This window comes from Brassica napus, chromosome C7, assembly GCF_020379485.1.
Source record: "Brassica napus cultivar Da-Ae chromosome C7, Da-Ae, whole genome shotgun sequence".
Classification (NCBI taxonomy): domain Eukaryota; kingdom Viridiplantae; phylum Streptophyta; class Magnoliopsida; order Brassicales; family Brassicaceae; genus Brassica; species Brassica napus.
The window spans coordinates 46,262,913-46,320,873 of record NC_063450.1 but is presented as its reverse complement, the minus strand read 5'-3'; the positions used below and the strand labels follow the sequence as shown (position 1 = coordinate 46,320,873).

The 57,961-nt window shown below is 37.1% G+C and overlaps 10 protein-coding genes and 1 pseudogene across 10 annotated transcripts in view; 6 read left to right on the top strand and 5 right to left on the bottom strand.

Annotated features, from left to right (window-relative positions):
• The first annotated feature begins 6,840 nt into the window (after positions 1-6,840).
• Positions 6,841-8,454, top strand: LOC106445814 (UDP-glycosyltransferase 75D1-like). The gene has a single exon (XM_048762857.1). The coding sequence runs from the start codon at positions 6,841-6,843 to the stop codon at positions 7,552-7,554; it is 714 nt and encodes a 237-aa protein (XP_048618814.1). The 3' UTR covers positions 7,555-8,454.
• On the top strand, positions 7,579-8,454 carry LOC125590017 (UDP-glycosyltransferase 75D1-like). Its single transcript, XM_048762858.1, has one exon. The coding sequence runs from the start codon at positions 7,579-7,581 to the stop codon at positions 8,275-8,277; it is 699 nt and encodes a 232-aa protein (XP_048618815.1). The 3' UTR covers positions 8,278-8,454.
• A 484-nt stretch (positions 8,455-8,938) lies between these two features.
• On the top strand, positions 8,939-9,373 carry LOC106448167. Its single transcript, XM_013890092.1, has one exon. It carries the CDS (start codon positions 8,939-8,941, stop codon positions 9,371-9,373), a length of 435 nt encoding a protein of 144 aa, XP_013745546.1.
• Positions 9,374-10,948: 1,575 nt separating this feature from the next.
• Positions 10,949-16,708, top strand: LOC106400973 (pyruvate, phosphate dikinase 1, chloroplastic-like). Its single transcript, XM_013841387.3, has 20 exons — positions 10,949-11,377; positions 12,410-12,466; positions 12,566-12,799; positions 12,897-13,034; positions 13,126-13,288; positions 13,374-13,609; positions 13,686-13,814; positions 13,906-14,085; positions 14,182-14,319; positions 14,411-14,575; positions 14,669-14,830; positions 14,909-14,998; positions 15,085-15,220; positions 15,301-15,478; positions 15,539-15,668; positions 15,746-15,874; positions 15,949-16,086; positions 16,169-16,246; positions 16,328-16,419; positions 16,523-16,708. Exons 1-20 carry the CDS (start codon positions 11,126-11,128, stop codon positions 16,563-16,565), a joined length of 2,868 nt encoding a protein of 955 aa, XP_013696841.1. The 5' UTR covers positions 10,949-11,125; the 3' UTR covers positions 16,566-16,708.
• An 88-nt stretch (positions 16,709-16,796) lies between these two features.
• Positions 16,797-18,618, bottom strand: LOC106445813 (annotated as a pseudogene).
• Positions 18,619-19,798: 1,180 nt separating this feature from the next.
• On the top strand, positions 19,799-21,602 carry LOC106445811 (UDP-glycosyltransferase 84A1-like). Its single transcript, XM_013887452.3, has one exon. The coding sequence runs from the start codon at positions 19,942-19,944 to the stop codon at positions 21,412-21,414; it is 1,473 nt and encodes a 490-aa protein (XP_013742906.2). The 5' UTR covers positions 19,799-19,941; the 3' UTR covers positions 21,415-21,602.
• A 1,805-nt stretch (positions 21,603-23,407) lies between these two features.
• LOC106401790 (F-box/LRR-repeat protein 4-like) lies at positions 23,408-26,153 on the bottom strand. The gene is made up of 8 exons (XM_013842379.3): positions 25,809-26,153; positions 25,373-25,636; positions 24,896-25,302; positions 24,625-24,810; positions 24,347-24,539; positions 24,192-24,268; positions 23,956-24,109; positions 23,408-23,861 (listed from the first exon to the last, which is right to left on the bottom strand). The coding sequence occupies exons 1-8, from the start codon at positions 26,082-26,084 to the stop codon at positions 23,565-23,567; spliced, it is 1,854 nt and encodes a 617-aa protein (XP_013697833.1). The 5' UTR covers positions 26,085-26,153; the 3' UTR covers positions 23,408-23,564.
• A 1,769-nt stretch (positions 26,154-27,922) lies between these two features.
• On the bottom strand, positions 27,923-29,496 carry LOC106445809 (BI1-like protein). Its single transcript, XM_013887450.3, has 3 exons — positions 28,961-29,496; positions 28,421-28,692; positions 27,923-28,321 (listed from the first exon to the last, which is right to left on the bottom strand). The coding sequence occupies exons 1-3, from the start codon at positions 29,250-29,252 to the stop codon at positions 28,115-28,117; spliced, it is 771 nt and encodes a 256-aa protein (XP_013742904.1). The 5' UTR covers positions 29,253-29,496; the 3' UTR covers positions 27,923-28,114.
• A 385-nt stretch (positions 29,497-29,881) lies between these two features.
• Positions 29,882-33,117, top strand: LOC106398831 (putative glycine-rich cell wall structural protein 1). Its single transcript, XM_048762856.1, has one exon. The coding sequence runs from the start codon at positions 32,617-32,619 to the stop codon at positions 33,019-33,021; it is 405 nt and encodes a 134-aa protein (XP_048618813.1). The 5' UTR covers positions 29,882-32,616; the 3' UTR covers positions 33,022-33,117.
• A 65-nt stretch (positions 33,118-33,182) lies between these two features.
• On the bottom strand, positions 33,183-36,101 carry LOC106401118 (linolenate hydroperoxide lyase, chloroplastic). The gene is made up of 2 exons (XM_013841562.3): positions 35,537-36,101; positions 33,183-34,362 (listed from the first exon to the last, which is right to left on the bottom strand). The coding sequence occupies exons 1-2, from the start codon at positions 35,966-35,968 to the stop codon at positions 33,325-33,327; spliced, it is 1,470 nt and encodes a 489-aa protein (XP_013697016.1). The 5' UTR covers positions 35,969-36,101; the 3' UTR covers positions 33,183-33,324.
• Positions 36,102-55,838: 19,737 nt separating this feature from the next.
• The window catches only part of LOC106398830, a 3,704-nt gene continuing 1,581 nt past the window's right edge, over positions 55,839-57,961 (bottom strand). The window contains exons 2-5 of the mRNA XM_048764307.1: positions 57,763-57,961; positions 57,049-57,674; positions 56,696-56,980; positions 55,839-56,154 (exon numbers count right to left, since the gene is read on the bottom strand). The exon at positions 57,763-57,961 is cut by the window's right edge and continues 1,455 nt beyond it. Coding sequence (XP_048620264.1) covers positions 55,839-56,154; positions 56,696-56,980; positions 57,049-57,674; positions 57,763-57,961 — 1,426 coding nt within the window. The remainder of the gene's footprint in view (positions 56,155-56,695; positions 56,981-57,048; positions 57,675-57,762) is intronic.

Below are 57,961 nucleotides of genomic sequence, written 5' to 3'. Positions count from 1 at the left end.
CTTGAACCCGCTGAATACGAGGGCGAGGAAACACTAGTCCACCCCAAAACATACCTAGCATGGGCGGGTTTCGCACCTGCTGTCGGCATAACACACACTCGACACAATTATCCCTAGGAAAGACCTAAGGGACAAGACTCCAACCCAAAACTAAACAATATATAGGAGTCTACGAAAATATCAACCAATACTCGTAGTCCAGCCTATATGGCATAGGACCCGTAGTATCAACATCACAACCAGGAGATCGGCCTATATGGCCAAGATCCCTAAACAACAATATTATCACTAAATAACTCAACCAGTTAGTCACTCCCTTACCAAGAGATGACTAACCTCAATCAACAAGATTAACTAAACGAGCAAGCATTTAATTAAATTTACTCAATCAATCTACTCAATCAAACCGTTACCCAGATAGTTCGGCCTCCTGCTACGACACTATCTTTAAAGATAACGGGAACCTGCACTCAATCATATCAACACGCAAGAATAGAAAACATGATGCATCCTAGCCTTAGTCCTAGTCAGGTTATCAACTCAGTCTTAATTCCATTCATCTCAGCTTAGCCCTTGCTAAACTGAGTCCAGTTCCATAAATAAATAACCCTAAGGACTCTACCATTCAATAGAGTGATCATTCCAATCTATATGCTACTCGATCTACCCTAAATTCCAAATGGAATTCACACAAAACCAACTCACAGTGTTCTAGCGGTTTGTTGGTCGGAGAGAGAGCTTAGCCAAAACCCAATGCTGACATCTTGGACGGGCTGGACTGGACTGATCAGAACTTGGACAGAACCTCCCTTAGCTTCTGGTTGATATTCGGACTTCCGGGTAGCGTATCGGCTTCAAAGCTTCGACTGATCTGAACTAATCTGAGCAGCACCTCTACTTGATCACCAAAGGAAAGGCTTGGACGAAATGGTTTGGACAGAGCTTATGCTTAGAGATTGCATAAATTCTTCGATCGGGCAGAACTTCTCTTCTCGGTGATATCTCGGTCTTCCGAAAGAACTTTTCTTCTAAAACTTCTTTTTCTTTCTCTTTCTCTCACTAGCCACGTTTTTAAGTGTCTTTGGTGTGTGATGGATCAATAAAAATGAGCAGGGGGTGAAGGGTTTATATAGAAATCGCCAGCTAGTCAGACGGTGCCACCCAAGCGGCTGTGCGTCGTCCCGCATGCTTCCGGTCGCATGCGTTGCGACACACGGGCGTCCACATGTCCTGATGCATGCTTCCTTTACATGCCAGAAGACAGCACCACGTCCAGATGGCTTGCTGCATGGCTGGAGTTCATGCGTCGCGACACACCGGCCTCTGCGTGTCGATTCGCATGCGCAGATCGCAGGTATTGCGACACCTCGAGCTACGACTTGTCAAGCTGCATGTTCAGCACCCATGCACGTCTACACCTCCTCCTTTTGTTGACACTCAGCTGCTGATATTCTAGACAGAACGTCCTGGCCATATGCATAGAGACACCTCGAGCTTCTTGATCGGTTTACGCGATTTTTGACCCTTCCGGCATATTTTCGACCCGTGATTAATCCCGAATATTTTTCCTCTCCCGTTCTGATGAGCTAAATATTCTTAATAGACTCCAAAATATTTCTGACCTTGATGAAAAATATTTCCCGAGTCTCCAGCTTCCTCGAAAAATTTCATAATACCGAAATTAGGGTTTTTGCCCGATTTCGGGTTTTCCCCGTCGTGCTTCGATTCCGTCGTGCTTGCTTCCCGTCCTGATTAATTCCCGTCCTGCTTCCAACTTATTATGTCTCCAGAATAATATTTTACTGATACGAAGATTTTCCGAGAAAACTTCGTAATGAAGAAACGTCGGTCTTCAAAACGTCGAGCTTCTGAAACGTCGTGCTTCCAAAAATGTTATGCTTCCAAAACTTTCGTCTGATCAATCTAAGACATCTTCTAACTATGGTCGAGCAGCTTATTCAACTCATAGTTCCCTCGCAAACAATTCTTCGACCACCTCGTTCTTCGAAATTTGCCGATCGATCTTTACCGCCCACGATTCGACCACCACAAAGACACTCGACCATTCTCTTTTTTTTTTTTTAACGGGTTTCTACACCCCCCCTCCCCGAGATGGTAAAGAGATCAACAACAAGATTTCTCGTACCTTTTTTAGAACCAAGCCATTCACAGTACCCTATCTTTTTTCTTAATTTGTCCTTCAAATTGCTCAACCTTAATTTGCTTGTTCGCCATCCATTCTATAAAAATGTTATACCACTTTTTATGCCTAAAACTTGAAACCGATCTTTAAAAATGCCTTGGAAATTTTAAGCCAAAAAAAAATGCCTTGGAAATTGATCGGTTGCACATAAACTTAAATCGCTTCTAACAATCTGATTGCACAAGCTCACAGAATGACTGCAGAATCTCACACTCACTCGCAATTGATTTAACAAAATCCTTAAAGTATTAATATATATTCAGCCATTGACAAGTTACTAGTAGTGGCTGTGCTATCGCGGTGTTATAACCAAAATTCAAACCAGAAAATATGCATGTGGTGAGTGAGTTGTGTACTGAAAACTACAAATTATACGGTTATACATAGATGCACTCTTAAGCATTTCATTCATATATCTTCGAGTCATTGCCATCCCCACATCGTTCTCTTTGTTAAAAACAAAAACAAAAATGGTTTAGCTTTTTAGGTGCAGCCCCTGACAATTCAGCATATATTTCTTTGACTCATTCCTACTTGTAATTTGACAAGAAATACAAGACTTGATGAGTCAATGATGAAAGCCACCTCAGAACCGTCTTCAGTCAGTTCTATTGCCGATTTGGAAATATTGTCAAAGAATTCAATATATATCGCGTAAGTTGAGAATATTCTCGTTCGTTTTATATCAACTAGGTAAGAAACCCACGCGATATCGCGTGGGAACTCATTTTTATAAATAAATATATCATATTATAATTTATATATTATATAAAAAATAATTTTAGTTTCAAAAAAAATCTCATGTCAAAACGTAGAATATATGTGTTTATATTTATTTATACATAATATTAAAAAATATATATTCTATAATTTTAAATTACAACTAAAATACAAATACATCAATACTAATAAAATTATACATTTTTATTATTTTAGGTAATTTACTCTAAAATTTTAAATTATATCAATTTATAATAAATAAATAAAATCTCTTATTAAACAAAAAATCTTTTTAAATAAAAAAAATGTATCGTTTACGTTAGACGGTTGTGTCCTAAACGAAAAAGTGCGAACGACTCATAACCTAAGACGTACGAACACGTCCTAAACTAAAGGATACAAACATGATGTCATTCAAGAGGTATGAACTTGCTCCAAGGGGTGGACGAATGTGACTTGACCGAAGATATGAATGTGTCATGACCAAAAAAGTGTAAATGGCGTGAACGAAATGGTGTAAATTGAAATTGAGATCCATAAGACAAAAAAGTTTCTGGATGGGTAAAAACAGCCAAAATCTAAAAAATATTAAGAAAATGACATATTCTAATTTGGATAGACTTTCTATGTTGTCGAGAAAAGGTCATACTCTTATATCACTTGCACCATGGTTAACCATAAGACAAAAAAGTTTTCGGATGGGTAAAAACATGTAAAATCTAAGAAATATTAATAAAAATGGTATATTCTAATTTGGATAGACTTTTTATGTTTTCGAGAAAAGGTCATACTCTTATATCACCAGCACCATGGTTGACCTTTAACATTCTCTCAGTGATGTCTCGTTCGCACTTTTTCAGTCACGATCCATTCTTACCTCTTCGGTCATAATTCATTGGCACTCCTTTAATTTGGATACGACTCGTTTGCACCCTTTCATTCACGATCCATTCACGTTCTTTCAGTTACGATCCGTTAACACTCATACGGTTACGATCCGTTTACTCCTTTTAGTCACGACATGTTTGCACTTTTTTTCACTACCCATTCGAAATCTTTCGGTCACGACCATTTGCACCCTTTGGTCACGACCCATTTGTAATTTTTGGTCACGACCCGTTTGCAACCTTTCGGTCACAGCCATTTGCAATCTTTCAAACACTACCATTTGCACCCTTTCGATCATAACCCATTTGCACGCTTTCGGTCATAACTCATTTGTACCCTTTTTGTCATGGTCAAGATCCATTCGCATCCTTTCGGTCATGATTAACTTCACATCCTTTCGGTCAAGAACCGTTTGCACCCTTTCGTTTATGACAGTTCACAGCCTTTCGGTCACGATCCTTTTGTACATTTTTGGTCATAATATATTCACACCCTTTCAGTCTCAACACTTTCACACCCTTTGGATCATGATACGTTTGTACCTCTTGGATCATAGCATGTTCGTACATTTTAGATTATGACGCGTTCATATCTCTTAGATTACAACACATTTATACATCTCTGTTGATGACACTATATAAATATATATATTTTTTAATCAGTGTTAATATTTTAAGTTATCTTATATGAATTTTTTTTGTATTTATTAGTATTGAGATGAAAATTTATGTCTTTTTTGTTTTTGCTTTACTCATCTATATATTAATACTTCATTAATATTTGTAGTTGTTTTAAATAGACTTTTAATGTTGGCCAAAAAAGATCATACTCTTATATCACCAACATCATGGTTGACCTTTACCATTCTCTCGGTGATGTTTCGTTCACACATTTTCAGTAACGATCCATTCTTACCTCTTTGGTCATGATCCATTGACAGTGACACACCTTTGGTTACGACTCGTTCACACTCTTTTAGTCAAGATCCATTCACACTCTTTCGGTAACAAATCGTTCACACCCATTTGGTTACGATCCGTTCACACCCTTTTTTGGTCATGACCCGTTTACACTTTTTCGGTCGTAACCCATTCACAACCTTTCGATCACGACCATTTGCACCCTTTGGTCACGACCTGTTTGCAATTTTTCGGTCACGATCCATTCGCAACCTTTCGGTTACGATCATTTGCACCCTTTCGGTCATAACCCATTTGCACCCTTTTGGTCACGGTCAAGATCTGTTCCTACCCTTTCAGTCAAGATGAATTTCACATCCTTTCGGTCAAGATCCATTCACACTTTTTAGTTTATGATCATTGGCAGCCTTTCGGTCACGACCTTTTTGTATATTTTCGGTCAAAATACATTCACATCCTTTCAGTCACAAAACATTCATACTCCTTGGATCATGATATGTTTGTACCTCTTGGATCACAACACGCTCAATACCTTTTAGATTATGATGCGTTCATATCTCTTAAATCACAACACATTTGTACCTCTTCCTTGATGACACCACGTAAATATTTATCATTTTTTAATCATTGTTAATATGAAAATTGTATCTCTTAAGTTTTTTTTATGAAAAGTTATTTTTATTAGTATTGAAATGAAAATTTATGTCTTTTTGTTTTTACTTTATTCATATATATGAATAGTCACATCTTTCAATTTAAAGGTGGTTATTTTGAAATGATACTTTTATGAATAGTCACAACTTTTCAATTTAAATAGTCACATCTTTTCAATTTTAAATATAATTATTTTGAAATGATAGAAGTATGAATAGTCACAACTTTTCATTTGAATAATTACATATTTTACAATTAAATTCTAACTAATGCACAACTCTTGAAACAAATAACGAAAATACACAACTTTAACAAGAAATACAATTTTATAAAAATACACAACTTTTCATCATTGTTTGGGTTTTTCATGTAAAACATTTAAGCGATACAACTTTTACGTATAAAACTTAAGAGATTCAAATTTTCACATTAATCAATACACTGATTTTTAGAAATAAAAAAATTGCAAATATTTATGAAATATTAATAAATAGATATGAGCAAAATAAAAACGAAAAGACATAATTTTTCATCTCAATACTAATAAATACAACTTTTCATATAAAAATTAAGAGATGCAACTTTCATATAGATGAATAGTAACATTTTTCCAGTTTAAAAGTGGTTATTTTGAAATGATACTTATATGAATAGTCACAATTTTTCAATTTAAATAATCGCATCTTTTCAATTTAAAGGTAGTTATTTTGAAATGATACATATATGAATAGTCACAATTTTTTCATTTAAATAATTACATATTTTTAATTTAAATACTAACTAATACACAACTCTTCAAACAAATAATAAAAGGACATATCTTAATATATAATGAAAATACACAATTTTTAACAAGAAATAAAATTCTTATAAAACACACAATTTTTCAACGTTGTTTGAGTTTGCTATTATTAATTGTTTTTTTTTCTTCACCATTTTATTTGATTAGTGAAAATTATGCTTTGAGAAGGCATGGACATTGGACTATTTATAGATTTTCAAAATTTTGTTTGAAGAGTCACATCTTTTGAATTAAAAGGTTGTGTCTTTTTGTAATTATACTTATATGAAAAGTCACAACTTTTCAATATAAATGGTCACATTCTTTCAATATAAATAATTATTTTTAAATAAAAAGACACAATTTTTAATTGTTGAAAAGACATAACTTTTCAACATAAGTGGAATTCACAACCTTTTGAATTAATTCAGATTGCTATTATTAGTAGATAATTTAGCAGGACAGGACACATCGACCGCTACTTGTATCCACTGAGAGTCCAAACCATCTTTTTCTCTTAGATTTTCGTCATCACTAACGTCACAAAATTGCGTTGCGGGTTGCTACTCTTCTTCTTTATAATAGTATAAGTTCTTTGTCAGTATAATAATCTCTATATAAATCTAAACTTCTGTATTGTCTTTCATTCATTACAAACACCAAAAATAAAGAAAATGAATAACGATAGTGATCCATCGAAGTCACTCACCAGACCACACTTTCTGTTCGTGACATTTGGAGCACAAGGCCACATCAACCCATCTCTCGAGCTCGCCAAACGCCTAGCCGTAACCATCACCGGAGCTCGAGTCACCTTCGCCGCCCCAATCTCCGCACACAACCGCAATATGCTCTCCAAAGAAAACGCCCCCGAAACCCTAATCTTCGCCACATACTCCGATGGCCACGACGGCGGCTTCAAATCCTCTACTTCCTCCGACAAATCTCGCCAAGACGCAGCCGGACAGTACATGTCTGAGATGAGACAGCGTGGCATAGAAACCCTAACCGAACTAATCGAAGATAACCGGCGTCAAAACCGGCCTTTCACCTGCGTGGTTTACACCATGATCCTCCTCACTTGGGTCGCTGAGCTGGCGCGTGAGTTCCACATTCCTTCTGCTCTTCTCTGGATCCAGCCAGTAACCATATTCTCCATCTTCTACCACTACTTCAACGGCTACGCAGATGCAATCTCAGAGATGGTTATTAATAACAACCCTTCCGGTTCTATTAAATTACCGTCTCTGCCACTGTTCCGTCTCCGTGATCTTCCTACCATCTTCGTCCCTACAAACGCATATTCGTTTCTTCTCCCGGCGTTTCGAGAGCAGATAGAGTTACTGAAGCAAGAGGAAAACCCTATGATCCTTGTCAATAGTTTCTAAGAGCTTGAACAAGAAGCTCTAAGTATGGTTCTTGATAATATCAACATCGTCCCCGTCGGTCCGTTGATAACCTCAAGGACCGACTCCGGGGCTGATGGTGAATATGACGAGTGGTTGGATACGAAAATAGATTCATCTGTGGTTTATATTTCATTCGGGACGCTTGCCGTGCTGAGCAAGAAACAGCTCGTGGAGCTTTGCAAGGCGTTGATACAGAGTCGGAGACCGTTTCTGTGGGTGATTACGGACAAGTCTTACAGAAGTAAAGAAGATGGTGAAGAGAAAGAAGAAGAGGTCATAAGTAGCTTCAGAGAAGAGCTTGATGAGATAGGAATGGTGGTTTCTTGGTGCGATCAGTTTAGGGTTTTGAAGCACAGGTCGATCGGTTGTTTCGTGACGCATTGCGGGTGGAACTCGTCGCTGGAGAGCTTGGTGGCGGGAGTTCCTGTGGTTGCATTCCCGCAGTGGACTGATCAGATGACGAACGCGAAGCTTTTAGAAGAGTGTTGGAGGACGGGTGTGAGGGTGGTGGAGAAGAAGGAAGGGGAAGAAGTTGTGGTGGAGAGTGGGGAGATACGGCGGTGCATTGAGGAAGTGATGGAGGAGAAGGGGGAGGAGTATAGAAGAAACGCGGCGAGGTGGAGAGATTTAGCGGCGGGGACGGTGAGAGAAGGAGGATCATCGTTTAATCATCTCAAAGCTTTTGCAGACGAGCACATGTGAGATTTGATCTAGATAGATGAATTCAGTTTTGTTATTTCCTTTTTGATATTTACATCAGTTAATTACTACGTTATTTTTTTTTGTAACACTCTGGTTCTTGCACTTTTTCTCCTTGGGGTGAACCGTCTACCACCATATATGTATACAAAACATTACGCAAAACATTACGTTAGCTGATTTCTAAGTAAAGAATATATAATAATTCTATGAAACATTACAGTAGCTGCAACTAATACATGTTATATTTGATGTCAAAGACAAAACATGTTATGATCAATCATATGAACATGTTTCATATATCAAAAGTTCAAAACAAATCTTCATTTCTTGGCTTCTTGTGTTTATTGATTGAGATGATGTATGCACGCAAAATTTAATACGAACCCGGTTTCATCAATAAAAATTACAATACTGTGGCTGTGGGAGAAGCTCTTCTGAAGAGAGGGATCATGGTAGTTGGAAAGTGCAAACGATGTGGTGAGGTAGAAACCACTACCCATGTAATGTTCCTCTGTCCGTTTACGAAAAAAGTTTGGGAGGAAATTCCAGCGTTATTTGTCCCAAGTCCATCGAATGTAAGCTCAATTAAGGGAGGAGTTACTAAAAGCCTGCACAAGAATGATTAATCTCCCACCGGTGGGAGTAATGTCACCCGTGGATCATGTGGGTGCTCTGGACAAGTAGGAATCAGCTGGTGTTTGAGGATAAGTCTTTCTCGGAAACGGAGGTCTTAGGAAAAGCTATAAAGCACGCAAGAGAGTGGCAAGACTCGACTACAAAAGCGGTACCTCCCTCTATTTCACCTAGAGACTGCTCCGCTAGTGTGCCTCAAACGCAGCAACCGGAAACTTCAGCTTGCTGCTTCTCTGATGCAACCTGGAATAGTGCATCTTGTGCAGGAGGAATGGGATGGATTTGCTCCGATTCTGCTGGCGCTACTCTCCTGCAAGGCTCGTCTTCATGCTCTATTGTGGCCTCAGCTATAGTGGCAGAAGCGTTGGCTCTCAAAGCGGCAATCAAAGCTGCTATCTCTCACAATATCAAGGATCTAATCTGTTTCTCAGATTCAAAAGGCTTGATTAATCTGATCACATGAAACACATCTGTGATTGCTCTTCAAGGGATTCTCCATGACGTCAGTGTGTTGAGTAATTCCCTATCTTCTATCTCTTTTAAGTTTGTACCTCGGAGTTGTAATACGATCGCAGATCGTTTGGCCAAAGAGGCTCTGTTTCTGTTTCAAAACTCTCCCTCTGTGGGATTAAACCTTGTAGCTTAAGTTTCTTATTGAAGTTATGTTTGACCAAAAAAAAAATTACAGTACCGGTTTGGGATAGATTCCGGTTCAAGATATGAATTGATGATAGACAAGAAGGGAGAATGTGGTCACGTATGCTTTGTCTTTTGTATGTTTGTGATATGACATAATGTGTGTGGTGTTGAAACGGGTAAGCCAGATTTGTGATCTGTGATTGGTCAGACTTTTAACTCATAAGACCTTCTGAAAAGAGACAATTAAAAAGCATTGACAAAGAAGTTAAAGTTCATTTTCTTACAATTAGCAATTCGAACAAGAAAAGTATCATAATTAAAGTTTAATACTCATATCTTTTCTTGATCAGCCTATCAAAAAAGAAACACAATTACACAAACCAGCAAGAGTATAACAATTTGAATTGTCTTGTACATGAGTGTGACATGACGAGTTGATCACATCTCCGGAAGAGAAAGTATCTAATGCACCATTTTGTTAATTAATCACTCACTCATATTCATTCCGATGGTTCTAGAGACCACACGCATTATGCAACTTCCAATAATTCTTGCAAGTTAACTTGGACCACACGAATGGATCAATTTTTAGCGTTCGCTCACAACAAGTAACTATATTATAATGAGTTTTTGGAGTTACAAATCACCAGAAAGTTCCATAGAGTAATGTGGCATATATACTACCATAACATTTGGGTCCCTTAATTAGTTAACTCGAACATAAATGTGTAAGACACTTCTAGATTGTTCAGAAGTTATAACATTTTGTTTTGGTAATGGCCTTATGCTTCAATAAATGTTTTGAGCTTGAAAATGTTTTCAAGCTATGTGTCATTCATGTTTGCATCGTCAATTTAATATAAAGATTAAAGATATCAAGCTCCAATTTAGTAAACTTTCAATAACTTGTTAAAATGATGATATACGTAATTTATATATATACATATGTAAACTATAAATATGGTTGGTTAAATTGTTACAGAATAAGAAAACAATAGTACGTTATATGGCCACATAGTCCTCCTGGAACCTGGCAAGTTGCATTCAACCGAGCACCGCTACAAACACTTTTAGGTTCATGAATTTATACTCCATCGATCCCAATTATTTTCTTAACGTGTGTAAAGTAAACCAATAAAAGATAACGTAGAAATAAGTTAGAGTTGAATTCAATTTCTTTTAACAGAAAGCGAATTATATATGACCTCATTTCTCATCACTTTCTCGAGTCTGATTATTATTCGAAACCTAATAATTTATGATATTAATTTAAATCGTAGCCACTTATATATATGGACCTGGTCATTGATAGAGGAGGAATGACAGCATCCACTCACGTCGCTCGTCAAACCAAACATCTATGTATCTAATAATTAAGAACCAACAAAAATAAATAAATTAAGCTCAGATAACTTTTTTATATAAAACGTCAGCCATTTCTACTCTCACTAGCTCACCATCAAGGCATCAAGCACCAATTTCTATTTCACGTGAGCAAAAAGATATATACATCTTATAAAACTCTTCACGAGAAGATATATTTATTATTTATTTTAGTTATTTATATTTTAAGAAAATGAAAAGTATGATCCTGAAGACAACACCAGAACTCTTCCAAGGAGATGGAGTGCACCGTACGGATCATCTTGGCAAAAACCGATTGGTTAGTCGATCATACCGGCTAGGTAATGGATCAAGCCGGTTTGCTAAAATTGGCACAATCCATTGTCAACAGTTTAGCGTAGCAAAAACCGGTTTGCATCGTGAGGTAAAGACTCGAGCCATCCTTAGCCCCGTGTCCGAGCCGGCCGCTACCCAAACCAAAAAGGTAAGTCTTCCATTTTAATCGATCTTTCTTGTGGGTTTTAATTATAGTTGTGGTCGTGGACCGATCTTCATAGGCTTCCTTGTGTTTTTTTTACGCTTATTATTTTTCAACGTGAGATTCGTTATTCAAATTCTCAGCGATCATTGGATCGATCGAGACCATAGCAGCTCAATTTATTATTTTATTTAAACTCAAGTCTGTGAGTAAAACCCGGAGATCGATGCTTGGTTTATTCTCCTAGTTAGAACACAAAACGGGTTACGCAATCGTGACACTGGTTTTGTCTTCTGAGAGTGAGGATTGTTGATGTTGATTGGTTCCGTAACTCTAGTTTAAACACGAAACGGTCCAATTTTAAAACTGGTACACGAAATCACTATAAATTGAAAGAGACGTTAACCGTAAATATGATCTAACTCCGGCTTAGTAAACCGGTTAGGTTTTTAGCAAATCTCTGGTCCAAATTGGTGGCGAAGGCCAAAATAATTGTTTGAGTGAACCGTGCACATAGATAACATAAGGACTTGTGCTTTTGATCAGATTCTTGTGCCACTTGGTGGCAGATAGTAAATGAGATATGGTTTGACACATCTATGACGAGTCACCGAACGGAAACGTCTATAACTTTTAGCATTTCAAGGTTGGAGTTTTGGAATGATCTCTTAAGAAGATAATACTTTTGTTTGCTGACGTACATGCAAAACCAAATTGCCTTATAGATTCCATAAAAATTATACAAAATGAACTATCCTGGAAACTATTATCTTAATAAGAGAAATAGTGACATTTAATTTCTTATCAATTTGGTTTAGTATTTGGTTTGAATATTTTCTATTTTTATTTTAGTTTAAATTACAAAAATTATATTTAGCTTATAGATAAATTAGTCATGTCCAATTTAAGTTGGATAGAATTCATCAATTTTATCTGCTTCATCCAACCTTTTGAGTATATAAACACGTACATGCCCTTCTTTAACTCTTCAACATTTCTGCATTCTAAATTCAATAATAAAAAAAAAAAATGATGCAGCGGGTGTTCACCTTCGGAAAAGGAAGAAGCGAAGGCAACAAGGGCATGAAGTCCTTGGTATGTACCATCATCACCATTAGTTCATTACCAAACCATATTATACATCAATCAATGTTTTTCTTGTTCTTCAATAAAAAAAAAATGTTGATGTAATAGTTGGGAGGTAAAGGAGCGAACCTGGCGGAGATGGCGAGTATAGGCTTGTCGGTGCCGCCGGGACTAACCATATCAACGGAGGCTTGTCAGCAATATCAGGTCGCCGGCAAGAAACTTCCTGAAGGTTTATGGGAAGAGATTCTAGAAGGTCTTAGCTTCATTGAACGTGACATTGGAGCTTCCCTCGCCGATCCCTCCAAGCCACTCCTCCTCTCCGTTCGCTCCGGCGCAGCCGTAAGTTAAAATATCTATATGTTTTTGTTGTCACCATAATTTATATGTTTTTTTAAAATAAAATAAAAAAGACAAACCATGGACTTGTCTTATATAGATCTCAATGCCCGGTATGATGGATACTGTTCTCAACCTTGGTTTAAACGACCAAGTTGTGGTCGGTCTGGCCGCCAAAAGTGGAGAGCGTTTCGCTTATGACTCTTTCCGGCGGTTTCTTGATATGTTCGGTGACGTTGTAAGTCCTCTGTTTTTATACAGTTCCTGATAACTTGTGCTACAAGAAAACTCTCTGACTACCTGTTCATTGCTTTCTTGATCAATAAAAGGTGTTAGGGATCCCACACGCCAAGTTTGAAGAGAAGCTAGAGAGCATGAAGGAGAGCAAAGGAGTCAAAAACGACACCGAGTTAAGCGCAACTGATCTCAAAGAATTGGTTGAGCAGTACAAGAGTGTTTACTTGGAGGTCAAGGGTCAAGAGTTTCCTTCAGGTTTTGATATGATTCCTGTTTCTTTATATATGAGATTACATTCAGTTAATTAGCTCCATAACATTTTTTTATGGGTTAATTACAGAACCGAAGAAGCAACTGGAGCTAGCGATTGAAGCGGTATTCGACTCTTGGGACAGCCCTAGAGCCATCAAATACAGAAGCATTAACCAGATAAGTGGATTGAAAGGAACCGCGGTGAACATTCAATGTATGGTGTTCGGAAACATGGGGGACACTTCAGGGACTGGTGTTCTCTTCACCAGGAACCCTAGTACCGGAGAGAAGAAGCTCTATGGCGAGTTTCTTGTCAATGCTCAGGTTTGGACTACTTACAGCAATTTGATCAGTTGTTTCTAAAATCGGAAACTCATGAACTCCAAAATGTTATGGACAGGGAGAGGATGTGGTTGCAGGGATAAGAACACCAGAAGATTTGGACACAATGAAGAGATTAATGCCACAAGCTTATGCAGAACTTGTAGAGAACTGTGACATCCTAGAGGGGCATTACAAAGACATGATGGTTAATACAAACACACAATTCTATTAGTACTAATGAAGCAAACATGACGCATTATTTAGTTTGAACAATGGTCTCAAATGTGTGTTTGCAGGATATCGAATTCACGGTCCAAGAGGAGAGATTGTGGATGCTGCAATGCAGAGCGGGTAAGAGAACGGGTAAAGGTGCAGTGAAGATAGCGGTTGATATGGTAGGTGAAGGTCTTGTAGATAAATCAACTGCAATCAAAATGGTGGAGCCTCAACATCTTGATCAGCTTCTTCATCCACAAGTAACATATATAGACAAATGATTCAATTATTATGTTTTGCATATGAGTCGCACAATCAGAGATCAATGAAAGTTTTTTCTTTTCTTGATGGGTTAGTTTCATGATGTGTCGGGGTACCGTGAAAAAGTGGTGGCCAAGGGCTTGCCAGCGTCTCCAGGAGCGGCGGTTGGACAAGTTGTGTTCACGGCTGAGGAAGCCGAAGTTTGGCATTCTCAGGGCAAAAACGTGATTCTGGTAAAAAAACAAAAAAAAACTCATTAATGTCTGAATAATATAAACCGACAACGCTGCGATGTCTGAATGAGTCTTTGTCATGAGATTTAAGGTTCGAACGGAGACAAGCCCTGAAGATGTTGGAGGCATGCACGCGGCTGAAGGAATACTGACGGCGAGGGGAGGAATGACGTCACACGCGGCGGTTGTTGCTCGTGGTTGGGGAAAATGTTGCATCGCCGGGTGCTCAGAGATTCGCGTGGACGAGAACCACAAGGTTTCTTTACTTGATTGGTTCTCAAGTTAGGGTTTTTCAAAAATTGGGGGAAGCTTGTTTGTCAAGTTATTGAAATATTTTTGAAATTTGCAGGTTCTTTTGATTGGGGATTTGACGATAAATGAAGGTGAATGGATCTCGATGAACGGGACAACAGGTGAAGTTATATTAGGGAAGCAAGCATTGGCTCCTCCTGCTTTAAGTGCAGATCTTGAGACTTTCATGTCTTGGGCTGATTCTGTCAGACGTCTCAAGGTGTGTATGAGTTTCCTTCTATTATATTCTACATTTTTCAATCTTTTTATAATATTAATGTCTTGATGATCAAATAAGGTTATGGCTAATGCGGATACACCTGAAGACGCCACTGCAGCTAGGAAAAATGGTGCTGAAGGGATCGGTCTTTGCAGAACAGAGCATATGGTATCACTCCTCTGTTCTTGATCCCATGTTTTTGATGTTTGGATCCATGTTGTTTTTCATGTTGTGTTTGGTTTTTGGTTGTTAAGTTCTTTGGAGCAGATAGGATCAAAGCAGTGAGGAAGATGATAATGGCGGTGACAACAGAGCAAAGGAAGGCTTCTCTAGACGTCTTGCTTCCTTACCAACGTGCTGATTTCGAAGGGATCTTCCGTGCAATGGACGGTAAACATATTTTTGAGTCTCTCTCACATGTAAAACGTAAAACATGCATTATAACCCCTTTGATGCTCTTATTCCTATAGGTTTACCGGTAACAATCCGTTTGTTAGACCCTCCGCTTCACGAGTTTCTCCCTGAAGGTGATTTGGACGCTATAGTACACGAGGTAGCTGAAGAAACAGGCATGAAAGAAGATGTCATCTTGTCACAGATTGAGAAACTCTCTGAAGTCAACCCAATGCTTGGTTTCCGCGGTTGCAGGTTCTGAGTTTATTTACTTCACTGCAAAACAACAGTCCGGTTAATTTTTGTATATTACAGGCTTGGAATATCATATCCAGAGTTAACAGAAATGCAAGCACGTGCGATTTTTGAAGCAGCAGCGTCAATGCAGAAACAAGGCGTTACTGTTCTTCCTGAGCTTATGGTTCCACTTGTAGGAACTCCTCAGGTATGTAAAAACAAACATATAGTTACTCTTTGTAAGATAGTTCAGAAACATTTTTAAAGAAATGATGATGATGGCAGGAACTGGGACACCAAGTTAATGTAATCCGGGAAGTTGCAAAGAAAGTATTTGCTGAGACGGGTCATACCGTGAGCTACAAGGTTGGGACAATGATTGAGATCCCTCGAGCTGCGCTCATTGCAGATGAGGTAAGTGTAGTAATGTACTTACACTATAACAAGAAGAAGTTGCTAAAGTAGAAGAAACCCTGTTTTTGTGATAGATTGCGGAAGAGGCAGAGTTTTTCTCGTTTGGGACAAATGACTTGACACAGATGACATTTGGATACAGTAGAGACGATGTTGCAAAGTTTCTGCCGATTTACCTCGCCAAAGGAATTTTACAGAACGACCCTTTTGAGGTAATGTAGAGAAGTTCATTTGCTCTCTCTCTCTCTCCAAAAGGTAAAATCTTGATAGGTCTTGTTTATATGTTTGTACCAGGTTCTTGATCAAAGAGGTGTAGGGCAACTGGTCAAGATGGCAACAGAAAAAGGACGAGCGGCTAGGCCTAACCTCAAGGTAAGTTGTGTTTGTGAATTGAATTTGAATCACATAGAGTTTGAGATTGAGTGAATGAGTTCTGAGTTAATTAATAAACAGGTTGGAGTATGTGGAGAACATGGAGGAGAGCCATCATCCGTTGCATTCTTTGCTGAAGTGGGACTTGACTATGTTTCTTGTTCTCCTTTCAGGTACATTATTTAGTTACTGCTCAATCAAAACCTAACTTTTTCCATTAAATAAAAATCTGATTGATGTAAATTTGGGTATTTTTGTTTTTGTATTTGGTTGAAGGGTTCCTATTGCAAGGCTAGCAGCTGCTCAAGTTGTTGCTTGATGAAATCTGGATGGCACTATTCTGTGAATAAAGAACTATATTTTTGGAACAAAAATTAAAGAAATTGCATTTTAACTTTTTGCTTTAAAAATAATTTCATGTATTAACTGAAGTGTTAATAAAAGAAAGAATATTGTTGGATATTTAACATTTCCATAAGCTTTATACTTATATCAACAACAAAGGAAAATAAACTGATCACATATCTAGTGGGAATTGTTAAGAAGAAGATTAATGTAAAGAGGTGAGCAAAGAGATTCTTTCACCTGAAACCATCTACTCATACAAAAAGGTAAAACAACAAATCAAGATCAAGCGACTAACTTCTTGTAATCAGCTTTCTCTACTTGCAAAACAATGATCATAGAGGCTTTGGTAACTAAGGAACTAACAAGTGTGAGGAGCTTTTGATCTTTTATGAACCCAAATCAAAGACTTTGTTCTTCTTACAAAGACGATTATTCGTGTTTAGGAACAAACCGTTTAAAAGCTCAGATGATGATGACTCTGATGAATTCCCGTTTCCATCTTCATCAAAGAACCCATTTTCCGCATTTTCTTTCCTCAACTTGCGCTCTTCGACGATGGATTCTTCAGTACCAGCACAGATATTCCGTTTCCCTTGCCTTAAGGGTCTATCCGCAACTATAAACTTGCTTCCATCTCGGACACGTTCAGAAAATCCAGCCCAAACTGAACAAAAACAATGCATTTTAAAAGCAAGCAACGACTAGAATAGTCACATCTCATGATTTAACAGAGTTACTATTCTCCATAAGTTTGCTTTCTAACAAAGTTTCTTACAATCTTAATCCAAAAAAAAACTAAAGAGAGAGAAAAGTACCCCCAAAATGATGCAAGACGATAGAAGCAGCAACGGTGACATTCAAGGAGGCAGTGCCACAGCCATACTGAGGAATGTACACAAAGAAGTCACATATCTCATACTCTTTGGCTGATAAACCTGATCGCTACCCAAAAAAAATCCCAAAACTTTCACATTTTAGTAATGATAATAGATTCACTAAGCCTCACATAACGTCACACTCACACCAATGTTTGATGTTCCTATTGATAGATTATTACCTCATTACCAAGAAGAAAAGCAGTGCTTCTTTTGAAAGGATGTTCATTGACCGCAGAAGCTCCATCTGCAATCTCGACTCCACATATATCGCAATCTTTCTCATCCTTTTTTTTTAAGTAAACCAAACACACAGCAACAAAATATACACAAAAAGTTTCATAATTTTGGAATCCGGTAATGATAAAAAAAAAAACCATAAAGTTCCCAACTTTATTTGTGGGTGATTGTGAAATCAGACCTTGAGGTAGTTCCGAGCTTCGATGAGGGAGTGAAAGTGGCGGAAACGGACGTGAGAAGCTGAGCCATGGCTTCCGAAGGCGTTGAAGTCACGGCGGGCGACGAGGATCAGCTCCGTGACACCGAAATGCCGTCGCGCTACGAGCTAGTGTTCCGACGTTGTGACGCTTTGCTATGTTGTGAACAACCACGTAGCTCTCAAACCCCACCATCCTCCTCCTCCTCCTATTCTTCGTCTTCTCTCTCCCCAGTGAGGGTTTTTCTTTAAAACCAAAATGAAGAACCTTTGATAGATAACCGGAAATGATTAATTTGGTTATAGGTTAACCGGGTTTATGGCAATTAATGAATGAATTTCTTGATCAGTTAGACTAATTGATGATGAATAATAAGATCAGTTTAAAGCTTAATGGACTGGTTAACGGTTTTTTTAACTAGGGTTTGCCTATCTTAGGAAATCAATCTGAGATAACCGGTTTTGTAGGGATTAGATTTGAAATTACAATTCTGATTGGTCAAGACATGTTTCGACGTCAATACCGGGACATGTTTGTTGGATTCAGTTCTCAGGGTACTTGAAAGAGTATCCCATCAAATGTATCTATGTACTCTCCAAAGCAGATGACAGTGCAAGATTGGCTTCTGAAACCATTAAACCAGACATGACCAATTTTTGGATTAGATTTCTTAGTAAATCAAATATAGCAATACTACAGCATAATGTTGGATTTTAACTTATAACCCCTTTGAACAAAAAAAAAAAAAAAAAAAAAGCTTATAACCCTTTCATATTACATATTTTTTTAACAAGAGAGAATTCAAGCCCAAGCATGACCATGGCCATTCTCTAATCCCTTTAGTTTCTTCTTTCTTTTCCTCTCTGTTTTCGTATCCAAACGTGCCTCCATGCGTTTCGCTTGCTGCCATCTTATCTCCATTAGCTTCGCCTTTGCATCTCTGAAAGGAGCATCAGATCTTTATGCCATCATTTGCTGTTACAAAAGAAAACCACCGGTTCAATGCTTTTCTTTATTTTTTTCCAGTGTTGCAAACCGCACCATTATGATACCAAATGAATAGTTAGTTTACCTTCAAAAACCATACAAACATTATTTTTCTCATTAGCTCAATAGCAGATGCACATTAGTATGATGTTTTTTTTTTATTAGTTGTCAATAATTCTTTTTAGAAATTTATCTTAGAAATACTTTGGCATTATGGTGTTGAGTGGTGAGCATTGGATTAAAGAAAAAATGAACAAAATTTCATTAGAGAAATTTATAAATAAAAATACGAATTTTAAATCATCTTGTGCTTATCGAAGTCTTAAAATAAAATATTTTTTTAACAAAACTTGACATACATGAGAAAAATATGTCTATAATTTAACAAAAAACTACAATTTAATTGGTACAAAAAAATGAAAAAGGACTTCATCATAATCATTTTCTTAAAATGTAGTCATCAATTAAAACCAATATGTTCTAACTATTATATTGAATATATATAAATTTATAATATTATAATGTGAAACAAATTTTCAATTAAACCCGATTAATTTCCAATTAAGTTGTTACGGGTTAGGTCTTCACCGACCGTACGATCTTAGCATCTAAGAGTATGATTAATGAGGAATTTTTAGGGAGAAGTTTTTAGCGAGATATAAGAACCCGTCATTTAACTTTTAACTAAAACAGTTACGAAACACACCCTAAGAAGTCTCCATTAATCATCCTCTAATGGATTGACACTGAAAAAATACACACAACGATGCAATTGTTTACTGATATTATATGATGGGAGGTATGGGCAAGATAATAACACGTCAGTTCTAAACAAAAAGAATAAAAATCACACGTAATGCGAAATGCGAGCCAAGGGTGGTTAGTTAAGATGTGTGGTCGAGAGTAAGTGAGTAGGTTTGTAACTTTGTATACAATGTGTTGTGGCTTTTTAATAAACGTGTTGAAGGTTTTCTATAAATTCAAGAATCTCTTTCTATGTGAATATACCATATAAACACATCTTCTTTGCTCTTTATATCCACCAATTATGGGATCTATTTCGGGAATGGAGTTCGAATCTTCACCATCTCCAACTCCAGTTCATGTAATGCTCGTGTCGTTCCAAGGACAAGGCCACGTCAACCCTCTCCTTCGTCTCGGCAAGCTCATTGCCTCGAAGGGAGCACTCGTCACCTTCGTCACCACTGAGCTTTGGGGCAAGAAAATGAGACAAGCCAACAAGATCGTCGACGGAGAGCTTAAAACGGTTGGTTCCGGTTCACTACGGTTTGAGTTCTTCGACGAAGAGTGGGCAGATGACGATGACCGGAGATGCGATTTCCTTCTATACATCTCGCACCTCGAACAAGTCGGGAAAAAAGAAGTGTCGAAGCTCGTGAGGAGATACGAGGAAGCGAACGAGCCCGTGACGTGTCTTATCAATAACCCGTTTATCCCATGGGTCTGCCACGTGGCGGAAGAGTTCAACATTCCTTGCGCAGTTCTCTGGGTCCAGTCATGCGCTTGTTTATCCGCTTATTACCATTACCAAAACGGCACCATTTGTTTCCCGACGGAGACAGAGCCCGACCTCGACGTTGAGCTTCCTTGCGTCCCACGCTTGAAGCACGACGAGATCCCTAGCTTCCTCCATCCTTCTTCGCGGTTCGCCGGATTCCGACAAGCGATTCTCGGACAGTTCGAGAATCTGAGCAAGTCCTTTTGCGTCCTCGTCGACTCCTTCGACGCTTTGGAACGAGAAGTGGTCGACTACATGTCGAATCTCTGTCCGATCAAAACCGTTGGACCGCTTTTCAAAGTGGCTAAGACGGTGACCTCTGAGGTAAGCGGTGACATCTGCAAACCGGCGGATCGATGCCTCGAGTGGCTAGACTCGAGGCCTCGATCGTCGGTTGTGTACATCTCGTTCGGGACGGTTGCTTATCTGAAGCAAGAACAGATCGAGGAGATTGCCCACGGAGTCTTGAAAGCGGGTTTATCGTTCTTGTGGGTGTTTAGACCTCCACCGCATGATCTGAAGGTAGAGAGTCATGTCTTGCCGCAAGAATTAAAAGAAGAGTGTGGGAGAGGTAACGGGAAGATTGTGGATTGGTGTCCGCAAGAGCAAGTGTTAGCTCATCCTTCGGTGGCGTGTTTCGTCACTCACTGTGGATGGAACTCGACGATGGAGGCGTTGTCTTTGGGAGTTCCGGTGGTTTGTTGTCCGCAATGGGGAGATCAAGTAACCGACGCGGTTTATCTAATTGATGTTTTTAAGACGGGAGTGAGGCTTGGCCGGGGAGCGACGGAGGAGAGGGTCGTGCCGAGGGAAGAAGTGGCGGAGAAGCTTTTGGAAGCGACGGTTGGGGAGAAGGCGGAGGAGTTGAGGAAGAATGCTTTGAAGTGGAAGGCGGAGGCGGAAGCGGCGGTGGCTCCCGGGGGGTCGTCGGATAAGAATTTCCGTGAGTTTGTGGAGAAGTTAGGTGTGGGAGCATCCAAGGTTAAGGAGAACAGACATTAAAACCAAAGTGTCATTGTGTTTTATTTTTATTTGAATTTTGCATTATTAGTGTTTCATACTTTCATCTCATTCTTGGCAGTGTTCAAAAGTTTATTTGTTCTGTATTTGGTTTCTATTTTGCATTATTAGTGAGTGTTTCATACTTTCATTTCAGTCTTGGCAGTGTTCAAAAGTTTATTTGTTCTGTATTTGGTTTCTATTTTGCATTATTAGTGAGTGTTTCATACTTTCATCGCACGTCAAGGGTGAAATTGTTCATCAATACACATAAATTCATATTCATCGTAAATTTACTACAAATAGAAACTAAGGGTTATTTGTGAAATAACCAAAAAAAAAACTAAAATTAGTTTTTAAGAGAGAGAGAGAGTAGAGAGAGATATTTGTACTCCATATGTTAGTAATATTTGTCCTTCTCTTTTTGCTTATATGTATCGATTATTTTTTTCTACCGACAAACGTTGGCATCGATACTTAGTAATATTATATTATTAATATTAGAAACTATTAGTAATAGAAACATGGAAATATTAAGTAATAAGTGTACTGAAAATAAGATTATAATCAATAAATCTTAAAAGGAGATGTCTACCACAACAACCAAATGAAAATAAATGATTCGATTACCCTAAATTTTTGTTTTGACGCAAGAGTTATATATTCCTTGCCCAATCCACTCCGATTGGAATTGACTAAGCGGGTAATTTTTTCACATCCATAGGAGTTCGTCTATGTTTCTGCTTTACGAATATGATATTTTCTAGACATTTTTAATAATATCAAGTGTTATTCATGTTTTGGCATTTTTAATTTCTGGGGTTTTATCTCCAATTACGAAGGGGCCGGAGAAACTTTCTAGTTATGAATCAGGTATATAACCGATCGGGGATGCTTGGTTACAATTTAGAATCCGTTATTGTATGTTTGCTCTAGTTTTTGTTGTTTTTGATGTTGAAACCGTTTCTCTGTATCTGTGGGCAATGAGTTTCGATGTACTAGGGATATCCGCTTTTATAAAAGCTTTCATTTTCGTGCTTATCCTAATTCTTGGTTTAGTTTATGCATGGCGAAAAGGAGCGTTGGAATGGTCTTAGTTCGTTTCCTGAATACTTGTACAATAACAATAAAAAGAAAGTAAAAAAAAAACCATTGAAACAATTAGGGTAAAAATATATTTTTACCCTTTAATAAAACTTATTTTGGTCATATTTTTCATTGGTGGCTATTTTTGTGACCAAAACTAAAAAATGGCTAATCTAAAGATTCTCTTAAAATATTGATGTTATAGATTTTAATCAGTGCGTTTATTTTAAAATTAAAATATAGCTTAAGATTTAAAACTATAAGCTGTATAATATTTTTTAGAAAACAAAAAAATACACATTATGACAAAAAAATAAAATAAATACAAATGTCTATTGTTTCTTAATTCGTGTGAAAAAACTCAAAACATCAATATTTCAAATACATGCGTTCCAGTGTTCCACAACTACGTCCATTGCTGTTAGCTTCATCAACTGTTGTTCGTACTCCTAGCCCCCTTCCTGATCGATTGCATTGGCCTGGAAACCCCTGCTTTATGTGAGCACAATTGGAATGACTCTGTGCCTCTGTAGTCTAAGCATCACTCTCACATTCCTCGGTCAAGAATCGCTTGGCATAACGTTGGACCTTCTCTTTGTTTGTGAGAATGTTGCATTCTTCCCTATTGGAATGGGTCCCGTTTGCTGCGTCTTGACGTCTGAAATCTTCCCACTACGGCTACAAGCAAAGGCCTCTGGTGCTTGGGGCGGTGTCTGCAGCGGTCTAATGGCCGTGTCCTTCCTGTCCAATGAGCCTTCTTCATCTTCTCCCTCCTTCCTGTCTGCGCTCTAGGTAACTAGAGCATATAGAGTTTGATGTCTTCTGCGCAAAGATCAAAGAGCTCAGAGCACAGGTAATACATATTCTGGATAACTATGTTTTTTGCAGCATTTTGATTTGCACATTTGTAGATACCAACCAAACTTATTTATCCGCATAAAATTACAGCATCAAAAACATTTTCACAAAAAAAAAAAGACCGTCTTAAATAAGTTGGGACTAGAGTATGACTTTGTTAAATGAAACACAACTACAATTCTTTCAACATATGACCTTAAAATTACGATCTAGAGATCCATACAGAGGTAAGAGAGAATCGATCCAGCTCTCCTTATCGTCCTCTCGCTCACTTTCCATTTCTCTATCAACACCTTCTTGATGTGCGAACAGCTCGAGACGACTGTAGCCACTCCCGCCGAAGTGATCCCTGGACAGTAAACCATGTGGGAAGTCTCCAGCAGTTTGCATTTGTTTACAAGATGGTTCAGACCATTGTCTGTCACATAGTGGCAATGGGACAAGACCAAGTCTTTCAGCATTGGACATCCATCTCCAAGCTCAGACAACGACGCGTCTCCAACTTTCTGAATTTGAGATCAAACCCAAGCATGAGATGTCAATAACAACAGACAAACACACAAACACACACGCTTTTGTCTTGTAAGGGGTTTGGTTTACCTGAAGTACACTAATATCTAGGTGAGTGAGTTGAGGACAGCCTTTGGCGATAGCTGTGATTCCAACATCTCCAATTAGATGACAACCACTTACGTTTAGTTGTTGTAAAAAGGAGCAACCTTTTCCAACGGCAACTAATGCTGCATCTCCAACTCTGGATATAAAACCAAACGATTTACCTTATGTCCCGGTACTATTAAGAAACAAAATTCAAAAAAAGGAGTTGCAGGACTTACTTATCGCAAAACCGGAGACTAAGCTCGGTTAGTGATTTACAATTCTTTCCAATGGCTATGACACCTTTGTTTCCAACCTACAAACAAACAAAAAAGAGTTTGTATGTCTATAGAATAGGAGAAACCATGGAGAAGAGAATGTGAAGATTATCTGCCTCGTAGCATCTGCGGATATGGAGTTTCTTGAGGTTGCGACAGCCTTTAGCAATACTGCACATAGCAGTGTCTCCAATGCCTGCGCAGTCTACTAAGTGAAGCGTCTCAAGGGACTTACACCCTTTTCCAATTTGGTAAAGAGCCGAATTACCAATCCTTTGGCAATATAACAAATATAACTCAGTGAGGCGCCTGCAGCATACATCCCCCGAGAAAAAGAACGGTTTAGTCAATGAGTTTGTCACCAAGAATAAGAAAATTGAGAAAGAAAACGCACGGGCAAGATTTTCCAACTGCCTCTAGTCCACGAGTACCAATGTTGTGACATCCATTAATCTCTATACGTGTAAGCTCCTTGCAGCCATGAGCAATAGCTTCTAAACCATCGCAGCTCACAAAGTAGCAGTCGCTTAGAGTGAGATCTTTCAGATTCTTACACCCTTTACCAATAGACTTCATTCCCCTGGAAACAACAAATTAAAAAAAAAAGCATATAAGCATATCATAGAGATTAGATTATGCTAAAAAGGAGTAAAGATTGCACTAACTTGTCAGTAAACTGCTGAAAGCTATACAAAGCCAACATCTCCAACGAGACACAAAAGTCTCCCACCACGGAAAACGCAGCATCCGTCACGTTGACACACTGAAGCTTAAGACTCTTCAAACGTCTGCATCCCTTCACCACCGCCACCACTCCTTTATCATGGATGCATTCGGAATCAAGAAACAGCACCTCGAGAAGCTTGCAGTGAGAGCCAACCGCTTCCAGAGATAGATCCGTTACTTTCGCCGAGGCAGCAACGCCGATTGACTTCAAGGACTTGGCGCAGCCAAGAACAAGATCGATAACTCCAACGTCGGTCAAGCCTTCGCAGAACCGGAGGTTGAGCTCTTCGAGATGCTTGCAGAACTTTCCAACAGCTGATAAGCCTTGATCCCCAACAAAGCAACCCTTAAAGAACCACAACAATCATAAGCGTATGAGATCAATTTTTACATCTGCCTTGAGAATGGGAACTAACCTGTAGATCGAGAGATCTGAGGGAAGTGCATATCTGAGCAAGGGAACGCAAACCGAAGCTGGAAACGTTCGGGCACCAAATCAAGCTCAAGTTCTCAATCCGTGGAAAGCCGTTGGCGAGAGCGATCACGCCCGCATCAGTCAAGCTGCAAGACTCAGCGTTCTCAGCTCCTCCAGAACGCGTCTTATTACTCAGTTTCTGACGTTTACTCGACGAAGGCGACGATGATGACGACGACGACTTGTTACTCCCACGCTTCCTTTTCTGCATATATACAGACCAATGATTCTCTCTTAATCAATCCTTACTAGATCAATCGAATCGAATAAAGCCCTAATTTCAATCCCAATTCCAAATCTAGATCCACAGAGAAAATTTTGCATGCGATCGGATTCACAAGAAATGCCCCGATTCGATGAGAGGAAGTGAGACATACGAGAGGAGGAGGAGGAGGGGGGAGGGCGAGGGAGAGACGCTCGTCGACGTGGATGGAGGTGATGTGGAGGAAGCGGCGAGAGAGGAGGGTGACGATGGTGTCGGGGGAGAAAGAGGCGCCGATGCGGAGAGTGGTGCGGCTGAAACGCTCGAGGCTGAGCCATCGTTTGCAGACGAGGGAGCAGGCGTCGCGGGTGGGTTTCGAATCGAGTCGCTGGAAGATCTCGAGGATGAGTTCGTCGGGCAAGCCATTGTTTATCAGATCACGACCTCTCATGTTCCCACAGCTAACTAGAGAGAGAGCGAGAGAATAGTTTTTGGGTATGTTAATACGTTTCAGTCGTGACAAGTTAAAACTTAATAAAAGAAAAAAAAACTTGATATAATATTTTTTTTTTTTTTTTTTTGGTTCAGAAATGGTTCTCTCTCTCTTGATGCATCCACCTCCATGATGCTTTTCCCATTAGGTTTCTAGAGACTGTTTTTTTTTTTTTTGGAGAAACCACTGACTCTGCTTTGTACTCTGTTTTCATGGATCAATACTGACATTTAAGCATGGTAGGATTCATAGGTTCAAAGGTGTTTTTTTTTCTTGAGAGCTTCCACTTTAACAAACTAAGTTAGAGTTGTTTTATGTTGTAAAAGAGAAACTATGAAAACAAAGATTTGTAGAAAACAGAGTAAAGAGAGAACGCATCTCCCCTCGCATGGAATAGAGCTCACATGCCGAGTGAACTGACTTGGAAGACCCATTAACCGTAGGCGATCGGAGCATTATAATAGCAAACATCATTAATTGGTGGAAACTCTTTAAATATTGTGCGTGCTGTGCCCCAATCTTCTCCTTCTTTCTTTACTTTTCAATCTTTATATTCTCTGTTTTAGACAAATATCTGTTTTCTTTTACCGTTTTGGTTTTGACTTCAAACAATTTCTATCTTGGTGTGTTGGGATTGAAGCTCTCTTAATGTGACGCCGCCTTTGAGCCTATGGTTCTTAACAAATTGGTATGGTTATGTGCTTTTCTGGTTCTCTCAGACCAAAATCATGTTTTGTCAAGAAGAAAGTGGAAGTTCAAGTTTTGGAGGATGTGTATTTATGCAAGGAGAAACTTGTGGGTTTTTTTTCTACTTGAGTTTTCATTACTTGAAAGACACATGGTGAAATACTGAAGCCATCGGAAAAAAAATAAAAATCTCCGGAAACTAAACCCAAACATAAAAAACTATAACCCAAACAAACGGGTCTTGTACAAACATCGACTAAACTCTTACATTCTTTCAAAAACCCAGAAATTAAACATCAATAGATAACAAAACAAAGACTTAATTGCCTATGACAAGTCGGGAAACTTACTACGAACTGAGCAAGCGAGCACGCGTTCGTCATGAAGAGCAGAGACCTCATCTGAACCTCATGTTCAAGATGACAACACCAGACCACGGAAACCTCATCTGAACCTCCTGTTCACGATGAGAACAACCAAACCACAACTCCATAACCCAAACATAAAACCAGGGGGAAAACAACACACAAGAAATTCCATCTTCAATCGCCCCTTCATAGGGAGAAACTTGTGGTTTATGCGGAGATTCTAGGTACAAGTGAAACTTTAGAGGTGACTAATATTATAAGAAAACTAGGTTTAATACCCAAAAAACATAAATTCACTAACTATCCAAATATGGTAAAGTCGATTACATATGGTGTTTTAAACTTTGTTGTTATTCCAGTCCAGAAACTTATAAGATTCATTGAACTAGGGGACACCTTAGAACATTAATCAAACATGTCTTTTATGGTTTTTTGAGTATCAGCAAGTCTAGAGGAAGTTGCAAGTCATGTTTTCTGTTTAATCAGGACATGCAGTTTTCAGCGGTTTTGAAGTTTTTCATGTTCTCTTGTTGCATGTTTATTTTAATTGTTAGCTATCAATTCTTGTGGATATGGCAGTCTACAGTTGGTTGATCATTAGAGAACATGAAATTACATGATGGCTATTTTCAAGGAGTCTAATGGGATTGTATTCTAGCTGTAGTCTGAAAATGTTTTGATGAAACAGGTGGTGTAACATTCTGCTTGACCTTGTTGCACCAAACGTTTTACAACATATCATCATATACTAAAATTTATTCCAAGTTGAAATTTATACTTTGCTTGATCTTGTTGCACCAAAGGTTTAACCACATCATCATATACTAAATCTCCAAACATATTTCAGATACACTCACAACTGTAAATCATATAAAGTTGGGGTTCTGTGTATAGTTATAAATCCCATCACTGAAGCATCATCTATGGACTTTTTCAGTTGTCACCTTGCCTCAGAATACGCAATATTGTCAGGAAGAGATTGAGGATGTCCAAGTAGAGAGCCACTGATGCGAGGATGTATTCGTCATACGTGAAACGCTTGATAAGGTTGTCGGTATCATAGACTATGTATCCACAGAAGACCAATGCGCTGATTCCTCCATATATGGCAACTGAGGTCGGGCCAAGAGGGAAGAACATCTGCAATATTATTATGATAACAAAACAAAATTAAGCCTTTTTTCTTTTTAACATGTGTGTGGAACTTGGGGTGTTTTGTCTTGTTCCTAAGAGACAGACCTGCATGAAGCTGGTCACTACAAGAATGATGAGGCTGGTGAAGAGAATGGGTCCAAGGAAGCTGAAGTCTTTTCCCTTCTTTGCAGCCCAGAAAGTGTATGCGGTTAGAGATCCAACCACGGACAGTGTCAATATCAAAGCTTCAAGGACAATTCTTCCTTCGGTCATAGCACAACTGACACCAACGGTGAAGCTCAAAGAGATAGTGAAGAGGGAAAGGAGGATGAGGTTAACAGGATGCTTCTGGTGGTAAACGTGCAGAGGCCAGATCACTGCAAATATTCACCTCCAAGTAATCAATCAATCAACATGAACAATCAAAATCTTAACGTATTGTGCTCATACAGCTCATCAACATCAACCTGCCTATCCACACTTTAACCATGCTCAATCAAACCTCAAAGTGAAACTGAATCATACAAGGGCATTCAAGAGAAGCCCCATCTGTAATCTCAACATCACCAGATCAAACCTTAACGAATTCTAATTAACAAATGCAGAGAAACGAGATCTAGAGTTTAACAGCAGAGAACTACGCACAGACGAAGGGGATGATGCAGAGGAAGAGAAGAAGGCCTGGAGATCCGGTCAAGACATCGTTGACTGGAGGATTAAGGACAACGACGGCGGAGATAAGCGTGGTGAGGAGGAGCTGAGCCGAGAGAATCCCGTAGACCTTGCGGATGAAACCCCATCGGAGCTGATTCTCGCCGTAGCTTAGCCCCGGGTAAAGCGTCGCCTCGCCGCCTCCCATCTCCAGATCGATATCCTTCCCGGCGGCGCGATCTACGCTGCTCATGCCCACGCTCGCGTATCCGTACGGTTTCTCCATGGCTCAGAGCTGATTCCGGTGTGAACGGTTTTCGATGACTTTTCTGAACAAAAAAAAAAGGAAAAATTCTGGAGCCGAGTTATTTTCATTTCATCTCATGCGACAAGGTGATGTACACGTGGCGAAATGAACGGTCACGATTTGTTATGATAACGTGTTGTATGTCTGTCTACGTCGCTGTCAGCTTTAGATGGAAGAAGAAAGAGAAGAGAGGAAGAGGAACCTTCTGAATTTTTTTTATAGTTTTATGATAATCAACCATCGATATTTTAATAGTGTACCTAATTTTAGTTATGCTAATCCCCTCCAAGAAGTTAAGAATAAGTTGATACAGTGGCGGAGCCACACTGTACGAGAGGGGGGCATTTGCCCCCAACAACTTTTTAAAATTGCATGTAAATTACTGAATAAATTAATACACCCCCATTGTTTTGATCAAATATACGTTTGATCCATTGACTAATTTTACTCGTGCTTCCAACAAAAAAATTATCTGCCTCCGCCCTTGAGTTGATAAAAGCGAATGGTGGTGATTAGGTTATACAAATTGGATGATCACACTGCAAGAAAACAGAGCAAATACCAACAAAAAAAAAAGATTCCGATAACAAAATAGTTGTGAAGTAGTGATAACTTTCTGATGAATAATTCTATCAGTTTTTCTGACAAAATAATGTTAATGGATGTTTTAAACCATTTTCGACATAATTTTCTATTGGATTTGAGCTAATTTCCCGCAAGATCAGATCAATTAATTTAAAATTTTCTAATAAAATTGATTTAATTATTCTTTCATATTCGAGATGCTTCTCATTATATATCAAATCACTATACTTTTTTTTTTTTGCTGTTGTAACATTTATTTGATATTTTGATTTCAAACTTAGCTAACAAAAAAATCAGAGACATCCATTGATATACAATTCATTTATAAATATGAAATACCATAAATGACTTAACAAAATAATTGAATTTTTAAAGATTGTTCTTTTCTACAGAGAATTTTACTCGGATGTCAAAAATAAAAATAAAAACAGAGAATTTTACTCGTTAAAATAAATTATTGTGTTTATCTAATAACTCTCAATGAAACTCCAAACATCATAACTTTTACCTGAATGGTAACATCTAACAATGTATATATATACATATATATTTTGTTTGAATCTTTATAATAGTGTGTCATTTATTTTAATAGTCGCTACATGATGACTTTTTTTTTGGTGTAAGCTACATGATGACTCTGTTGCATTTCTACCAGCAAAACGAAACTTATCCCCTATGTAATTTTTGCATGTCTCTTCTCTTCATGTGAGTTTCGCCATTGTTTACGGTCATGCGATGAGTGGTTACAATCCACATAAGGACGGTAACTATAGCCATCTCTTCAAGTGAGTTTCGCCTTTGAATTCTGCAATCTCGATAATGGTTTCCATCTTTTGGTTGGTATTTAAAATGTTATAAAGTTTGAAGTAGTATATGATTTACATGATCTAGAAATTGATTCTGAAAACTTTTATATAGGATAAGAAAGAGAGGGTGCTTAGTTTTCAATTTTGGACATGAAGTTATAGTATTTAGAAAAATTACAGAATAAAATATGGTTACCAAAATCTCCCATTATGGTTTGTGACTAGGATCTTCAAAATATAACAGTAGAGAAAAATATAATGTATAATATTTTTTTCTCTCGAGTGACCAGGAGGTTGTGAATTCGTAGATCTAAAGTATGTATCTCTAGGCCAACACACAAATTACGTAATTCTTTTGGAGTACATTTATTCCAACGCGACTTAACACATGATTTCCAAAACTGATAAATGTTAATCCAAACATTTATTCATTCCCAACGCCCAACTTGAACTCGTTGGTCAATATGTGGGATCGGGTTTGGCGTTTCAAAAGCTGACAAAAATAAATACTTCAACTGCATATCCCCTGTGTATTAAGCGAGAATCACTTTTAAAATTTACCTTAAAAATTTATTGGCAAAGAATGTGACGTGGTGACATGGCTTCACGAGAAGTTTTTATTTAGTAAAACGCTTAGGTGTCACGCAGAGAACGTTTCTCACCAAAACTGTGAATTTAATGCGTTCACACTAACATTCATTTAAAAAAAACTTCATACCATCTATATTTTTCTCAACGAACACTTTTACGTGATAAACCTTCAGCTTCCAGTTTGATTAGTTCATTTATCAATCCTCTCAATATTATCATAGCATCAATAAATATTTCTTATTCTTCTATACGTTTCTATTAAAAACGGTAACTCATCTGATCTATCGACATTAAGTCGACAGATCCGTAGAGACGACAAAGCAATGAAATTTTATTACGATGCCAAGTGTTAATGAAAGAACCCTTTTCTCCATACTTGCTTTCATGCATTTAGCAGCACTCACGGTTTTGAGAACCGCCTCTCATTGCTGAAAGAAGACCTTGAAAATCTATTTCTAGATAAATGTGTCGTACTCGGTTTTGTTACTGTTCGATGAAGTGATCTCTGTTTCAAAGAGACTGAATCACTGTAAATCGTCTTTGCTTAGTGTATTAGTGTTCTCCGAGCAAGCAATATAAGCATGCGAGTGTCACCACCTTCGCTGCGCATGAGAATTCTGCATTAGACGACTTTGAAGATGAGAAGAAACTTCCAGGAACGAACCACCAGAGTCTCACGTGCTGGTTGCATCTGAAACAACCTTTACAATCTAGAGGGTTAAATAACCTTCAATTTCTTTTATTATGCAACTATGTTTTCTGAATTTAAAGGAGCTATACTTTTTTTTTATTTCACACAGTTATTGTTTTGTTTATAATATGTTATTGATCCACTTTTTTCGATTTTATTTGTTAAACCCCTAAGTCCATAACTACTACAAAGTGATAGGCAAAATATAAAAAAAATTCCAAAGCTTCTTCTCAAAATTGCAAACACCATATATTAAATTTTAATATTAGTGAACCCATTATAAAAATTCTCTGGTTTCGCCCATGATAATTATCATACCTTTAATTCTATCTAACTATCGCTTTAAATATACATTATGTTATACATAATTATAATATATAATTTCAATATTGATATAGACACATCTTATGCCGCGCAAAGGGCGGATTAGTAATATATTCTTATATAGTTAAAGCTTCATGTGCGTTTTGCCTTTGTTGACAATCATACGATTTATATAACTTTTTCCTCGTACAACAATAAACAAAAATAACAATATTCTTATTAATGTTGCCTACTACTTATGTGGACGCTTTCTGAAGCATCTCACTCACAATAACAATTTCCTTTTTTTTTGTTGTTTTAAGGTGACAATCAACGAATCAAAGATAGTGCACACTTTGACATCACAATGAGAATCACGAAGAGCCGAGCACACTTTGTTACAAATTACGTCGTCATGCTTATGATTATTCTGCTTCTCTTCGAGTTCAACACGGTGGTTGCCAGGGGTGGTGGTGGTGGTCACGGTGGCGGTGGTGGTGCTCACGGCGGAGGAAGGGGTCACGGCGGAGGAAGGGGTCACGGCGGAGGAGGTGAAGGTCGTGGTGGGCATGGAGAAGGCGGGCGAGGGATCGGAGGGGCAGGCGGTATGGTTCATCGACCACGACCATTGACAAGGAGTGGAGATTCTGCACTAAACCCTTTTGCGGGTGTATCTTTGACTATTCTACTGATCATCGTTTTTCTATTTAACCAGAGCTTAACATGTGTCTTCGCCATCAAGGAATTTTTAGGAATTGATTTTGTTAGGTAAGCTGTGTGATCGTTAGTTTTAAGAAGATTTGTCTTTTGACTCTTTGTGTTTGTTTAGACACGTGAAGAACAATTAGTAAGAAAAAGATGTTTCCTTTGTTTTAGAAAATATATTTTTGCAAATACGCTTTTGCTAGTTCCTAAAATTAGATAAATCTTATATATCGCTTACCAGATAAATTTAATAAACATTACCCCCGGAAATTTCTGTTACAGTTCGCATTATTTTAGTTTAAATCTTATTCGACACTCCAAACATAATAAACATATGATACGAAACCGTGGAAGGAGTAATGACTCTTCCTCATGTAGCTTTAACAACGGTCTTGATACTCCCAGCGTCGCCAGTAATTTTATCGTACCGGAGGAATAAATTGGCGATGATCAAGGCAGCCGTGTTAGCAACCATGTCTTTGGCTGCACACTGTTTGTTCGACTCGCTCGGCGTACCGGTTTGTGGACCATTAGACCAGAACAGATAATTCAGCAGCTTGGACCCGGTCTGACCTACAAACCGATCCGGTTTAAATTCCTCCGGATCTTCAAATATGTTAGCGTCTCTCATCACCAGCGGCTGGTAACCACAGAGAAGCTCTCCTTTCTTGACCTCGTAAACGGCGTCGTGCGAGCTTATCTTGAAATCACCCCTCGCGCGTGCGTACTGTAACGGAACCGGCGGATTCAAACGCAGCGTTTCGTAAACCACGGACTTAACCAGCTCCATTTCGTTAACCGTCCGGAAATTCAGAACCGAACCAGACCCGCAAACCTTCCTCACCTCGGTCCTCAGCCTCTCCTGGAGACCGGAAGTATCTCCCGCGATTCTCCCGATCAGAGACGGTAAAAAGACGGAAAAGCCCCCGTACGCGTTGAAGCCCAACACGAAGATGAGATTATGAACCGTCTCGTCCCGGGTCAACCCGTACTCCTCATCACCCAACCGGATAACGTCTCCGGCGTTTTCGCTGATGAAGTTGTAAAGCTTCTGGTAATCTCCGGCGACTAGGAAGAAAGGGTAAGCCCAGGAGTGGAGGAAGATCTCTTCGAAGGGCTGAAGAATGCCGATCTTGGTCGTGGGGATGACCTGAATCGCGAGCCATTTGTCAAGCATCTTCCAACCGTTCTCGGCGATGTCCGGCGATACGGAAGGGTTTGCGCCGGTGAGAGCGGTGGAGAGGAAGTTGAAGATACAGCGTTGGAGACCGATGAGGTAAGAAGCGCCGTCGTCGTTTTTTGAAATGTCGGATTCTACGGTTTCCCAGAACGTGTCGAGGTTTGAGAGAAGCTCTCGTAGCCATACCTCCGAGCTTCGTTTTAGTATCTCCATGGCGAAGCTTTTGACCTGACATGATTAAACCTTTTTTTTTTTTACAAATGATTGAAAAGGTTTTGACTTTTGAAAATATTAATATTTTTATACTACAATTCAAAAGGTTTTGACTTCTCACACGAATAAGTAAATAACTAGGGTGGAAAAAATAAATTTGATTCAAACTCTTGTTCGTCTTAATTTGATCTGAATAATTCAGATATACGTAATTTTACAGAGTAAAGAAAATAATAATATGTCTATTCGTAACAACTGAAACCAATCATAAATACTTATATCAAACAAATATGTGTGCTTTTGTTCCATTCTATGCATATTTATACATGTATTATTATGTTTATATAATTGTTACAATTTTTACAATCTAGTTATTAGATTTAAAAAATAATAATTTCACATTTTTAAAATGAAATATTATTGTCAAAAAAATTAAATTTTATTATTTTTATTAAAAAATATTTAAACAGATCAAACCGAATAGCTTGTCAAATATACGATTTTTTTAAATATTCAAACATCGACTATAGGAATGGCTATAAATCAAATCAAATCTAAAATTAATGATTTATACAAAATGAATAATTCCAAATTTTGGATATTCGATTTGTATCTGCCCCTATAAATAATAGCCTAAATTAAATGGTATGTTGAATCAGAAATAAACACAATAACTCGATATTAAAGGGAATGCTTGAAATATCCCAACTTAAATTTTTTATATATATAATTTTGTTTCTATGCATTTTATGTAACAAGACATCAAACATACTCTCTTTTTTGCTCTTTTCACTTTTGTTTATATCATCAATTGTAAATGACTTACATAAACTTGTTATATTGTGTTTGGAAAAGCGAAAACACTAAACAAGCAAAACACTTGTTTAAAAATAGATTATTAATGATGTAAATGATTAGTTTACCAGTTTTAGACTTGTATTTATATCCTAGAAAACTTGATTTTTTTTTGTTGTTAATTATAGAAAGTTTTTCTAAACGTAAAAAGAATACCGTTCCTAACAGATTGACATTTTGCTTATACAACCAGATTTAAATCACTAATTACTTCAAAAAATTTAGTTAGTTTCAGTTATACTAGCTAGTTAGATTAGGTTAAATCTCGTAGCTCGATTTCAACGGTTGTATATAGCAATTAGCAAACAGCAACGTACTGTATGTACATACAAACCTTCGCGTGCTTTGGCTCGGTGGTGTCAAGATAAACTCCTACACGAATGCCGCCGTAGAAATCGAGGCTAGGTCGAAAATCTCCGATGAGAACATCTCTTTTATCAACAAAATCCATGTCGAATAGATAGCTAAAAGACTTGACGTCGAGGACGGCGACTATATTAGGATTGACATTACCTAAGAAAGGAAACGACGGAGGGATATTTGTACGGAACACTGTGCTCTTGTACTTCTCTGATCTTGACTTGAAAAACTTATCCGGTCCTTGGAACCAGAAGTAATCTAAACGGTCCGATAACGGTCCCACCAACGGCAAACCGTACGATCCCGGCATCTTACGGATGGGAAGCTGAGACGGTGGCGGTGATGATTGTTGCGATGTTAGGGATGTTGAGGATGGTGGTGGAGGGGGCAGGGAAGCAGAAGCCATTGTTCTCAAGAATATCTTTTTCGACCTTACAATTTTTTTGGAGATGTCTTTTCTTTTTATTTGTGTGTATGGAGTTGTAGATATCGTGGGAGATAAATAAACAAAGCGAACATAAATAGTTATGGATTTTCGTCTGAATTGTTTGTTACGTTTGCGTTTGTAAATAAATATATAAATAATTTTAAATAGCTTTTTATTTTTTTCTTATAGCATCTCCAATCATAACAAATAATTTTTTTCTCAAAACAATAAAATAACTTTTTACTAAATGTGATTAACTATGCTATTTTAAAATAAATAAAACTGTATTAATACTCGTTATATTTTAAAAATATTTATGTTTTGGTGTTTTCACACATATTAAAAAATATATAATTTTTTAAAATATATCAAATTTTAGTTACAAAATATTTAGTTTTGGAATTAACTATTTCTCATAATTGTTAGTTAATATGAAATAAAAATATAATCAAAGTTTAAAATTTATCATTATTACTTAATAAAAATGTACAGAAAATAAAAACTATATTTTAGAAAATATTTTTTTAAAACAATTTTCATGAGCTTTTCAAACTTATGTGTTAAAACCTCTTTCTAGCTTTTTTTTTTCTTAATCATTTTTATTATTTTAATCGTTAGAAAACCATGCTAAATATTCCACCGGAGACTGAAGATGTTCTTGATGATGTGAAAGAAAGGATCAACGTTTGTCGAAAACAAAAAAGAAAAGATAAATATAAACGTATTTCGAAAATGTGAGTTTTTATTTTATTTTTTCATATGAACGCAAACATATAATTATATTTGAAACTAGCGGAGACATCGACGCCTAGAACTTCGCTTGTTCCAAAAACTATGCATCTACGATTACATTATGAGTAAGGGACTTGAAGTTGATGAGAAAATTGTTGGTCCAAATTTTAAAAGAAAGTGAAAAATCAGTGAAAAATTAGCGATCACATGTATGTGATACATATGTGATAGCTACGTTGTAGAAAGAGACAATTGAAAAAGATCAGTGTGTGTTGTACCTGTGTCGACTTGGAAGTTGTTACAACGTAAATATCTTTCTTCGAAATAAGAATCAAGAAACACATGTCTATCCTTACTCTAACCACCCATCACTGTTTACTACAGCGCTTCATTATTGGGTCAACATACATACTCAGGAGACTACGCAATTTTATGTCTGAAAGAAAGAAACAATCTTTTTTCATTTTGCAAAACCTTTTTTCACTGAAAGGATAGGATATAAATCAGAAAATTGATGCAAAGGCCGGCGATTAAGGTAACCCCGGAGAAACAGAGCCGGTGGACTACAACTAAGTCTTGAGAGACATATAAGCTCACACATGAGAAGCATGATGAAAACAAAAACTATTACAACTCATCATATCTCTGCTCAGTCTCAGCTGGGCGATATTTAAACAAAAGCACTTAAAAATCGCGAATTTGAGACATTTCTTGATAAGATGGAAATTTGTGATATGCCTCAGTGTTAGATTTTGAAACATTGGCTTATGGCATCAAATTTTCTAGAAACAATTAAGGGCATATTTTTCTAGCTAGTTTCATCTATTTAATCTCAAGTAACAAAAATATAAATGAAATGCTTAAAGGTTAAAAGTTTTATGATAGTTAGAATAAAGAAGACAAGAATACATTATATACTCATGGTTTCATACTTAAGCAACCATAATAGTATATAATCATTTTTAATTATCAAAATACAGTAAAATAAAAAAAGATCGGTTGTGTTATATAAAAAAATTGTTTGATTTGGCTATTTTATACTTGTTAATGTGTATCACATAAAATATTAATGTTCTACTCGTTTATTTATTTTAATAGATCTGGTTAAAAGTTTTTAATTTAATAGTTTATTCAATTTTTCTTTTTTTTTTAAAACAAAAACTAGTTTGTTTAGTAATCCCTTATATATTAATTGAAAAACATTACAACATTATTTTGTAGCCACGTGTCACCATAAGAATAAAATTCAGAATTCTTAGAGAAATAGGTTGGTCTATCTTAACTTATATTATATTTTTTTATTAAACTAACTATTAAATTGATAAATAGTGTACAAAAAAATATTCTCGCACTTTCCTTAAATAAAAGCTACATAATTGTCTAATATGATTGCGTATACATGACAACTAATGATTATGAATAATAAATATTTGATAATAAATTTTGTATCTTAGCTCTTTTTTGTTTAATTGTATATTAAAATATATTAAACAACTACATTAACCATATAATAAAAAATTAAATTTTTTTATATGCTATATTTTGAATTTTTAAAACGACTATAAATTATTAAAAATGTTTAATGTCTCACACTAAAATTTTGTGATCAATGGTTTAACTTTTTTTTGGTAATAACAAGATACAAATGATAATAAATCGTATGAATATGAAGTCTCATTTACTAGACATTCATATTATATAATAATATAGTTTAAAATTAAACTATATAATATAGAATAATACTTAAATATGATAATTTCTAAATTTGTATTGAAAAACTATTAAAACCTTAATATTTTAATTTTGAAATTTGCATTAAAAAATCGCACATTAGAAATTTTGCGTTTATCATATGAGTATGAATTCTCAATAATAAATATTTATATTAAAATATACTGTATATCTATGTCCATGTCATTGAAATTTAGTTATATACCATATAAAATAAATAAAATGATTGTTTTGATTTATTTACCAAAAACGTATCGTAAATAACAAGATGTACTGTTTTGATTTATGTCTTTACTCTAATTTAATTATATACATAATAAGTAAATGAATAAAAATAAATAATAATAGATAAAAATTAGTTTTATATATACATTGTGCGGGTCTTAATTACGAAACATTTATAACTAAGTGTAGGCATTTTATTTTAATTCGCCTATGGCAGCTCAAATTGTTGGCACAACACTGGTGATATGCATGCTTTAACTTGAAACTTAGCAAAACAATGCTTTAACTTGAAAGTGAGGGAGGAGGAGATGTTACAGCTATATTCCATACTAGGTTAAGATCTGCGCCTTGCGCAGAATCAACATTATATATATAAATTATTTTATATATTAAATATTTTTTACATATTTTGAAATAATTAATATATATTAAATAATTAAAGTTCAGTAACTATTAAATATATAATAAAATTGGTGCGAACATATAAATCAATTTTATTAATCCAAAAAATATTTTTTTTTATATTTGATAGGATATGTAATTAAATTTAAATGATACTAACATAGAAAATATATTTTAGTATATTTTTAATATTATGTCTATTAAATGATGATTTCTACTCATATAGTTTTTTGATCATTTATATCTTTTATAGAAAAAAAATTAAATTACTGATAAAAAAATTTTCATTGTGGGATTAATAGTTTTAGTAATTTATAATTTAAAAAAAAAAATAAGTTGTCAATGATCGTTCAAAACTTTTATCAAAAAAATTGTTCAAAGTAAATTTTGAAACTAAAATATTGTATTTTATATGGTTTATAGTTTAATTTAAAACGATATATATATTAATCTTAATAATTAATTAAATTAGAATTTTTACTTATATAATTTTCGTAATCATTTGTATTTTGTCATAACAAATTTTTTAAACCATGGATCATAAAATTTGAACGTGAGACTTTTAACGATTTTAGTTATTTATAGCCGTTTGTAAAAATTTAAAATATAACATATACATAAAAATCTAAATTTTTATTATATGGTTATTGTGGTTGTTTAATTTATTTAATAGATTAAAATTAAACAAATATGATAGAAGATACACTATTTTTTATCAAATCTTTATTATTCAAAATCATTAATTGCCATATATACTTTAGCCACATTAGGATATTCCGTAAATTTTATTTAAGGAAATAATAAAGTACATTAATGATGAATTTATTGTTAGTTTAATAAAAAAAATTATTATATAATTAGATGAATCAACATATTTCTCTAATGATTCTAAGAATCATCGTAGTGATGACATGTGATTACAAAAAGAAGTTGTAATGCTTTTCAAATAATATATAGGGGATGTTCGTGTATATCTCCTAGTGTCGATTATGTTAATATGTATCTTAGTATTTACTTTGTCATTAAGATATAAATTACAAACTTTTGTACATATATATTCATGTCATTGACCTAAACATCACCACAAGAAAACCTTATATGAGAACTAGCTAGTTTTCTCGACACGTACACATTTCAGCAATTACAGTAACATTAAAATACTTTCTTTCGTTAGAGAATTCGGTTTTCAAGATTCAACTACATAATTCTACGATTTGTATATGAATATATGAAGATCTCAAGAAGCTTTCACTGAGGGAGAGAAGTCTGAGAACGTTTCTACAGAGAGCATGGAAACAAAACATAAGGTCCCAAGTCAGTAATTGGCTTGACTCTATATACTGACGCAGTGACGCATTTGTACTCACACCAAGATGGCCACGAGGTACTCTATATATTTTACAATACGTCCGAAAACGACAGTGGACCATCATAGCAACTTTCTAACATTAATCAATGCCCTCTTTTTTCTTCTCATCGAAGTTATTTCACAAATACTTCCTATGGTAAGGAAGAAAGGGAGAACGAGCACCTTACATTATTTTGTATTTTAAAACAGTTATTGTAAGAAACATTAAAAATTAAGGGTGTTTAATTTGAATTTCAATTCATTTTCTTTGGTTTTCTTAGTATTTCGATTTATAAAAAATAACTACATACTAAAACTTCTTTACTTTGGCTTGATTTGGATATCTTAAGGTTTTGTTTAATTCGGATTTATACTACAAATCATAACTATATCTATTCTTATAACATTTTTAAAATTTTATTTTATATGATTAGAAATCAGATTTTTTGAAATATAAACAATATTTTCAGTAATATAGTTTTAAATAGAACGTTTTCCAATTTTATTTAATTATTAAGATGGTTATTAAAAAAATTAAAACTGTGATAATTTCTCTAAAATAAAATTAAGAAAAGTAATAATTAGGATTTAGCATAGAAATCTGCCAAATACACCAATGAATTTTAATTTACACATTGGTGTATTCTAAAATTTTATTTTAGAGAAATTTTAATCTGCCAAATTATTCAATAAAAATAACTTAAAATAACAAATTATTAAAATAAAACATTTGGGTATTAAGATCATATTAATAAAATAAATTATGGATATATATTACCAATTGTATTATATAATTTACATATAACTATACTAATATGTCATACTTAGGGATGACAATCAAGGACCTGGACCCGTAAAGACTTCCTACGGGACGGGATCGGGCCACCATTTGGTAAGCCCGCAAAATTGCGGGCCTCGCGTGACGGGTTCAAAGCGGGATGGGCTACAGGTTAACCTGCGGGATTTTGAAGACCTGCAACCCTAAGTCCCCATTTCTGATTTCACATAAAATATTGAGATAGAGAGAGAGAGAGAGAGAGAGAGAGAGAGAGAGAGAGAGAGAGAGAGAGAGAGAGAGAGAGAGAGAGAGAGAGAAGGCGATTCGACGTTATGGAGCTCTGATGATGGTGGTTTCAGGGTCGATGATGCTTCCGGTCTCCCAAGCGCCTTCGATTTGCACCGGTGGAGCTTCTTCGAGCCATCATAAGAATTTGAAAACTCACTTTCCACCGAAAAAGAAGATCTAGTTCCCGCCATGGGTCCTTCATAATTTTGCCTATATGTATTTGTTCACATTATCATACATTTTGGAGGTTTAGGTTTCAATATATATTTAACTAACTTCTATTATTCTTATTTGCAGAAGATGAAGTTGATGGTGAAAAAGAGAAATCCCTGTTGTAAATTTAAGAGATTGGAATCTGTAAGTTCTCGTTATATTAATCAATCATAAGGTGCCCTTATATATGGGAGTTACAAAAAGATAAAAGGAAATACATAAATATGGAAAGTGTACAAATACAAGGAAAAGAAAACTAGGGTTTCCCCTTTACTAAGCCGCCTTCTGTCTCCTCTTGTTGTGCAGCCGCCTCTCTCTCTCTCTCTAGGTGTTGGGCCGGTTTATGGACCAGGCCGGTTATGGACATCCATCATATGGTTTATAACACTCCCCTTGGATGTCATAACCATTCAGAGTTTGTAATACGCTTTGGATGTTGCCTCATTAAAACCTTATTAGGAAAACCCAGTGGGACAAAACCATGATGAAGGAAAAAAGTACAACACGTATTACTCCCCCTGATGGGAACATCACTGAAGGTCTTTCAGTCGACGCATCCCAACCTGATGGTTGAGCTTCATGGACGCCAATGACTAATGGTCTCAATACCAAGGTAAAGTAGTGCTACCGCGTTGGAAAGACATAACTTGCCTGGGATCTATCATTGTGGATCCGAGAGATAACCTGTATCAATCAAAACATATTAACCCTTCTTTGGGTTTTGGTTACTATAATGTAATCCCAAATTTTTAGTTCCTTGTAGGTAACATAAGGTATATTTTATCCGGTCCCAGTCCCTTATGTTCAGACATGACCTAAACCTAGACAATAGGTTTACATCAATACTCATGTCCGGATGTGTATGACATGACAAATACATCAAGGCAAGGCGCCAATAGTACTTAAGGTAAGGGACGTGTATGTATTTATTTTCAGTGCCTCGTGGTCGAACATGAGCTAAACATATATAAGAGATTCACGGCAAGAACACATGTCCGACCTAGTATGGCTTGCCTATTACATCAAGGCGCCAATGGCACTTGGGTAAGGGACTTTACCGGACCAAAGACATATTTCTTGTTCTTCTTGGGACCAAAGGATCCGTGTCCAAGTCAGGGGTACTCACGACCATGTCCTTTTTGGGACTTACAATGGGTTTGTGTCTGGACCAAGGGACCTTATGGGACAACTCTATGGGCGAGCTTTGGTCCATGTTAAAACCGTTTGAATACCTTTCTATAAGTCCTTTGATGCACAAGGATTCCATCTTTTAAGATGTTCAATTTGTAATCCTAAACAAAACTTTGTTTGTCCCAAATTTTCATTTCAATCTCTTTCTTTAGGTAATAGTTTGAAAGTCTCTCCAGAGGTTCCTAGGATATTAACATATACTTGTATACTTTAGTTCTCAAGAACCTGTTGCATTTGACAACTCAATACCCTTTGGGACTTTTATATATATCTCATTATCCAGTGGACCATACAAGTAGGCGGTTTCTACATCCTTTAACCGCAAGTCTATTTTTCTTCTTTTATGGCCAGACTTGTTAGGAATCTAAATGTTTGTTGCATCCACCACAGGGGAGTATGTCTCCTCATAATTGATTCCTGGTCTTTGTGGAATCCTTGTGCATATGGTCGTGCCTTATATCTTGCTATCTCGCCATGTATCATTTCTTTCACAAAGACTCATTTTTGTCCAACTGGTTTCACATCTAGAGGTGTCCAAACTATGGGACCAAAACCTCTCTTTTCTTAATGAACTTAACTCCACGTCCCCTTTCCATTTGATCTAATCTGATTTGTTGAGTGCACTCATGTATGGACGTGGGTTCATGATCTTCATTCATTTCATAATCTCAAGTGCTACACTGCATGCAAATATATCATCAATGTCGACATTCTTTCTCTTGTTCCATTTGTGTCCTGGACATGACATAACTTATTGAAGTTTCATTATGACCTTCAGTACCCTGAAGCTTGGCGTCCCAAGCCTCATTGTTAGGCACCTTAGGTATAACCATGTTTATGGTTTCCTCATCCATGGCCGTGGCTTTTAAGTTTGTCCATCTTAGGATCGACCATGTCTAGGATTCTCTCGTCCACGGATTCATTAGCACCTTTCTTTAATATCTGAGGGATCTTATCTTTGGAACTTTATTGGTCTACCACGTTTCAAACGTGCCTTAGACTCAGTAGCAACTTGATTGTGTCCTTCTTGAACATCAATTCGAATTTGGTGCATTTACAGCTGGTATATATGACTTAGTCATTCTATTCGGGTCAGTAACGGAATCTGGCAATTGTTTAAGCTAGCTTTTGTATAATCTTCTGGACTTCTAAATCTCATTCTTGAGTCCGAGGATCTTGCCAATATAAGGATGTATGATTCCATGTAATTTCTTTTACTCTTTTACCAGCTTATTACTTTCTCCCCCCTAATCCGTGTACCTGGCCTCAAATTGATCACTCATATTTGGCTCAAGGTACTTAATAATCGTGGGAGAATCATATCCAACATATATCCCCATCCTCCTTTGAAGTCTCATCTTATTTCTCTGTGGTGGAGTAATTTGTATATAGACGACACATCCAAATGTACGATGGGATATGTCTGGCTCTTGACCCGTTATCTAATCGATGTGGAATATCTATGCTTACTAAATGGCCTGATGCGTATTAACTTAGATGCATGTAAATTTCGTGTGGTCCAAGCTGTGACTGGGAGTTTTGACCTCATAAGTAATGGTCTAGCAATCAGATGTATGCGTTTAATAAAAGATTTCGGCCAAGCCGTACTTGGTATGGACATGTATCACGGAATTGTCCACACTTACCCCCATGGACATACCATAATTAGGCCTGGGCGTTCGGGTACCTGTTCGGGTTCTGATCGGGTAAATCGGATATCGGTTCTTTTTTATAACACCTCCTAGGTCCCATTTTAAGAAATTCTTAAATTCGGATCGGGATCAGATATAACACTTCAGTTTCGGTTTGGGTTCGGATTATACTGAAGTAACCATATATCAATTGGGTTCGGGTTGTTCTGTATCGGTTTCAGATTTAACTGAAGTAAAATTCAAAAGTAGACAAACTAAACAAAAAATTCTTGTAACTTAAGCTTAGTAGTTAGTACAAATGTTTGCAAATTGATCACATTGACAAGTGAAACATGAAAAGTGATCACGTTTGGACATTATAGCAAATATTAGCAACATAAAGTAAATTGATCAAGTTAAGAACTAAGAAACATGCCACTCAAATTTAGTAAAAATGTTTGCAACAACACACCAATAGACTGCAACATAAGTCTCAAACCAAAAATAGCAACACAAATTTTTAAAATGAAAACTGCAACAAAGTCTCAAACCGAAAAGAAACAGAGGAAAACAGAAAACAGAAAACAGCAACATAGACTGCAACATAAACTGCAGCCAGCTTGTGGCGAAGGAACTTGATCATATTTGGGAAGAGCTTACTCCTGATAAGCCATCAATTCCTCTGATCCAAAGACAAAGATAGGCAGATCAATATACAAACCAAACTTAAGCAAATATATTACAAGTTATAATGTTAGATCACATACCTCTTTCAATTTTTTCTTGCTCTTCAATGTCCTCAAGAATTTCTTCATTTGTAAGCACCCTTGACTCACAATGAATTTCTTGCTTCAACCATTGCTCGGTACATATCAATACTTCAACCATGAAGTGAGTAAGGCAGCTCCTAAATGGGTCTATGATCCTTCCACCAGTACTGAACGCACTCTCGGATGCGACAGAAGAAACCTGCATTGCAAGGACATCCTTTGCAATCTGTGACAGTATTGGAAACTTGGTACAGTTTCTCCTCCAGAAAGAAAGAACATCGTACTCTACACCAACAATCAACTCTGGATTCTCAACTCCTTCTTTCAAGTACACATCCAGTTCATCCCGCTTCTCTTTCACTCCAATCTCCTTTAGCATGGACTTGTACCTTCTGTCAATCCTCTTATAACCTATACCATCATCAACTAAATCAGGTGTTATCATGGAGAGTTCTCGAGAACTCTGAGATGCTTGAGTGTTGCTGGTAGTTGCTTGATCGGTCTGCCCACTTGATGACCTCATATGTCTTTCACTGTACTCCTTAAACAAACTCCGCAACACACTCATCACAGACTCGTACATCTCTTTCCCATCCAAGCTGTCCTCCCCATAAAGCTCATCAAAACAGATCGTCGCAAGCACCATCTTCTTTGTTGGATCAAAAACTGTTGCCACAATTAACATCTTGCTGATGTTCTTCAATCCATCCCAATACTTGTCAAACTTTTTGAACATCTCCACTGCCTTATCCTTCAGTTCATGATCCATGCTTTCGCTCAGCGCCATCAGGTTAGTTGCTATGGTCACAATCTCTTCATAACACCGGTAAGCATTGAGAGATGTAGACGCAGAGACAACTAAGGTCGAGTTGTAGAAGATCACTAGAAACCTGCATAATCTTTCTATTGATCTCCAGTCATGGTAACGTGGAGGTCCTTCTCTCTTTTTTCCTTTGTCGGTCAGCTCCAAAAAATGATCGTTGTAGAGCTTATCTTCTGCCTCCATCTTATCAAACGCAACTCTGAACTTCAATGCCGTATTCAACATCAGATAAGTAGAGTTCCACCTAGTAGTAACATCTAAAGGCAAGCTTCCTCTAGTCAGTCTACCCGAATCAACTTTCTGCTCAAACGATGTTATCCTATTCCCTGAAGCTCTAACATAGACTATAGCATTACGAACCGCAGTCACATTCTCATCTGCATCAGCCATCCCATCTTTCACAATCAAGTTAATGATGTGTGCACTACATCTCAAATGCATGAACTCTCCATCTAAAACTAAAGCATCTGGAGACTGTGAAGAGAATTCAGCCTGAAACCTTCTCAATGCAGATGAATTCGCAGTAGTGTTGTCAACAGTTGCGCAGAACAATTTATTGATTCCCCAATCAGCTAAGACCTCTAAAAGAACTCTAGAGATTGTCTGACCTTTGTGATCGATGACATGTTTGAACCCAATGATGAGCTTCTTCAGGCACCAAGAAGAATCAATGTAATGAGCAGTCACCACCATGTAGCTTGCACCTGTGAGTAATAACATACACATTTAGATCAATTCGATTTTTTTAAATAACAGACATTATGATCAATTCAAAGTTTTAAAATAACAGACACATTTAGATCAATTCGATTTTTTAAAATAACAGACCTTAAGATCAATTGAAAATTTTAAAATAACATTCACATTTAGATCAATTCGATTTTTTAAAATAACAAACATTAAAATCAATTCAAAATTTTAAAATAACATACACATTTAGATCAATTCGATTTTTTAAAATAACAGACATTAAGATCAATTCAAAAAATTTAAATAACAGACACATTTAGATCAATTCGATTTTTTTTAAAATAACAGACATTAAGATCAATTCAAAATTTTAAAATAACATACACATTTAGATCAATTCGATTTTTTAAAATAACAGACATTAAGATTAATTCAAAGTTTTAAAATAACAGACACATTTAGATCAATTCGATTTTTTAAAATAACAAACATTAAGATCAATTCAAAAATTTTAAATAACAGACACATTTAGATCAATTCGATTTTTTTAAAATAGCAGACATTAAGATCAATTCAAAATTTTAAAATAACAAACACATTAAGATTGAAGAACTTACGGGTTACTTGAGCCACCCAAATATCAGTAGTGATGGATACTCTTTACTTGTTTGCTTTAAACCACTTCTTCATAACAGCCTTCCTCTGCAAATACATCTTCACAATATCTCTGTTTGATGTTCTCCTTGACACAGGCTTCCGCAATTTCATCTACATAAATGACATATAATGTTAGATACTAGTTAACTTCTCTATGTATAAGGTGGATATTTTTATAACAGTAGACTCTCATACCTTCTTACAAAAGTGTTTCCAAGCCACACCTTCTATCAAGCTAATGGTAACTCCCCTATCACCATCATCTCATTGGTTGCTTCTTTGAAAGTTTCTTCACTGACCTTCGCATCCGCCAGATTGCCTTCTTCATCAATGACTTGTTGAGTAGAGCTTTGGCCATCTGAATGCGCAAAGTATTGCTTACATACAGTGAGATGCTTCAATAAGTTTGATGTTCCTGACTTTGATTTGCAACAGAACATCTTTTTGCAGTAATGGCAAAGACATATGTCCCGATTTTCCTTTGTACTTGTGTAATGGCTCCAGATTTTAGACCTCGGAGGAAGAACTCTCGCAACTTTATTTCGATCTTCCGCTGCTCCACTAGCTCCAGAGGATTCTTTACGTTTTCCTCCACTATCAGGAGTAGCAAATTCTTCTTCTTCTTCTTCGTGGTCAAGTTGAACTCGGTGAGGAGTTGATGATGAATCCATCTGAGACAAAAGAAAACCAGAAAATCGTTTATCAATTGAACAAAACTAATAAATGATAGCCTAAAACGATTCTAAATAAACCAAATCCTAATATCCATTCATATACACAGAACCTGTAACAGAGCCTAAACAGAGTATTGAGATGAAGACAATTGAAAGATGATATCAACTCGTACCTGAGATCGATTTCGGGAAATCGCAGATGGTGGAGATAGAGAGAATTGTAGGTTTTGGTATTCAATCATGAGAGACTTTCAATTTAATAGGGTTTTCGAGAAGTGGAAGAAGAGGGATCGCCTCACCGTGAAAGGTTTTTCGAGAAGTGAACAAGATATGAAGAAAGAAACTTTGGAAATAACAACGCGTGTTACAACTTGTGTCTTTGTGTCTTGAGTACATTACATATACATTGGTATACATATACATTTATTTCGGTTATTTCGGGTTTATGTTCGGATTTCGGATTAAACCGAACCGTACCCGATAACCAAAGTACCAGCATATCAAAACCGATCGGGTATTTTCATGGATCCATAACCGGTCGGGTTCGGGTTTTTCGGTTCGGGTTCGGGTTCAGTTCCGGATTATGGTTAATATGCCCAGACCTAACCATAATCATTTAAACGCTTGAGACATGTATTCACTAGTTTATTATTTACTTAGTCTTTTTGACTGGTGATGGCCTATCAATGAGTTTCCCTTGTGTACATGCTACACACATGAGATTATTTGGGATAACTCTTTCTTTCTTTCAATGTGTGCCCATTTTTATATCAATTTCACATCATGTTTGAACCAGGATGGCCAATCCGGTTATGCCATAAAGTGAATATTTTTCGCAGGCATTTAGCTTCTATCATCCTGATCTTGGCATAGTAAAGACCAGTAGAGAATGCATGTATAGTTTCGACCATTTTTCTATGGTCTTGGGCGAATTTTATATATCTAAAAGGAACCTTTTATTTCCTTTGCCCATTGTTTCAATATGGAAACCACTCTTATATCTTTTAAACTCAGTGGGCTTCTATGAGTGAATCTAAATCATTAAATTTCTTTAGTCTGGTCGTAGCTTATCATGAGAATGGCTATACCCGCAACTATATTTCTTATAAACTTATATATTTGAAAAAAAAACACTCATTCCTTTTATTAAGTTCGGAGCAAACAAAGCAATAAAATAAATTCAAAGTGATAAAACAAAGCAAGTATAAAAGCAAAACAAACACAGAAGTCGAAATCAATATTATTCTTTTAGGCAATCAGAAATTTTATATTCCGTAGGATCATCTCTTTCATGATCAAAATCATCTCTACCATCTTTATATACCAAGTGGGCTTCAGGATTCTTCCCTTTCAGACTCTCTTGATAGAGGTCACAAAGATGTTTGGGAGTCTTACATATCTTAGCCCAATAGTTGCCCATTCCACATCTATGGCACACTGATTTGGTCGAGCTTTGTGGTTTAAAGGATATACCACGGTCTCTGCCACGATCATGGTATCAAATTAGGTTTATACCCATGGCCTTTGCCATAGTGTTTCCCATGGCCAAATGTATAATAGTGGCCATGGCCACGTCCTTTATACCCTCTACGGCCATGGCCGTGTGGTCTATCATCCTGGACGTGGTTAGATTCTTTGGATTCTTTCTTTTCCTTTGCGGCCTTATTGGCTTAAGGTAATGGGGTTGATCCTGGAGGTCTCAATTCATTGTTTCTCATCAGTATTAGAGGCTTATCTCGCAATAGACTCATCCACGGACTTGTAGTCCTGGATTCTGAGATTCCTCCATAGCTTTTGGTAATAACACCTTTCTTTGGTGATCATATCTCGATTTGAATTCTGTCCAAAGGTCTAGAGGATTTTCAATTGTCAAATACTGATCTTTGAGACTCTCAATAAGATGATGGCGAATAATTAATATTGCCTTGTATCAATCTTTCTCATTTGCATTATTGCCTTCTATTATACATTCACCAAGTCTTTTTGACTTTAGGATAATCTTTGTATCCAATGCCCACTGTAAATAATTATCTCCAGAGAGATTTAGGGCATCAAAATCCAGGTTGATTTTCGACATCTCAAATCATAGATTATATAATTTAGCAATTCTAATGATCAAACAAAGCAATAAGCCTTAACGACCAACAAGGAAGCCTCACGGCCAACAATGAAGCCTCACGGCCAAGACTGATAACAAGCCGCACGGCTATGGATGCAATCAGTTCGTTTAATGCATTAAATTCATTTGTGAAATTGCAATCCTAGCATAGATGATTTCTATCGGTTCATGATGCAATCAAAACCTCTCGGCCAAGTCAAAGAACAATCACACAGCTATTTGATTCAATTCATTACCATTCTAGCATAAGGATCTAAGTGTAATTGCAATCAATCAATGTGATCAGGTTAGGTATGAATGCAACAAGGCCGCACGGCCATGAGGTATGATTAAGTCTAGAACAATTAACCTTAGCATGCAGTTTCAGATTCGATATCAAAACAATCAAGACTAGGTTATAAGGAAACACTTACCAAACAGGCGGTTTCAATTAGGGTTTCAGTTTAAACAAGCAAAACAATTTCAATTTATTCAGATTCGAGTTTAAATAATCTTAGCAACAGTTCTAGGTGATCAAGACAATCAATTCTCAAAACAATCAAACAATCGAAACGATTTTCAAATTAGGGTTTAGTGTTTCGATTTTGATCTTAGATCAAAGGAGATTGATTTGAGATTCAAAACCATTAAAGATTTTGATTTTAATTGATCAATAGATCAATCTCGATTTAGGGTTTGGGGTATCAAACTTTAGAGCTTCGATTTATTCATTAGGGTTTGATTTATTACCCTATGGCTTTATTAATAAAGATTATGTTTTATGGTTTCATTCTTTATCAAACAATCCAAATTCGATTCATAGGTTCTTAGATTTCGAATTACCTTTTAACCTAGATGTTTTTGAAACCGGACCACCAAGAAGGATGAACCGCGAGCTGAACACGAACGGGATGCGAGCTGAATCCTATTGGATCGAGCTGCTTCCTATCGGGTCGCAAACAGATTGAGGCTGATACCGCAAACGATCTGGATCAATCAGGAACAGGATCACGTCTATCGGGTCGCGAACGTCTGATCGGGAACGCCTTGATCGTCTGTCGGAAACGAGCTGGAGCAAGTCGGGAACGCGAGCTGGATGAGCTGAGATCGGGTTGATCAGGTCGCGAACAGGTTAGGGATCGGGATGGTTTGTATCGCGATCGGGGTTTAGGTTTCTCGCCTGGAAGATTAGGGTTCAAGCCGGCTAGGGTTTTAGGGTTTGTCGATTTGGGTATTAGCTTAGGAATTTAGAGTTTCGTGCTGATAACGTGTTGTAAACTTAAGAGATTGGAATCTGTAAGTTCTCGTTATATTAATCAATCATAAGGTGCCCTTATATATGGGAGTTACAAAGAGATAAAAGGAAATACATAAATATGAAAAGTGTACAAATACAAGGAAAAGGAAACTAGGGTTTCCCCTTTACTAAGCCGCCTCTGTCTCCTCTTGTTGTGCGGCCGCCTCTCTCTCTCTCTCTCTCTCTCTCTCTCTAGGTGTTGGGCCGGTTTATGGACCGGGCCGGTTATTGACATCCATCGTATGGTTTATAACAATCTCCATCTTTTTGTCGCTTGTTGGTGATAAAGTTGAAGAATAAGAAGTGTGATTTGGTGTTTTCTTTTTATTTACTTTTGGGATTAGCATCTTTGATTTTGTGTTTGGTTTTATTTAATTTTGGATTCAGAAAACTAAAGCATTTGTTATTAACTTATGAGTTATTATTTGGATTCAGCAACTAAAACATTGTTTATTTTTAATATGTTTGAAGTGTAGCAAAAGTAACTAAACTAGTGTTTTGATCTAACTAAAATCTTCAACTAACAAGTGTATTGCCTTATCCAGTTCAATCCTCGACTAGACTCACTTATTGATGCGTCATGAAGCTGATAAAGCGTCATGAATCATGTCTTGACGCGTCCAGGAGCCATATGTCCATTTGTATTTCTATGTCCCGCGGGGCGATCCCACTACAAGAAAAATGGCCTTTCTTAGCGTAAGGAAACAGCTATTAAATGTCTTTGTTAGCGTTATTGAAACCGCTATGTTTGCCCGAGCTATAATAGGTCCCCCCTATATTATAGCATTGTTTGATATGCTATCGTAGTTTTACAATATGATAGCTTTTTTTATGGATTGCTATTACTGAGTGACATTTATAATAGCATGGACATAGGATGCTATATATTCTATACGATAGCAAAGTTTACAAGTTATTATATATATTTTTATGGCACAATTCACCATTGTGGTTTGCAATATGATAGCAATTTTGTTAATGCTATATTTTCGATATCGTAGCAGTAATTTTGTGTCATAGTATTTGTTGTTATTTATGTGGTAATCTGTTCCTATTCGATTGAAAATCTCATAACCTGCTACATTCATTGATGCAGACACAAGTTCCAAAATACAAAGTCTTAATCCGAACAACAACAAGTTAGCTAGAACATAACCCAGACAACAAGTCTCAATCCAAACTAGAACACAATAACATCCAAGTAGAGTGAGTAGAATAGTACATTACACATGATAGACGTCTTAACACAAGATCACCTTCTCCTTTGGCCATGCAATGCATGAGCCAATTGCATCTCCCAAACACTCGATCTCAGAAGATGGACGACAAACCTCTGCGAAAGTTACCTTCACCACATCAATCCAGACTTTAACTGCATTTGGTCCCAAGGGAACAAAGTGAACAGTCTGTTCTGGGTTGTCTGATGCCCAACGTCCTTCTGCAACCACCTGCTTGTTCCCGCCAATGGACATCAACTTGCACTTCTGGTTCTCTTTTGGAGCAGCATCCTTTTGACAATGACGCTACAATGTATTCAAGACAAACCATTTTATGTCAATGAAATATATAACAACAAACGGACAGCTACTACGAACTTTACCTGAGATCTTCGAAGAGGAGATGCAACTTGAGTTTTCTTCGGAGTAGCTTTTGGAGGTTGTTGCACTGGAGACTTAGAAACTGGTGACGAAGCAGAAAATGTGTGCCCTGGAGATTTGCTTGTAGCAGTCGATGCTTTAGGAGATGTGGGTCGTGTTGAATTTGTTGTGTTTTCAAACACACACTTACTTGCAGACCATGCTACAAAGTGCTTAACAGAGTCCCGAAGGTATGTCATTTCTGGTCTAGGTCTCCACAGAAATGTGTCAGGTTCATGCACCACATCTACAAATACTTTCACTGCATTTGGTCCGAGAGGGAGACGATTAACCAATGCTTTTGGTTCTTGACACTGCCAACGGCCTTCAGCAACAACTTCGTCAGTAGTTGTCCAAGGTGATAGGAGTTTGCATTTGTTCACAGAATACACCGTTGGGCTCTAGCAGACACAAGCATATGTTAATGATCACAACAACTCAGACAAAGAACAACAAAGTAAACTGTAAAAACTTGCTTCTTGATTACACATCTTACCCTAAGAGGAATATCTTCAGAATACATCGACTAGTCTGAAATAATGCAATTATTGGCAGGCCATGCAACCATCTCGCCAACCGCTTGCTCAACAATACACATACCGGTTGCAGGCCTCCATAAAAAAGCATCGGACTTGATTGCAGTTTCAACCAATACTTTAACAGCAAGAGGACCTAAGGGGATGTCATTCACAAAGTCTTCCGGTTCAGATGAAATAACACGACCCTCAGCAACTTTTTCATCAGAACCAGACCAATCAACCAACACACACTTAGGGTGTGCGCTTTTGTTAACACTCTACATAAATATATTTTAAAACATGTCAGTGCATTACTTACTTCACAATTACTAACCAATTATTGTGAAGATGTAAATTACTTACTCTTGCTCTTGCAGTAGCTGAGTTTTCACCTATCTCAGGTTCTTGCTGTAACATAAATGCATGTAAGTAATCAGCTCATAACTAACATCCAAGAATATAAACATGCTTAGTATAACTAACCTGTCTCTTCATCCTAGCAAGTTCAGATTGCAACTCGTTAACCTGGTTCATCAAACCAAGGTTCCATTTCAGCCATAAATTGTTTCTTCACTTGAAAACAAGCTAACTTCGTCTTCCCAATGTTTCTTCCCATCGCCCTCAAGTGACCAGGATTCTCAGGTCCTAATAGTACTGAAAGCGGATCCACACTAAGGTTTGTTGAATTAGAATTAGCACCGTGATCAACAATCTCAGCTGCCTTTTTCTGTCAACAGAAAATATGTTACTAAGCATATAGTTATATCTTTGAAGCACCAAAAAAAACTACTTACAAACTTCTCCGCAGCTAGCATATTGACTGGTGTTCCATCTTTTTTTGTACGTGACTTGACCCACACTTTAAGCCTACTCACTTTCGATACTCCACCACTCTCTTGTTTCTGATGAAAACATGACATCAGATGTGAAAAAGGTAGTAAGTGAAGAAAAAGTAAATAGATAAGGTGAAGAAATGTACCATATCCTCCGCTAGCCTAACCATTCCTCTACGGCTACAAGTGTGAGGAATTTGTTTGCTCCTCCTCTCCTTGTATTTATCACTCAATACCTTAAAGTCTGAACTGGTTTTGCAGTTGACAAATTTTCGCCACTCTACTGGATTAACATTCTTTGGTCTCAGATTCATCCTCTCTTGGTTAGTAGATTTGCCTCTGATCTGCGTGACAAGTCTTGATTTTGACGCCCTCCATAAACATCCCATTTGCTTCAACACAACATTCTTCTGATAGTCTTCATCAAGCTTAAACCTTGCCTACAATCACAAATATACCAAATTAATTACAGATATCGATACAGAACCATCAAATGTGAAAATGTAATAGGAGAAAGTCACCTGAACAGATTTCCAAAGAACAGTTTTAACTTCCTCACTGATTTTCCTCCAATCATCAAATGTGACAGGTACATATTCCCGCACTAGTGGACCTAGGTATGAAGACAGCTTCACTGATCCTTCACCAACAGGATTTCCAAAATCATTGAACTCCACTCTTTCTCTAGCATTTGGATCTCTGGCGATGTGCTTCATCTTGGTTGGACCTCGGTGTTTCTTCTGCTTAGGCTGAACTTCACTCAATTCCACCTCTCCTTCAGGCTCTTCTTCCTGCTCGTTAACGTCAGTCTCCACAGCCCTGTTAGCCTCTTCCGGCTCTTCCTGCTCGTTAACGTCAGTCTCCACAGCCCTGTTAGCCTCTTCCGGCTCTTCCTGCTCGTTAGCAGCTGCAGTTTCTTCATTTTCTCGAAGCTCTTCATGCTCCTTCTCAGCGACAGGCTCCTGATCTTTTTCAGAATCATGCTGCGGTTGACATTCTATAGTACCAATAAATTCTACTTCCACATCAGACTTCTTCTTCCTGCCCCTCTTTGTGATCTTCGTGTCTTTGTTGGTGACCTTACTAGTATGCGCATTCTTTTTCATTCTTGTAGTCTTTGGACGACCCATTTAATTCACCTGAAACAAATTACACATTAGTTAGTACAAGATACAAAAAGAACTATGAAACTACATCAGTCATCACAAAAAAGAATACACAAGAGTCAAGCATCAAACAAGACACATATCACAGAAGACCTCACAAAAGAACACAAAACAGTCAAGCATCAAACAAGACACATATCACATGCATCACACATATATGCCTTCACAATCAACTCGGGCATTGTGAGCTTCATCTATTTCAACATCCATATCAATGATTGATGGCAATGGTCCAATATCTATGTTGACATCTTCTTCTTCTGTTTCATTGTATCTTCTTGATGGACCTCTTAGGACAACATACCAGCAGGATGTATCATCCTCCCTTGAGTAAAACACTTGTTTTGCCTGAGAAGCTAATATGTATGGATCCCTATTAAAGGAAACTTGAGACTGATTCAAGTTAACAAGTGTGTACCCATCTTCCACCTTAACTCCGTTTCCTCGTACTGCCCATTGACACCTGAATAGAGGGACGTAAAAGACATTATAGTCCAACAAGATAATCTCTGTAACTCTCCCATAGTATGATACCAAATCGACGACTTGTGAAGTGTCTTTTGCACTCGCTCTACACATTGCAGTAGCCTCATAAAATACTCCACTGTTTTGGCTCATCCTCTGAACTGAGTGTGTGTGAAAGCGTTGTCCGTTCACTATGTAGCCTGTATATGACCTTGCAGTACTACATGGACCATATGCCAACCATTTTAGAGTCTCTCCATGTGTTTCAGAATCCACTTTTATCTAGCAAAAAGTATAAGCAATTGTCAGAATAGAAGAACAATTAATTTAGAAACGCAACAACTGTTATAAACTTGCCTGCTCTTTTAACCAAGAAGCAAAATTCAGGGTATGTGTACTCCACAAATATGTTGCATCACGTCTACATCTTGCATTTGTGTCTTGTAGAAATTGTAGATGCATGCTTGTGACACAAAAAACAAATGTTTCAGTTCCTACGTAGCTTATAGGTTACGAAGTTAAAAAATGCAGTCACTTACTCAACATAAGGGTCAACAACAGATGTGTTCTGTAGGACAGCAAGGTGGGCTGTTTTCTTCTCCATTTCAGAGAGGTTAATTGATTTTGGTGCCGATATTGGACGTCCCTCTAGGATTGTCTGGCTCTCATAGTCAGCATTCCTATCTAATTTCTCCTCCACATTGGTTGTCTTTTTAAGAAACGCACTGCAGAACTGCATGCACTCTTCTGCAAGATAGGACTCAGCAATACAACCCTCTGGCCTCGCAGTGTTTCTAACATAGTCTTTCAGGATCTTCATGTGTCTACATAGAGTAAAAAAAGTTTTAGTCACAGTCTAGAGATTTTAAAATTTAAATATAGTATAAGTTACCTCTCAAATGGATACATCCAGCGAAAATGGACTGGACCACATAGTTTAGCTTCCCTTCCAAGATGAACTGTCAAATGAACCATTATGTCGAAGAAGCTTGGAGGAAAAAATCTCTCAAACATACAGAGAGTTTCCACAACTTCTGCTTCCATTTTTGAAATCTGCTCTACATCTATTACTCGCTGGCATAACCGGTTGAAGAATGCACACATCCGTAATATTGCTAGTCTCGGGCCTTTAGGTAATAATCCTCTAACTGCAACCGGGAGTAACTGTTGCATCAGCACATGATAATCATGTGATTTGAGACCTGATACCTTACACTCTTCTACTGAAACACCCCTAGATATGTTTGAACAATATCCATCAGGTCCTTTAAAATCAGAAAGTCGCTTGCAGAATACTTTCTTCTCACTCTTCGACAAAGACCAAGGTGCTGCTGGTAGGTAAGTCCTTTTCCCTTTGGCCCTCGGGTGCAGATCCTTTCTAATACCAAGATGTTCCAGATCCTTACGTGTATTGAGACCATCCTTCGAATTCCCACAGTGAAGTAACGTTGAGACAATGCTCTTTGCCACATTTCGCTCAATGTGCATTACGTCCAAATTATGCCTCACGGGTAGTTCCTAAATATCAATACAAAAGAAGCAAAACTGTGAGAGTCTTAAAGATAATAATATACAAGGAATATTGTGTGTTCAATATAAGACTTACCTCCCAATAAGGAAGTTGAAAGAAGATTGATCTTTTTTTCCATCTTGACAACTCCTCCTCATCAACTTCATCTTCTTCCTCTGCCTCAGATTCACTGGAAACGTCCTCAATATCACAGTCTTCTTCAACACTCACTGTTCTTTTCCTCTTCGTTCTACCTTCTCTAAAATTCCCAAAGTTGTTAACAAAGTGCTTCAGG

What these genes read in the sequence shown, in the direction of transcription:
- LOC106445814 (XM_048762857.1), top strand. Translation starts at nt 6,841, where the DNA reads ATGAATAACGATAGTGATCCATCGAAGTCACTCACCAGACCACACTTT.
- LOC125590017 (XM_048762858.1), top strand. Translation starts at nt 7,579, where the DNA reads ATGGTTCTTGATAATATCAACATCGTCCCCGTCGGTCCGTTGATAACC.
- LOC106448167 (XM_013890092.1), top strand. Translation starts at nt 8,939, where the DNA reads ATGTGGGTGCTCTGGACAAGTAGGAATCAGCTGGTGTTTGAGGATAAG.
- LOC106400973 (XM_013841387.3), top strand. Translation starts at nt 11,126, where the DNA reads ATGAAAAGTATGATCCTGAAGACAACACCAGAACTCTTCCAAGGAGAT. An exon ending in CTGCGCTCATTGCAGATGAG is followed by an intron (nt 15,875 to 15,948) that starts GTAAGTGTAGTA and finishes TTTTTGTGATAG; the next exon opens with ATTGCGGAAGAGGCAGAGTT. An exon ending in CGGCTAGGCCTAACCTCAAG is followed by an intron (nt 16,247 to 16,327) that starts GTAAGTTGTGTT and finishes ATTAATAAACAG; the next exon opens with GTTGGAGTATGTGGAGAACA.
- LOC106445811 (XM_013887452.3), top strand. Translation starts at nt 19,942, where the DNA reads ATGGGATCTATTTCGGGAATGGAGTTCGAATCTTCACCATCTCCAACT.
- LOC106401790 (XM_013842379.3), bottom strand. Translation starts at nt 26,084, where the DNA reads ATGAGAGGTCGTGATCTGATAAACAATGGCTTGCCCGACGAACTCATC. An exon ending in AGTCTCCGGTTTTGCGATAA is followed by an intron (nt 24,110 to 24,191) that starts GTAAGTCCTGCA and finishes TTTTATATCCAG; the next exon opens with AGTTGGAGATGCAGCATTAG. An exon ending in TAGATATTAGTGTACTTCAG is followed by an intron (nt 23,862 to 23,955) that starts GTAAACCAAACC and finishes TCTCAAATTCAG; the next exon opens with AAAGTTGGAGACGCGTCGTT.
- LOC106445809 (XM_013887450.3), bottom strand. Translation starts at nt 29,252, where the DNA reads ATGGAGAAACCGTACGGATACGCGAGCGTGGGCATGAGCAGCGTAGAT. An exon ending in CTGCATCATCCCCTTCGTCT is followed by an intron (nt 28,693 to 28,960) that starts GTGCGTAGTTCT and finishes GAATATTTGCAG; the next exon opens with TGATCTGGCCTCTGCACGTT. An exon ending in TAGTGACCAGCTTCATGCAG is followed by an intron (nt 28,322 to 28,420) that starts GTCTGTCTCTTA and finishes ATAATATTGCAG; the next exon opens with ATGTTCTTCCCTCTTGGCCC.
- LOC106398831 (XM_048762856.1), top strand. Translation starts at nt 32,617, where the DNA reads ATGAGAATCACGAAGAGCCGAGCACACTTTGTTACAAATTACGTCGTC.
- LOC106401118 (XM_013841562.3), bottom strand. Translation starts at nt 35,968, where the DNA reads ATGGCTTCTGCTTCCCTGCCCCCTCCACCACCATCCTCAACATCCCTA. An exon ending in CCGAGCCAAAGCACGCGAAG is followed by an intron (nt 34,363 to 35,536) that starts GTTTGTATGTAC and finishes TAATCATGTCAG; the next exon opens with GTCAAAAGCTTCGCCATGGA.